General features: G+C 36.7%; 1 protein-coding gene, 1 non-coding gene and 2 pseudogenes across 2 annotated transcripts; 3 read left to right on the top strand and 1 right to left on the bottom strand.

Moving 5' to 3' along the window:
* Positions 1–13,256: 13,256 nt before the first annotated feature.
* Positions 13,257–21,918, top strand: LOC145588695 (protein FAR1-RELATED SEQUENCE 9-like; annotated as a pseudogene).
* Positions 21,919–26,336: 4,418 nt separating this feature from the next.
* Positions 26,337–26,442, bottom strand: LOC145590448 (small nucleolar RNA R71). The gene has a single exon (XR_014102043.1). It is a non-coding gene; the product is annotated as a small nucleolar RNA R71 (small nucleolar RNA).
* A 3,026-nt stretch (positions 26,443–29,468) lies between these two features.
* On the top strand, positions 29,469–45,056 carry LOC145587636 (putative E3 ubiquitin-protein ligase RHG1A). The gene is made up of 5 exons (XM_081644361.1): positions 29,469–29,718; positions 41,440–41,502; positions 43,249–43,368; positions 43,445–43,588; positions 44,233–45,056. Exons 2-5 carry the CDS (start codon positions 41,482–41,484, stop codon positions 44,305–44,307), a joined length of 360 nt encoding a protein of 119 aa, XP_081500487.1. The 5' UTR covers positions 29,469–29,718; positions 41,440–41,481; the 3' UTR covers positions 44,308–45,056.
* Positions 45,057–50,659: 5,603 nt separating this feature from the next.
* LOC145587635 (cytochrome P450 81Q32-like) lies at positions 50,660–64,883 on the top strand (annotated as a pseudogene).
* Positions 64,884–72,089: the final 7,206 nt, after the last annotated feature.

Genomic DNA, 72,089 nt, shown 5'->3' with positions numbered 1-72,089 from the left:
ATCATTCCCCTATCACTAGGCAACCATCCCTCATAGAAATATTGAATTAAGAGTTGCTCACTAATTTGATGTTGGGGACAAGAAGCACATAACTTTTTAAAACGTTCCCAATACTCACATAGTGACTCATTACCATGTTGCCTAATACAACATATTTCTTTTCTAATGGATCAAACACCACTTGCGGGAAAGAATTTTTCAAGAAAAGCTTTTTGGATAGCCTCCTAAGTCGTGATTGATCCAAAAGAAAGAGAATACAACCAATATTTAGCTATATCATGTAAGGAAAATGGAAAAGCATGCATTCGAATATGATCTTGTTCAATTCCTTCAGGTTTCATAGTGGAACACACAACAACAAATTCTTTTAAGTGTCTATGAGGATCCTCACCTGCGTTCCCATAAAATTTAGGGAGAAGATTAAGAAAACCTAAATTGAGCTTCAATATAATGATTTTTCCAGAGTAGGAAAAACAATGCACAGGGGCTCATCCTCCAGCTTTGGAGCTTCTAGTTCCTTCAACGTCCGTTCGGCCATGAATGTGTATTTGATTGGTAGTGGATCTTCTACTTCAAGTTCACGTTCTACACTAAAAATTTGACGTAGCTTCTCTGATTCCGCCTCGTTTAGGAAGCCTACGTACGCTTTTATGTGCTGAAGTCTTGCTTTTGTATCATATGCGTACATGCACCTATAAAGAAAACAAAAACTAATGAGAAATGAGCTTGAATTATTAGTGCAGAAATGTAAAGTTCAACAATCAATTTCTAGTCAGATCTTAGAAGCTTATAACTAGGCAAGATTTATAGCTTTAGCAGTTCTAAAGTAATGAGATCAGGTCTTCAGACAAGAAATTTTAAATTTCATGTAACTGGCAGTAAGTATACTAAATTTTCAGTAGCAAATCAGCAATTCAACATCTGACAAGTAATGGTATGACCAAATTAGTAATCCAAAAGATTGGCAGAATGGTTCTCTTGTATTTAGGATTAGTCGTACCAATGCTCATGCACCCATATATCAAAATTTAACATATAAAACTAGCTAATTGCCAACTTTATTCTGTCAGATTATTTATAAACTACTTGTTTTTCTCTGATTTTTAGATTATATAATAGCACAAAAGTAACTTACAAATGGACAATACTGTAACTCTTAACATTTCTTCTTCCAGGTGTTCTTAGAACACTTTGATAACATGCATAATTCAGTTTTTTTTTTTTTTTTTTTTTTTTTTTTTTTTTTAAGTTCTTTATTAGATTTCTCATCCAAGGTTAATACTTGTAAAAACATAAGTGGAAAAGTAACAAGTACAAGAATCCTTTTGAGCAGTCTAATCAGAACATAAACTAAACCTGCATCACAACCATATAATTTGAATTATATCAGATGCATTTGAAGCACAATATTGCTAACAGAACAAGTTTGACCTTAATATCAATGTGCATCTAACAGAGGTAAAGCTCAGTAATTGAATTTCATTGGGTACTCTACCTACAGTTTTAATTCTTGTTAATCAGTTCATTTTAGAATTATCTATAGCTCAACTTATTCATCTTTTGACCTTCAAAAGCTATAAAAACAGTTACAAATCTATTCAGCAATGCTACTAAAATTAATATTCATAAAAATACTTGATTAACCCACAATTAGGCACGAAATCATATGAATGCACATTAATAGCAAATCAATATAAGTCAACTTATCTTTCAGACATATATAATATATCTATAAGCTTCTAGCAAAGATAAACATCAGGTATAACTCAAGCTTCATAAAAATATTTTTATTTACTTATTATTAGAAAAATTAGACTAAGTACTTATACTTATATTCAAGCATAAAAATTATCTAACAACTCAACATTCTTCACAGATTGGCGTGAAACCACAACAAACGAAATTAGACTTTGAGTTTTCAAGTATACAATATCTCCCCGGCAACGGCACCAAAATTTGATATGAGTCGTTTACCGTATAAAATTAATTAATAATTTACCTTAACTTAAACCTTCAAAAATATTAACAACTAGTAAAAAGGGTAAGTAAGGTTCGAACCCACGAGAAGATTAATTAATCTCTATAAACTCAAAATCAACTCGAAACGTAAACTATATATACATTAAAAAATACTATTTACACTATATACATAAGAATGGGGGGTTTAATCGAACGAGTATTTAAACCAAACAAGATAAAATAATATACTAATCTATTATTTAGAATAGACGACAAGCAAACCACCAATGTGATACCAATTCGTTCAGACATAACTTAGTTCCCAACTTCCTTTCATATAGTCTCCTTCAATATTCAACTTAATACTTAGGTAGTCAAATTACCGACGCAGTGGATTTGACATGTACAGCTCACTAGAAATTAGAATCTTACTAATACACTTTCTACGCCAATAAACTTGATTTAATAGAACAACCCACAAACTCAACAAAACGACGATTGAGCCACTCAAACTAGTAGTATCGAGTCATTCACTCTAAATTATTAATTAACGCCGCATCAAGTAATAATTTAGCACAGTCTAATTACTTCCTCGCAATAATGTCAAATTACAAGTATAAATAAATTAAACGTTCATATAAAAACAAGGAAAGAATCATGTGAATCAATTAAATATCAAACTTGAATATTGAAATACGATTATACTCAACGTTTAAACGACGAAACATAAATAGGAAATTAAAGATCAAATTACATCCAATTCACCAAGTAGAAGCAAACAAATTAATCACAAAATTAAAATATGAGGTGTAAATTAAGGAGAAGTTATGAACTGAGCCAAGAATCAAACAGCCGCTGCTCAAATTCACCGTCAAATTCGTTCCTTCACCTTCCAATACCACACAATCGATCAACCTTGGACCAATTCGTGCTCTACTAAGCCTCGCAAACTTCTCGTATTTTTTTGTGGTAGAACTTGTGTGTTTTTGGGAGGGATAATTGGGGATTTTTATAACTGAAAACAACCTAGGTTTCCTGGGTTTGAAGCGATAGATCCTTGGTTTAGGATAAATATTCATCTTCATTATATTGTTTCTTGCTTTATGGATGAATTTGTTAGCTCTCATTGAAGATGAACACTCAGTTTGGTTCTTTGGTTTCCACGCCTAATAATTAGGCATTCCTTCTTATCTTTTTTCTTTTCTTTTAATTTGCAACTCCTTGCCTCCTTGGTTCTCTTCACGTGACTTGTGAGCTAGTGGGAAGTAGTTTTCCTCCATTTCCTAATCACAAAATAATGATAAACATATTAAGTACTTATAATAATATAAGAAACTTAATAAAAGAATAAATCTAATATGAATATACTACTAAAATTATAAAAGTAAATAAATTTCCTAAAATAATAAATAAAAGGCAATAATAAGACTAATATTAGGGACTAAAAATATGGTATAATATGCACTTATCAATTTCAATCACCACAGCCTTTGCAGCCATCCTTAGTATCACATTCACACACTTCTTTCACACATACTTAGCCATATCATCTTTCCCTTAGGAACCCTTTATCATAAAATCTTGTTTTCCTACCGCGCATGCTTCATCATATTTCAAGACAACATTCATTAGAAGAAACATTGTATACTTGCTTAGCTTCCTAACCTGAGCAATGTTCATTGTTTCCCGCATCGCATAATGTGCTTAGCAACATTTATATATCAATGATTTGTAATCATACAACGCATATAGTGCTTAGTTCCTTGACCTAAGCAACGTTCATACTCATACGTGCTTAGCTTCCAGACCTAGGTGATGTTCAAGATCGTTTCTTTACACCATATATGATGCTTAGCTCCATGACCTAAGTTCATTCATCTATCGTGTCACATGATGTGATTGTCCTTAGCCTCTTGGCCTAAGAACAAGCATCATGCATACATATTTACAAGAAAAGCAATTTAATTCGACAAATATTCATGTGATTTACCTTGCTTTTCTCTATTTGCTCGACAAGGAAGTTTAAAACTTCTTCCCTTCTTCATGTCTTTTCTTTTGGGGAAGTTCAAAAACATTTCCAAAACTTTCATCGAGGGAAGTCCAAAAACAAAAATTCATTTTTCACGTCTTTCTTTTTCGGGAGAAAGTCGGTACCCTCCACTCATGACAAAAATGACGGAAATTTTTTGCTTTTTGCATTGTCGGTTGCTTGTGTTTGTGCAAACGCTCACTATACACATGATGTCAAGTCAAGCTTGGTTAAGTTAGTTGGTCAAGTCAATCACAACATGATGTCAAGTCAAGCTTGGTTAAGTTAGTTGGTCAAGTCAATCACAGTATATACTAGTCCCTTGGCAAATTTCATTTTCCAGGTCTCATTTACAGCCCACGCTCGGGGACAAGCGAACCATTTACAGCCCATGTTCGGGGACAAACAAACCTTTTACAACCCACGTTCGGGGACAAGCGAACCATTTACAGCCCACGTTCAAGGACAAGCGAACCATCTACAACCCACGTTCGGGGACAAGCGAACCATCTACAGCCCACGTTCGGGGACAAGCGAACCATCTACAGCCCACGTGTGGGGACAAGCGAACCATCTACAGCCCATGTTCAGGGACAATCGAACCATCATCATTTTTTCAGTGATCACCTCCCAAGCGAAGATGATTCACGGCGCAAGGTTCTTGATACACAGAGACTTGCAACCTCATCATTAGACAAATTTTTCCTCGGGCATGGAAAATTGTCGATCGTTGCCACCTCTCAAGGCGAAGAAGTCAGCGATTATATCATAACAATATTCATCTGGTGGATTTCTTCAAGCATAGAAAGGTACCAAACTCCTTCGCCACCGATACACTGGTGTCAGATACGTATTCTATCCCTTTACTCTTTTATCTGTGGAACTCACATTTTTCTGCAGGTATCGGCGTATACAGAGTGATTTAGGATCATAGAACGTCTTAAATCATTCTTTTTCCCAATCAACTAATTTGACTATCGTTTTCGAAACTGACATTTCTACAAACTCGGTCAAAGTGGGGGCTTATGTAGACACCTAAAAATGTCTCCCTAAAACCAAACCCGATGATGAACAACCTTTCATCGCCATTATTGGTCAGGCTGAGTATTTAACCATTGGAGTTCTTAAATCCATAGTCATTCTCAATACATTTCATAAACCAATCCAATTCCTAGCTCATTTCCCTAAACTATAACTTAATTTCCACTTTTCGTGTCCACGTCACAAAACCGAGAGAAATTGATTTTGTGGCCCCATAATTTTGATCCAATTATTATTTCTTTGGATAGTCTTTAAAATAAGCTTTTAGAAGATATATCATAAGCCCAATTCCGATTTAAAACGAAGAAGATATGAACAAAATACTAAACTCGGCGCAAAACCGACACCCTTTCACTAAAACGTCCATATTTTAAAATCTAAAAATGGTTTTGACCTGATTCTTATTGGGTTAAAAAAAAGATTTGATAATATTTCCAATGATATATTATATTCCTTATTCCGAGTTACGGATCAAAAGTTATTATAGTTTTAAAAATGCCAAAAAAACTGGAATTACCGTGCACAGCTAAAATGCCGCGATGTGGCAAAAGCTGATGTGTAACGGTGCCTTGTACCGTGACACGGTATTACCATGACACGGTGCTTTTTTCGTGTCTTTTCCGTGTTTTCCCACGCGTTTATGAATCTGGACGCAATTTTGGGTAGGTTGTGCACCGTGACATGGCGCCACGTGTCGCGCCACGGTGGACAGTACAATGCCGTGTCGCGGTGCCCTTTGCCATGTTACGGTACACATACCGTGGCACGGGATTTGTCTGCGTGTTCTCCACGTACACTTTTCACGCGCTTTGTTAGTTTACACGTATTTAGGGCAAAATTGCACAATGCGCCACGTAACCTGTACTGTGTCACGACACTCATTGCCGTGTCGCAGCAGACACATGCCGTGTCACAGTGCCCCAAATTAGCGTTTTTATCTTTTCTAGGGTTCAGTGTGATCCTCTACTCATTTCCTCTAAAAATACGAGCCTCATTTTTGCTGTTCAGGGCACCAAAAATCATTCTCTCTCTTCTAACACCAAAAATCATTCTCTTCTCCCTCTTTAGCCTAAATACTAGCCTCCCTTTTCTCTTATAATATTTCCCCTAAGCACTCCAAGGAGTCCATACTTGACCCGAGGTTCCGTCCTTAAACCAAGGCGTGAAAGGTATAATTAACTGAGGGTTTGGACCAAATCAACTTTACCTTTTAATTTAATTGTTTCAATTTGATTTATATTTTTATTGAAGTTACTAACAGTTTATTCATGATGTAGCAATTCAAGGAAACGTGGAAAGTGAGTAATTAATTCACTTAATTACTCTTATTTTTTTTATTGCTATTATCATGATTAGGTTTATTTATATTTAATTTGACTAACAATTTATTGTTGAATTGCTTCCAATATTGATGTTAATTCTATTATGTTTTTATTGATCACCATATTGCATGTTTAAAGGGAATATGTAATTGAAAGTCACGACTAATAAGATAATTTGGACAATCGGTTTAAGTTCCTTTTTAATCTTGTTATTTAATCGAAGTGATCACGAATATTTTAGAATTATGTGTTGCATTAATATTCAACCAATTTAGCATAATAATAGTTTGGAGAGAATTGAATATTTTGTTTGTATGTCTTTGAGATCACAGAAAATACTTTTGACAATAAGAATCGAGTATAGGCCAATACGGGCGAATGTGACTCCATGACTCACTTCGTACGATCATCCTCGATCCTACTTTTGTGGTTCCGAACCATATGGAGTTAGTAATCTCATGGATTATGAATGGGGTGTAACCTTCACGGGTCAATCGTTGTTCCCCATTGTTGTCCCTTTATTCATGGTTGCCTTTATGATCCGTGAACGGTTCAAAAGTTCCTTAAAAACTTATTGGCGGCTCCCTACTTTCCTTGTCCCTAATCGTATATGTCAATTCCCACTTCCTAAGAGTGCCAAGCATATTCACACATGCTTAACGTAGGCGCACTTCGAACGACGCCTACACAAACAATTTATTCATGATGTAACAATCTAAAGAAACGCGGAACGTGAGTAATTAATTCACTTAATTACTATTATTTTTATTCTTATTGCTAGTATCATGATTAGGGTTATTATTATGATTTGATTTGACTAATGATATTATGGTTAAATTGCTTTCAATATTAATGTTAATTCTATTATATTTATTGATCACCGATTGCATGTTAAAAGGAATATGTAATTGAAAATCACGACTATTAAGATGTGTTTTTAATTAAAGTGATCACGAATATTATAGAATTGTTGCATTAATATTCAACCAATTTAGCTTAATAATAGTTTGTAGCAAATTAAATCTTTGTTTGCGTGCCTTTGAGATTGCAGGAAATACTTTTCACAATAAAAATCGAGTAGAGGCCAATTGTAACACCCCCAAATCTCCCTCTACGGAAATACTAGTATAACACGTATAATTATACCGTAGAGATAGACTCAGGAGTGTTACCGCCGCGTGATTACGCAAGGCTACTCAAAATACTTAACTCATATAACAAAACTTACAGCGGAAACTCAACTTTCTTTTATGAATGCTTATAAAAATAGTAACATTGTTATGAGTACTCAAAATAAAGACAAAACCAACGTTCCTAAACTAGGTGAAGCAAATCTCAGGTTTCCCATATGCTCATTCATGACTCCACCTGAAAATAGTCAACACTACTTACCATTATGGTAAACATGGCGAACCAAAACAAATAGGAAATACAGATTAGCAAAATACTAGTATAGTGCGTGCAATTGCACGGTTTTAAGAGTTCAAATATTAAATCTCATAAAATCGAAACTAAAGTTAACATAATGCATAATAGTGATATTTTTTACATTATTTGATTATTCATTCACAATAATATGTACCCCATCTTATCATGGTGCTACATATCTTAATTTTAATTCAATATTGAATAAAAGAAAAAAAAATAAAGAAATTAGATTTAGAGATATCAATATGCATTTTACCTTTTAGATTATAATTACTCTTGTCCATTCATAATCTCATATATATTGCCTGATGTATACTTTTGGTTTAATCAACATAATAAAATACTTTATCCGTTCATTAATGTGGTCATAAAATTTAAAATCGGGTACTTAAGTTACTCCCTAGATATATAAAAGTTACCATGTTATGAATAAAAGTTATCATTTTAATGAAAATCTAATTGAGATCGTATACTTTACATTAAAAAAAGGAAAATTTGATTCTAATAACCCAACCTTTCGTCGGGCTTAGTTTATTAATCCCGCCATTCGATTATAGCTGATTAATCCCACCTTTACACCCCTTTCTACTTTATCCAGCCCAGCAGGTCATCCCACCTTCTACAGCAGGTTACCTATCCACGTGTTCCACTATAATTGGTCGAAAAGTAATTTTTTTTTTATCGAAAAGTAATTTTTTTTTGAAAAAAAATTATTTATCATTTTTTCCTCTTTTCATTCCCTCTATCCTTACCCTCTTTCCTGCCCCTCACCTCTATGAAACCGATACACACCCAGGCCCCAGCCACCTCTACCTCCCTTCCCCAACCACCTTGTCGCCCTTCCCTAATTCCCTAGCCACCCTAATCATCAACCACGATAAAAATCCGTTAGTGCTGCCCTTCTTTATATTCCGGCTAAACCTAAAACCCCCGCCTAGTTTCCCTTTACAGTTTCGATGGGTGGGGTTACGGGTTTCAAGGGTTTCGATGTGTGCGATTTCGGGTTTCAAGGGTTTTGATGGGTGGGGTTTCGAATTTGAAGGGTTTCAATGAGGGTTTTCGACATTTTTTAGGGTTTTTTTGAGGATTTACAGGGATTTTTGAGTGTTGGCCGGAAAGAGAGGGAAAGGGAGATTAGAGGGAGGGGGAAGGACTGGCCAAAAATGGATGAGGTTGCCGCCTTACCGAACAATTCAGGCTGCCGGAATCCATGGGAAATTTGGGAGTGGCTTAGGGGAAGGTAGGTCATGGGTGGTTTGCTAAGGGTTTTTTGTTTTTTGTTATTTTAAATCCTTTATGTTTTGTTAAAAATAAAAATTTCATGTACTAGTTGAGGGGTACATGCGTCTTTTCATGTATTAGTTAAGGGATACATGCGTAATTTACTAAATGCAAGTTGCAAGTAATAATTGGACAGCTGTGCAAAAGTACTAAATAAATGACCATTCTTTTTGAATATATTTACGGAAATTGTCACCAGATTAACAAAATTCGTTAATCTGACATATAAACTTGTATTTGCCCGTATTTTATATTTATTTTTTTAGCGAATGCTTTGAGACTTATACTTAACTTTTGGGACCACATATGATATATCAAACATAATTCGTGAAATTTGGCGAATACTTTGAGACTTATACTTAAGTCAGTTTGCTTACATGAATTTGGTTGCACTTAGCGATTTGTTTCGTAGTTTTTGTGTCTTGCCCCATTTCATTTTATTATTTTGATTGTTATTTGAAATTTTGATTTGGAATTAAGATTCTTTAATTTGTGAAAGCAAAACCCAGTGACTGCTCGTGTTTAAAAACTGGGATTTAAATTCATGAAATTACGATTGCTTGATTTTATTGGTATGCTTTCACGAATTTTATTAATCTTTTTGAAGTTGTAATCTGAAATTCTGATGCGAAATTAACTTGTACAAGCATTTATAAGGGGACTAACATTTTAGAGGAGATTTATTTTCTTTTTAACCCTTTTTAGGGGACTAACTTATTTAACCCAATGGACTAACTTTTGGGCCAGATTCTACCCATGAGATCCCAAATGGTGAAAACAAAAGTGGGAGGTCCCAAAAGATGAAAAAATGAAAAGGTTAGACCCCAACTTTATACTTAACTCATAATTATGTATCAATAGTGACCTTGTTGTTATCCTATCGTTAACGGTCATCGTTAGTGGAGCCCACTTCACACCTATCAAAACTTTTTGTCTCGATTTGCATGCTAAAAAATGTCCAGTTTTAGGTTTTAAAGGTCATTTTGACCCTTAAGGAACCAAATTGAGCTCGAATTTAGCTAAAAATAATGCAAAGCCCTATTTTGTCGTTATTCTTTAACAATACAAATTCGAATTCCCAAAATGAGGCTTTTACATATTTTTTTTTCCAAATTCAAGCTCAATTTGAATCTTAAAGGGTCAAACTGACACATAACCTTTAACGGAACATTTTTTACCACGCAAATCGAGAAAAAATTTAATAGGTGTAAAGTGGGCCCACTAACATTGACAGTTAACGGTAGGATAACAGCAACGTCACTATTGATACTTAATTGTAAGTTGAAGATTTGAGAGATTGTTATATACACCCAGGTGTACCATACTCCCATGAGTATTTTGTTCTCATTTTGTTGATTGTTTTTCATTTAATCATCATATGAAAGCAAAAACTAACCTTAGGTGTACGGTGCACCCGGATGTATATAGCAAATTTCAGAAGGTTAAAGTGTGTAAATTTGAAAAGGAGGGGGCACAACTTGAAAAAGTCCATACCAAAGGGTTATAGTAGAATTTTCCAAAAAAGAAATTTCACCCCTACACGAGGTCGATACAAACCAAACCCAAACCTATTGTGAGAAACGTTTTTTTTTAAACAAATCAATTCATTAATAAAAAGCCATCTGTCATCTACAAATGAAATCTAAATTAACAAATACATAAATTGAATCAAATTAGGGTTTCCTTCATCAAAGCTATGATCGTTGAAAAGATCTTGCACTGTGGTACATCTCTCGCACACATCCCTGGAATATACAACCTTTTCGGAGAGACGGTCTAACAATTTGTTGTAGCCGTACGGATGATTTTCATCTAATTCGTTTGAACGCATTTGAAAACTTGACAACAGTTGCGATCTCAAATAAATCATTACCAACAAACTGACAATAACGAAAAAGATAAATACCTTTTTGATAAACCCTAGCACATAAACAAACCCTAAACATAAACAATAAACTAACAACTCCACCAAAGGTAGACGGACGGATATCTATACTATTCATGTAGATTTATTGAAAGCTAAATAGGAAAACTAAAGTAAATTAAGATAAAAAAGGGTCAGAACTAGTCTAATTTCTAGCCTAAACATCCAAGCTTTTTTAATCTATTGTGAGAAACTCAAACATACACGACACGACACAAAACAATACTCCGTAACTCAATCCGACAGTACTTTATAAAATGAACCCGAAATGAAGCACGAATACGACCCAACTATCCATTTTGCCAGCTCTTTCTAAATATAGTTCAAAAAGGCGTCACCAAAAATCCTACTCGTAAAATTTTCGGCTATTTCACCAATTGCCACTGAGAACTTTAAAAATTCACCAAATGCCATCGAACTTTTCAAAATTCATGTAATGCCACTCAGTTTTTAAATAATTCACCGAGTGCCAATAATGACTTACAACTGTTAACTCCGTTAGTCATTAGGGTTTAATCATGACACATGTCATGATATAATTGGTCTATTTATCTTAATTCATAAAAATTAAAAGAAAAACAAAAAAAAAAACCCAAAATTTTCCCAGCCACCTTCCCACCACCACCAAACCCTAGCCCCTCCCCTTTTCTTGCCAGAAAACGGTCGCCCACCCCCTTAACCACCGAAAAACGGCCGATCGGCCCTTTAACACCCCACCTGACCCATCGCCGACCCCCAAAACCACCCACACAACTTGCCCCGACTCCAAATCCCACCAACACGAGCTTTGATCAAAACACCCAGCGTTTTCCAACCACCATGCAAAACCACTCCTCCTATCCTCCACCCTTAAAACGACGAAATCGGCCGTTTGAGGGTGAAGGGTTTCCACAGTTGGGTTCTATTCTAGGTTTCCATGGTCGGTTTCGGTGGCTATGGTGATGCGTCGTGTTGGCGCGTGTGGTGGTTGCGTGGGCTGGGGTGGGGATCAAGGTGGGGGTCGTCAGGTAAACGGAGTTTTAAGGGTCATCGTCTGGGTGTTGGAGTCGGGCAGGCAGAGTTTTGGGCATTGCATGAGACGGTTGCGGTGGCTTGGGTTGGTTTTCCGGGAGGAGGAAAGGGGGACTAAGTGGAGTCGATGGTTTTGGTGGGGTCAAGGGGTTCCAACGGGAGCTCAAGGGGTTCCAACGGGATCCGACGAAAGGTTAGGGGGTTCCGGCAAGAGGTCAAGGAGTTCGGCGGCTGGCTTTGGGCTGTCGGTTGGCTTTGGCAAGTGGTTACGGTTGTGGGGCTGGGTTGGGTTAGGATTTAGAGTTTTTTTATTTTATTTTATTTTTTAATACCAATAACTAACTGACATGTGTCCACATGTGTCATGATTAAGCCTTAATGACTAATGGAGACTCTCTTAGTCATTAATGACACTCGGTGAATTATTTAAAAACTGAGTGGCATTTGGTGGATTCTTAAAAGTCCGATGGCATTTGGTGTTTTAAAGTTCTTAGTGGAATTTTATGAAATAGCCGTAAAATTTTTCTCTCTTTACCGGCACAACAGTTGGGAATCAGCGACCAAAGTAATTTAATTAGGTCTTGGCGCTCAATTACGGAGTGTCAATTGTCTATATTTTCTTACCTTGGACTACATATTGTTCTTAGGGTTCTTCAATTTATCAGTTTACCAGGTAATTTGAATCCCTTTTTTTCACTGTTTTATGTGTTTATTATTTTTGTTTTATGATTTAAACTTATTGAATTTATCTTGCTTCATAGCCAATTATACAGAATGTAGCATATTTTGGGGAAATTTGGGAAAACTAATGATTCTTGTTTAAACATAATGATTTCTCTTTTTTTTTTTTTTTTTGGGGGGGAGGGGGGGGGGGGGGAAAGTAATTTTCCATCTATTTTTTTTTTTTAAATAAGGTTAAATTATCCTGTTGTAATTAGAAGAAATGTGAAGATTTTATTGAATGTTAGTCTCGAATTTGCCCGAGGACTATGAATGAGCTGGACAATATTTATGTGCTTTGTTTGATAATTATAATAAACTTATTTTGGGTAAATTTTGTTCTTCTAATTTTGCTTACCTGCATTAATGGTTTAGTTTTCGCGGTGATATTTTTAAGGAAAGTGAAATTTAGCTGAATTTTGTACTGAGTAATGAATTGACTAGCATATCACTGCATATAAGTACTTAGCTCTTAGTTTTACCCAAATAAGGAAGTTATTGGTTCATTTGTGTGAAAATTTTCATCGTCACAGTGATATTAATGAACATGAGGAGGCAAAGGTCCTTAGGCGGTGGGAGTCAGCTTGTATTGGATTACCTGAAGCGAAAGCACACATAATCCTAATTTCTAGGAAAATTTTTAAATTACCACCTCAAAAATGTATCCATTTTAAAAATAACCATTCGTTTAATTAATTTTTTTTTAAATTACCATTCCTTAAATTAAAAAATCACTCAGATTACCGCCCATTTCAAAATTTCAGTGGATTTTCCGTCTGCGGGCCCTACCTACCGTATTTCCCTCTTTTTATTCATTTATCTCAACTTCACTCTCTCTCTCCATGCTATTTAACTCAACCAAACCCCTTCCTCATTCAATTTCTTCATTAATTTTCTGAATAAGCCACTTTCTCCTCCCTCTTTCTTCATAAATTCTCAACAACTCTATAAATTAGTAAACTAAAACCCTAATTTTTTGTTTGTTCAGCAAAGGAGTAACTGTTGGATAATTGATTGCAAAGGAGTCACCTCTTTTCTCCTCCTTCTTACCTGAAACCACCATGGGAGGCAGAGAAAGGAGCCGCTCTCAACAGAAACACTTCAAACAAAGGGGAAAGTGGAAAGAACCCTAATTTCATAACAACCCCAATTTAAGTGAAGTAGGAACCCTAATTTTAGAATACCCCCAATTCAATTAAAATAGAAACCCTAATTTAAGAAAACCCCCAATTCAATTGAAGCATGAACCCTAATTTCATAAAACCCCCAATTCTACCTATTTACCCGAATTATAGTGGAATTTGGTGAAGGAAATGCAAATTAAAGTTGGGAGAGCTATTTTAAAGAGATAAATCAGGGGAAAATCAGTCAAAGGGTCAAAATAGCGGTTAGTAGCCATTAGGTGGGGCACACAGACGGAAAACCCACCAGAATTTTGAAAAGGTGGTAATCTGAGTAATTATTCAATTTAAGGGGTGGTAATTTAAAAAAAAAAAAATTTAAACGGGTGGTTATTTTGAAAATGGATACATTTTTTGGTGGTAATTTAAAAAATTTCCTAATTTCTATTACGCAATTTAGGGCGATCATGATCCTTTGACTGCCAATATTTTGATTGATGCTACTTCCCGAATTAACTATACCTACTTTGGTGATACTGTGATTTTCTGTACCTTATACTGTATGATGGCTATAAAGTACCCTTTGCAACATTTACGGGATTAAATCATCATGGGCAGCCAACACTTTTTGGCTGTGCTTTAATGCTTGATGAATTAGGGGCTGCCTATGTTTGGCTGTTCCAAACATGGCTTCATGTGATGTCAGGTCAAAGCCTAGTCTCGATTAGAATAGAGCCTGCTAGGTTTGTGCAGATGGCAGTATCTCAAGTTTTGCCCAATGCCCAGCTTCGTTATTGTAAATGGAACATGTTTAGAGAGATACAAACCCATTTGGGTCATGTTTACTTTTGAGGTAGAGTTCAGGAATTTTGTTGATGAGAGTGACATGATTGGGAAATTTGAATCAAGGCGGGGAACACTTTTAGAGTAGTATGATTTGATGGATGATGAATGGATGCAATCAATTTATGATGCTCGGCGTATGTGGTGCCTGTTTTTTTGTGAGACACTTTCTTCCGCGAGCTCTATGGTGATGAGAACAAGGGTAGAAATATGTACTTTGATTGTTTTATAACTTCTGACACCACATTACAAGGGCTGATCAAAGATTATAAAAAAGATGTTGGGAGTTGGCATGAGAATGTACTACTGGCAAATGATGATACGAGTTACAGAATGCCTATGCTGAAGACCCCATCACCAATGGAGAAACAGGCTGCAAATGTTCACACCAGAAAAATATTCATGAAGTTCCAAGAGGATCCTGTTAAGACCCTCGCTAATACTGCAATAGAATTAGAGGAATCAGAAGGAGTCATCATGCTTTGTGTAGCTAAGTTTGGGGAAGATCATAGAGCTTATATTGTTACTTACAAATCTTTAGAAACAAATGCTAGTTGTAGCTGCCAAAAGTTTGAATTTTCAAGTGTCATATGTAGGCACATATTAGCAGTTTTCAGAGCAAAAAATGTTCTTACTCTTCCTTCAGATTACCTATTGAAAAGATGGACAAGAAATGCCAAAAGCGGAGGTTCATTGGACGAACATGCTGTCAAGGAACTAACCATTTCTCGTGAGTCTCTGACAATTAGATATGACAACCTACGGTTGGAAGCCATTAAATTTGTGCAAGAAGGTGTAAAATCTATTCAGGTTTACAATGTAGTTATGAATGCTCAGGAGGAAGTTGCAAAAAAGGTTGCTGCTGTGAAGAACCAACATCATGGGGTTTCACAAGGTGGCTCAAATGGTGAAAGTTCAGTGGCATCCGTCTAACCTGCAGTAAGTTTAGCTTGAACTTTGGAAATATCATTTACTTTACAATGTCTTAAAGCTGTAATTTTAAATTTTACCCTTTCTTGTGTATAGTAGGTTCTTCCTTTTATATGCTTGATAAGTACAAGTACTTAAATGTGCTGCTTTTGAAAACTTTGAAACCTTATACATGTAGCACTTGTGGAAAACTTTAATGCAGTATTTATGGAACAATATAATTTTACTGGTAGATTAAGGTTATTTTCTTTTGCATTTGTGAATTATGGATCATTTTCAACTGTTGTCTTAGTGGCAACTGGCAATAAGGCTTTATCTGGGGCTGCACCAATGGATTAACCGATGACATTTGGGACTTAGAATAATTTGGTTCCTTTTGATAACTTGATGTTTAAATTTTGATTTATTTGTGGTTAACTTATGTACTGGTTTCTCCAATTGAATTATGACATTATTTCATAAATGTGGTTTTGGTTTGGTGGTATTATGGGTGTTGATTAAATTGAGTGTTTCATTGGAATTTACCGTTATTCTCATTATTATTACATTTGATATATCCTTTGCTTTGCTTTGTGATAACTTGATGTTTAGATGGTTGATTAAATTGAGTGTTTCATTGGAATTCATGATAGTATATAGTTGTGTTAATTTAGTTTCGTAGTTTGTTTGCCAAATGTACTTATTTAATTATGCATGTGTTGGTGGAGCATTAATTGAGTTGATGTTATTGTCTTGAATTTTGAGGTTGTGCTGTGTGTAATTTTATTTGTTGGGAGGGAGGGACGTAGTTTTTCATATACAATCGGAAAACTAGGGCCGACGGTCCTTTAAAAAATACGAGTACAATAATGGGTTTTGAATAAAACCTTGTTTTACTGACAATGTCCACAATTTTTGTTTTGGTTTTTAAAGTGTTTTTACTTTTTATTTCATCATATGACTAAAGGACTATATATGGCATTTGTATTGAAATTTGAAATTGTTATTATATTAGAAATTTAGAAATCTTCTCTATTTCAATATGTGCATGAAATTTATTTAGATGAGGACATGAAAGTTGTTTGAGGTTAAGGGGCATGACATTAGAGTAAATATAAAGAATGTAATTGATAGGAAAATTATTTATTAAATAGGCCTGAATTGGAAGAAAATAAAGATTGAGTTAAAGAGAAGAAGCATGAGCAGGGGGGCTGCAACTCCAAAAAAAAAAAAAAAAAAAAAAAAGGTGTTCAAAGAGAGACACATGACATTCTAGTTTTCTTAAGAAAATTCTTATTAATTGTAGCTCGAAATTTGAATTTATCAAACCTGAAATCTTAGGGCTAAACTTGACTAAACTCGATTTTACCCAATCAACCATGAAAATCATATTTTACACTGATTATATGAAATTGTGCTAGATGTGAACGACTTATCAAAAAAGCGAATTAGCATTACTTGCAATTGCAGTAAGGCCCTGTTCTTTTGAGCTTCTAGGCAGAGCAGAGCAGATTACAGCAGAGCAGAGCAGATTGAAGCAGAGCAGAGCAGAGCCGAGCAGAGCAGAGCAAAGCAGAGCCGAGCAGATTTCATTATTATTATTATTAATATTATTATTATTATTTATTACTATTTATTATTATTATTATTATTATTATTATTATTATTATTATTATTATTATTAGTACTACTACTAGTACTACTACTAATATTATCGCATTATTATTAATCATTAAATTTTATTATTAAATATTTATTATTATTATTATTATTATATTAATTATAATTATCATTATTATTAAATATTATTTTATTATTATTATTATTATTATTATTAAAAATTAACAATTAACAATTAATTATCTTTGAATATTAGTTATTATCTTAATATTAATTTTTATTATAAAAATAAATTAATATTATTAGTTATAAGTATTATTATTACTATTATTATCATTATTATAATTATTATAATTATTATTAAATATTAATTATTATTATTAATAATACAATTATTTTATAATAAATATTATTATTAATATTATAATTATTAAATATTAATTATTATTATAATTATTAAATATTAATTATTATTATTATTATTAATATTATTATTAAATATTAATTATTAATTATTAATTATTAATAATAATTATTATTATTAAATATTAGTTTTTAATATTAATATTATTATTAAATATTAATTATTATTATTATTATTAAATATTAATTATTTATTATTATTATTATTATTATTCGATATTAAGTATTAATTTTAAGCAGAGCAGGGCAGAGCAGCGCAGAGCAGATTGAAGCAGAGCAGAGCACAGCAGAGCAGATTTCTGCAGAGCAAAGCAGAGCAGATTTCAGCAGAGCAGAGCAAAGCAGAGCAGAGCAGCTCTAAAGAACGGGGCCTAAGTCTCGCTACCCAAAAACCTTTTTTAATTTTGGTTTGCCTTTTCTTTGCCAGTTTTCTAGGATTAGAAGGAATCGTCTATGCATGTCTTAAATCCCTTTGAATGTCATTGTTGTTTTACTGGTATAATCTAACTTTGTTTTGGTTGGACTTATACATCATTTTATCATTGAATATTGCTATAAATAAATCTTTGTTATGATTTATAATTTGACTAAATTTTATGGGCAAATACAATATTTATCTATAGTGCATGAAGAACTGAAATAAAATAGGGTGTTTAAACACCCTTAACACGTTGGGTTGAGTTGTGAAGTAACATTAGTCAACTTGAACCCTAAGTTCTTTAATCCTGACCAACCCATTGGATTATTCTACCTAGGCATGTTCATTCGTAAGGTTGGTTACCATTATTTTGCTGGTTGGGTATTTGGTTATAGGGTACTTGGATTTACAATACAATTAAATAATATTTCCTCTGTTTTTTTTTTTTTTCCTCTTTTTAATCGCAACGTTTGGAATTTTACACTATTAACACACACTCCTTTAATCGTCGTTTGTGATTTATTTGTTGGAAAAAATAGTCACTTGGGATCTTTTTAAATGTGCATTGACAAGCGTGAAATCCCTAATGTTGTGATTATTAATAAAAAAACGAAGGAAGTATAACCATTTTGTTTAGCTACTTTCACTTTTTTCCTAGATGAGGTTGTGAAATTAAATAATAAGTTAATAGCCATGAAAGTTTTAATGTAGCACAAATGATTTGACTATCCTTTGTGACAAAGTAGGTGTAATCTGTGTTGGTTTAGTAGTAAATTCTCGTATGTATAAAAAAATTTAATTGATTGAAATAAAAAAAAAAAAAAAAAATCATTTTGTGTAACCATACAATGTAAGTTGCTAACATGATGTAACTAATTGCATTCTACCATTTTATTTATATTTATTGTGTTTAGAGTCTTTAGACTTTAAATTATTTTCAACCCTCCTTTACAATTTATTCTATGAGAGTTTAACCGCAAACAAGCTCAAATCAATTAAGGTGAAGTATCTTAATAGCCTTATAAGGTAATCTTATGGTTTTTTATCCCCACTAGTCTGATTGTTTCGTTTATCTTAGAGTTTTTCATCCAAAGGGGGTCACTTTCCAAATATTTTTTAAGACCCTGAAATTCTACATCAGGAGTAAGAGTATGTACTGTACATTGTACACTGCCTGGTGGAACTTTTCACATTCTGAAAAATATATATAATAGCATAGGATACATTTTGTTAGTTTCTAACATAGTATATTCATCTCAAGTTCATAAGGTATTTGTATCAATGTATTCCTGAGACAAGATCAAGTCACTTTTGCCATAGAATAGGGGTTGGAATGTTATGCTAACTCGGTTGAGTTTTGTTGAGTTACTTATGCTGTAAAAAAAAAACTAAAGTATTTGGACAGATTACATGCCTGCAAAGTAAACTTCCACTTTATTTCATGAAAAATCATTTAAAATTTTTTTATTGGTTCTGTATCAAGTGTACGAGCTGTATTATTGAAATGTTTTGTTTGGTTCTGTATTTAGTTTACGAGCTGTAGTATGTCTTTATTTTCTTACTATCAACCAAGGCTTTTTTTTCTAATGTTTTAATTCTATGCAGGTCCTGCAACTTTAGTTGTGCCGGTGCAGCAATTCTGATCAGTCTAGCCCATGCTTGACAGAACATTATCATGGTTCACCCTCTTCATTACATAAGGAACCAAACCATGTTCGCATTGTCCCAAGCTTAGTTTATAGTTATTTCAATGAAGTCCCTAGGTCAACGAGGAATCTGATCTCTGACTATAATACTGATCAGGGTCCAAATTTAAATGCAGGAGGTGCAGGTGTCGGCGGTGATGTTGCTGAGCCAACAAGACTATCAATGAGCTCCTCTTCTAATGTCTATTATTCTGTAGGGGGCCTGGGTCAACGGGGAATCTGATCTCTGACTGTAATACTGATCAAGGTCCAAATTTAAATGCAGGAGGTGCAGGTGTCGGTGGTGATGTTGCTGAGCCAACAAGACTATCAATGAGCTCCTCTTCTAATGTCGATTATTCTGTAGGAGGTCCTAGCTCTTTGGGGAAGCAAGAGGATAATAGCTCTGATCCTAAAGTCAGCATACAAAATATAGCTGACAAGAAAAGGGAAGTACCAGGTGGTTCAAGACAAATATTTGAAGTGGGAAGCTCTAGTGGTCCTCGACAAGCAGAAAACAACTTGTCAAATAATCTTTCAGTTCATTTGAATGATTCCTCCTCCCATACATCATTGATGTCACCTTGGAATTTTTCTCAGATGAATGTTCAAGAACATCCTGTCTTGAGAATAGGCGTTGGTCTTCATTCAAGCTATAACACCCATCCTCATCCAAGCGCCATTATCTATCCTGTAGTGCCACGTGGAGATTTCAATCCAGGGCTAGTTATCAATACCTGTCAGATCCCACACTGTATAATACACTACTTGCATCCGGGAATCCTCTTTTTCCTTTAGTTCTATATCCCTCACAATCACCATTGCCTATGTGGTAGTGGCTCAATGATATCTCTGTAAGTTCAAGGCCTTCCACCTCACCAGACATGCCCAGGATGGTGCTTGCTCCTAGCTTTTCTGGAAATCTGTCTCATTCATCTTTAGCTATCAACTCTAGTTTGAGAGCTGGCAATTTAATTGAGAGTAGACTATTGCCTGACCTACAAGGCCACTCACATCATCTGCATCATCACAGCCTAGCCGTTAGAAGCTATGATACTCTTGATGGTGATTATGTTCACCAAATGGAGCATAATGCAACGGTGTAGCGTGTTTCACTCAAGAAAAAAAAAAAAGAAGGAAGATTGTCGATTGTATTAGCTTAAAGCTTTGAAATGCGTAAATGGCTTTAGGCCATAACTCTCAAATGTCGAAATACAAATAATTTTCTGGACTACTTCTATTTATATTACTACTTCCTTACAACGGTTGACCAACATAGCCTTAATTGCTATTAGTACTACTCTTGTCTTCTTCTAACTTTACCACAGTAACAAACAATAGCCTTGTGCTTGTCTGCTACACTTTAACGGTTCTCTGCATGACCTTGTAGTGGCCTCGGTATGGTGTCGTTGTTGGTCTGCTGCTGCTGTTTCTTCTGTCTTCTGCTATAAGTTAAAATGGTAGGTAGAGGTGCTGGGTTCATTGCACATAATTTATATTACCATCAGTGGCCCTCCTTTCCTTGGGTTCCTCCAATCACTAATCAAGATGGAAGGCAGCAAACTGCATTAGATTTCCTGCCAGGGTTTGTTTTTCCTAGGCATGGGCCAGGATCAAATGTGGGAAATTTAATTTCACACCTAGTCCAAATCTTGCTACCTATGGGCATCATGGACATGGCATTGTTGGCCAGAGTTCTTATTTTTCAAGTCCATCGGTCACTGAATCTGGTCATCATCTCAGAAGGCTTAGAGTGCACCATACTTCTCAGTCTGTGGGGGTTGAAGTAGAAAGGCATCACAGGCCAATGTCCGAGGTTTGTGAACTGGAATATTCCCTTTTCTTGATTTACTCAAAGCTATTTATTTTATTTTAAGTATTTTATATTTGAGATTGCTTACTTCACCTAACATTGCTGTAGGCAGAATATTTGTTTCTTAATTTGCTGAATTATTTTCAGATCTTATCATCTATTTATCTATTTAGTACATTACTTCCTTATTTCAGAGGAAAGCCATTTAATTTTTTGTAAAAAAAACCTTTTTCTGTCCATAGGTGCATCACATGTTTTTAGATGAGGCTAGAGACATTCTCTTTTATGGGCCATACGACTTAGTCATTACCTGTTTTCATATTGCTATGCTTTTTATGTTGTTGCAGAGATATTTTGCTCAATTATTATAAGGAGTTTACAAGGCCTATTATGAACTGAGACTAGTTTATCTGAATTGTGTAGAAATTAATTTATGCATTTAGTGGATTAATTTGACATTTCATTAGCCCCTCATATCCAATATATATTAAATTTGTGGTTGTGCATTATATTTAAACAAATTTCCGACTTGCATTGATGGTAATATTATCCTTCATTCCTTATCCTCACTTGGATTACAAGTTACTTGTTTCCAATATTTGACTAATACTATTAATGGTGGAATTATTATTGGAAGCAAGTCTATTAGTTATGTCAAGCTTTCAGACAAAGGATATTATTTTTAGTGGTAGATTGTTTACGGGAAAGTGGATTCTACAAATAATTGCAAATAAATTTGGAAGAAAAGTGATGAAGTTAGGCAAACAAAAAGGAAACTTTTATGCTTTAGGAAATGTCAGTACTCGGTAAGGATATGCAAAATTTAAACTTCAAGCTGTGTTTACTAGTAATCCATTTGTTACAAATTTACAATTCTTACATTCATCTATGTGCTTTAGTTTTGGTTAGCATAACAATGTTTATTGACTTTTCCTTTCATGTGTGATAGGTTTGTTTAGTACTCCTTCTGTGTTTAAATAAATGAAACGTTTTGACATTCACGGAGTTTTAGGAAGGTTACTTGAATTTATTAAAAGAATAGATAGTGGGGTATAAGTTGAGGAGAGAGAAGAGAGTAAGGAGTTTTATGGGGACCATTAGTTAGCACAATATTATTGAAAAATAGAGAGAAGTTACTAAAAAAGTAAACGTTTCATTTATTTAACACGACCTAAAAAGGAAAACGTTTCATTTATTTAAAGACGGAGGAAGTAATAAAATTTAGCTTTCTCTTGCTCTAGTTTAGCTATGGGTACAAACATACTGTATAGGACTATAGGTTGGTGATACTTGAAGAAAAATTATTTAGTTCTTAAAACATCCACACATGGATATAGCTTGACAGATCAAGTACACGACACAAGGACCTAGGGTTGTCTGTTCGGTTTTCTGTTTGAATTTAGTCCAAATCCGATCCAATCCAAAATATAATTCGATTTTCAATATTCCAATCTAATCCGATTTGAATTTCTCTCCCAATCCAAGCCAATCCAATCAAAATTAATATTCGATTATTTGGATCCGATCTAAAAATCCGAATTATAATACATTATTTTTTAGCGCTTAATACGATTATAAAAATAAAGTTTTAATGTAAATACAAGTCTTCAAAATCATGATTAACATAAATAGTTCAACATCAAGTCGTTAATTAATTAATACAAAGTCTCCCTAATTTATGTTATGTAGTAGTAAGTATTTGAGCTAAATTTCAAAAACAAAGAAATCTATATTTATACAAGCTTAATTTTATAATTCCATTTTTGGTTTGGATTGGATCCAATCCAAAAATCCGAATTTTAAAAAAATCTTAATCCGATCTGAACCAATTTAAAATTCGGATCCAATCTGAATTGGTAATTTGGTTTGGATTGGATTGGATTTCGATTTTTATCCGAATTATGGACACCACTACAAGGACCATGTAGGTAATTGTCTGATCAACCATGAGTCATTTGGTTGTTTGCTTGGTTTTGGTTCGGACACTAATCATTACCTCTATATTGCATAAATAATGGCAAAGGCCAATATATAATGCTTAGCCTTTTTATTTTTATATCCTTAAGTGTCTTAATTGTCTTAACGTTTGGGATATAACGTCTTAGAATTGATATATTCCCCATTGAGTTAGGATGTTGTGTATCCTTTGTAAGTATATCCAATATGGTAGAGAAGGGGTACCTAATCAATATAAGAAATTTTTTCCAAGTATATGTAAGATTTCCTATTATATCTTCTTGCACCCTACAATCAAAGCGGTAGGAACTAGTAGCTGATGGGGAAGATTCTTCGTGTTTGAAGATGTTCGCATAGTGGAAGAGTGAAGAAACGTGCTAGACACGAACATCCCATTAAGTAATTTGTTCTTGCCAAAAGTGGATATCTAGAAAGTGATTAGTCGGCATCGGATTGCTGTTAAGATTAACACGTTGTCACTAAATACTATAATGGTCTATCGCTTATGATATGGCATGTTAGAATTGGTAAATTCCTGATGAGTGTCATTTGTGGCACTCATTTGTTCTCTTTAGGATGATTTTAGATTGCTTTTATATTCTTTTCTTTCCTTTCTCCTTAGTTTTGATCTTTATTTCTTTAGTTTGCTCTTTACTTAGTTGATTTTCCGTTTTCATGCATTTCTTTGTTTTTCTTGTCTTTTTCCCTTTTATTTGCTTGTTTTCTTTCATTTTTCAAGTTAAGGTCATTATCTAAAGATTCCCGAGACCCCTTCCCAAGTTTGGCATTGGTTAGGATGCCTAGTGTTCTCTATTTGAAGCTCAAGCATGGAGAAGTGCAAGTTCCATTTGGCCTTAGGCCGTGCATTCAAGCCGTGGGGGCATGAATTCTCGTGTTGAACCTACCATCGAGGTGATTTTAAGTCTGCCATGTCACGTGTTTATCAAGAGCATCGAGTGGAGCGCACGAGGAGCTTCAAAATGGTGGTGAAGGGGGGCTGCCCTGTTTCCAGGCACGGGCGCGTGCGACTATGGCGCGACCGCGCAGCCTGGTAGCGCAGGCGCGCCGCCTGCTCTCCCTGTTCCGTACCCAATTTTGCGCGGCCGTGCTCCTTCTTGAAGAAGGTCGTGCCTGTACGGATCTATTTTGGACGAGCTTACTAATTTCTCTTTGTTAGTTTTACTATATATTGACTTTTCTTCTAATTTTAGAGGGAGAAGGGAATTACAGATAATTAGAGATAGTTTTGAGATCAAATTTTAGAGAGAAAAACTCTAGCTTGTAGAGAGAGAAGTTCATAGTTCATGGTTGATGATTGATGATTCTAAGCCCAATTTCTTTTGATTTCACCAAAGTCTGTAAGGGTTTCTTTTGCTTTAATGCAATCTTTAGCTTTTGATTTCAATTGTTTGGTGATTGTTCAAGTTTAATTGATTAGTGATTGAATTTAGTTTGATTAATATGATGATGATGAACTTATTGATTAGTTTAGTTTCGATTTTTATTTCTTTCATGGATTGTGAGTAGTTTACTTGCTACGGTGATGGTGAAGCATGTATGAGTAATGATCAATACTAATTGAGGGAAATTGATTGAGTTAATCTTGTGATTAAATTGGTTAATTGATTTTGTGCATGTGTGTGATTAATTGAAGGGTAGCTAACTTTGATTGGTGCACTAGATTGCATTGTGAGTTCACTTTGATACGGACAATTGATTTGTGGCTTGCATTTGTCGATCGAGTTGGTTTGTGAAGTTCCTAGCTAGAGTCTCTCGTAGTTGGAGCTAGTTAGACCTCTAGAAGAATAGCTTATCATACTCTTTTGATTGCATTATCGATTTTCCCTCGCAATGCTTGACTTAATCAATCCCAATCCCGATTAGTTTGTATCCATTACATGTATATGTGGATCCAAATCCCTAGTGCTTGATATATCAATTTACTTTGTGTTTGCGTTGTTTGTTTAGTTGAATCTAGACATCTTACTTTCCCATTTTGATTTCGAGATAGCTTAACTTTAGCAATAGTTAACTTCCCTCCATTCCCTTGGGTCCGACCCTTGACTTACCTCTATACTAGTATTTGGGTTGGTTAAGTGTTTACAAATTTAGTTTTGACCATGGGAGGATTAGTTTCAATGACCTAGTCTCAACCCGCGTCAAAAATGGCGCCGTTGCCGCGGAATGGCGTAGTAGTTTGCTATTGTTGTTACGTCTATTCACTTTATTTCAAAAATACAAAATGATTTTTCTCTTTTAGGCTACAATTGTAGCCGTGCTATTGATATTGGCTTTGAGTTTTTGTATGCGTAGGATAAGAGGAAGGACTTTAGTGCCATTTGATTCTGAAATTGAGAGAACCATAACAAGGATAAGGGTTGCTAATCGTTCTTCAAGTCCAAGCTTCCCAAGAGAGGAAATTCATCAAGAAAAAGAAGAAGAGGATCGAGGAAGCATGGGAGCTAATCTAAGAGTTGCTTTGAAGGAGTTAGGAACTCTCGGAGCTTATAGATTCGAGAGTGGCATAGCTCCACCAACAACACTCGCCAATGACTTTGAGATAAGGCTGGCAATGATAACAATGATAAGGCAATTTAGTGGTGCCAAGCATGAAAGCCCACTAAATCATCTCAAAGTGTTCGAGAAGTATTGTAATACAATCAAGGTCAATGGGGTTTCTCAAGAATTCATAAGGCTCAAGCTATTTCCATTCTCTCTAATCGGAAGAGCTTTGGAGTGGTTAGACAAGGAAGTAAACCTAATTCCTTGAGAACTTGGGATGAGGTCACTAAGGAGTTTCTTTCCCGTTTTTACCCTCAAAAGAAGACCGCCGAGGCAAGAACTCTAATCCAAAGTTTCAAGCAAAAGCCTAGTGAGAGTTTGTATGAGGCTTGGGAAAGATACAAGGAGTATCAACGAGAATTTCCTCACCGTGGAATCCCGACTTACCAAATCATACAAATTTTCTATGGAGGATTGAGCCCCCAATGGAAGTCGTGTCTTGATACTGGAGCCGGAGGCCCGATAATGAACAAGACCGAGGACGAGGTTGTAGACATAATTGAGGATGTAGTTCGTCACTACATGGATTGGCAAGAGGGAGAGAGAGAGCCTACAAGCAAGAGTGGCTCAACGGTCTATTCGATTGATCTCAATGCGATCAATAACTTGTCTTCCCAAATCTCGAATTTGGGGAAGGAGATGACATTGATCAAGGCCAAGCTAGAGAGTGGCTCTTCGATTGCACCAAGTCTTCCCTCCCACATTAAGGGGAGAGGTACACCTTCTAACTATACTCCTCCTTCTACTTCAAGTAATATGCCAAGTGGTTGTGTTTTTTGTGATGTTTGTGGGTCTTATGACCATGACTCTTCTATAATTGTCCAAATGCTTTTGAAAATTGTGATGATGTTGAAAACAATGATTGTGAGCAAGTAAACTTTGTTTCCAACAATAATAATGGACAAAGATTTGATGGTCCAAGGAATTTTGGGAATAGGAATACTCACCAACAAGGTAGTTTTGATAACTACAACAATGGTGGTTATAGGAACCAAGGAAATCAAGGTTTCTGAGGTAACTATAACAGTCAAGGTTATAGTAATCAAAACCAAAGCCAAGAGTATGGAAATCGAGGCCAATCTCATGGTTTTGGTGGCCAACACCAAAATTTTGGCAACAATCAAGGCCGAGGTAATTGGAACAATCAAAATAGGGGCAATTTTTAAAACAACAACCAAAGGGGACCCCCACTCGGATTTGCTCTAAGACCTCAAGGCAATGGTTATAATTCTTATGCTAAACCCCATCTTCAAAGACTACCTTAGAGGAAATCATTGAGAACCAAACAAAGATTTTGAACACTTACATGTTGGTGAGTGACAAAAAGTTTAATGAGATAATAACACACAATAAGATGCTTTAAACCCAAATCACTCAACTAGCCAATACCTTGAAAGATTCTGCTAGTCCTTCTTCATTATCCTCTCAAGGATTTGATCCTAAGAAACCCGTTTATTCCATCACCACAAGGAGTGGGAAAGTGCTAGAATAGAGAGGTTCTAGGATGAGTGAGGAGGATGAGAAGAGGAGTGACTCAAGTGAGGAAAATGAGAATGAGGTGTCAAGAAGTGTGAGCAAGGAGGAAGTTCAAGAGAAAAAGATGAGTGATGAGTCTAGAAAGATGAGTGATAACTCTAATGAGAAGAGTGTTGAGAAAGAGAGGAAGCAAGATGAGGATTTTAAGCGAGACTTCCATATCCCTAAAGGTTCAATAGGTACAAGTTGGATGAACAATTTGGGAGATTTATCGAGATGTTAAAGAAAAATCCATCTTTCTATTCCTTTCACCGATGTTTTAAGAGAAATGCCTAACTATTCTAAATTTCTTAAGGAAATCTTGAGCGGTAAGAGAGATTGCAATGTGGTTGAGCCAGTGAGTTTGGGGGAGTGTTGTAGCTCCTTTATCAATAATGACTTGCCCCCAAAGATGAAAGATCCCGGAAATTTCTCCATTCCTTGTAATATTAATAAGAAATTGTTTCAAAATGCCCTTTGTGATCTTGGTGCTAGTGTTAGCATCATGCCTTACTCCGTTTTCAAGAAACTCAAGTTAGGTGAGCTCCTTTCAACCAACATGACCCTTCAATTAGCCGACCGTTCTATTAAGTTCCCAAAGGGTAGAATTGAGGATGTGCCCCTCAAATAGGAAAGTTTACTATTCTCGTTGATTTCATTATGCTAGAGATTGTGGAAGATGAAAACATTCCTATCATCCTAGGGAGGCCATTCTTAGCAACGTCGGGTGCTTTAATAAATGTGAAAGGTGGCATGATTACCTTGTGTGTTGGTGATAGTAAGGCAAGTTTTAAGCTCAAGTCGATGCATGAGTCTCTATCTTATGTGCATAAAGTTGTTGTCTTCAAATGTTAATGATTCCATGTTTATGTCTACTACTAACGATATGCTTGTAGCTTGTGATGATGTTCTTGAAAGTGTTGAAAGCAAGGTTGTTAGTGAAGAAGACAAGGATCATTCGAAGCTTGAAGATGAGTTTGAGATGCCCTTCTGGTTTGATCTTTCTCTAAAGGAAGATGAAAATAGATTTTCAAAAGGTGAACTTGAGGATCTCAAGGATCCAAGGAAGAAGAAATCAAGGAAGAGAAAGAGAGTTTCCACGAAATTCAAGAGGACGATGAAGTCTAGAGAGTTTGAATCAGTTTCTATGATTCAAGATGACATGATTCATGATGTGATTTTGCACAAGCTTTGTAATGATTTTTCCCTCTCCACCACTTTGGATAATGTGGTGCTTTTTTAACCTCCGTGATTTGGAGGAAGGGTCAAGCTTAGGACCTTAAGCAAGCGCTTCCCGGGAGACAACCCAGATTTCTAACCCTTTTTCTTTTGATTTCTATTTTTCTTAATATTCTTTCTTTTGTTCCTTTCTTTTCTTTCACTAGTTTTCTATTTGGATTGATAGGTCAATTTCGTGAGAATTGGATTACTTCAAGTGAGCATGAGCAATGGAAAGGTGTTTCGCGGTTTTTGATATGATTATGTTCGATTTTATCGAATTTGGAGGTAAAAGGGTAAGAAATTTTAGTGAGGTAAGATAAGGAAAATTGTGCTAAAATTTGAAGAAAGTTTGAACTTGGTGGGTTCATTGTGGTGCTATCATTATTTTGGGATGTTGAACCCACTGTCAACATGTGTTGAAATTGCCATATTTGGTAGGTTCAATATCCCCGGGATGATATTGAACGAAGAGCCCACAGGTGAACGCACCGAGGAAGCAAGAAAAGAGGAGTGCTGATTAGCGTGGGCGTGCTAGTGTGGGGCGCGGCCGCGCGCGACATTGGCGCGGACGCGCTGTCAGGCCACTCGGCCGCGCACCCCTGAGCCGTGACTCCTTTTTTTCTTTTTTCCCCTTTCTTTTCCTCATTTCTCCTTCTTTCCTATCACATTCGAACGCACGCCTTTCTCAAAACCGCACAAACCCTAGCCATACTCTCATCAAATTTCATCATCTAATCTTCCAAATTTCATCAAAAATCATCTAAATCTTTGTTCAAATTCATCATTTTCAACAAAAATCACACTAATTTCATCCATTTCAATCTCCAATCTCTCTCATCCATTGTTGACCAATTTTGGGACCATTTGTTCTTGAGGGAATCGGTGGCTAATTGTGGTTTAATCTTGCTTCTTGTATGGTATAATCATCTTCCTTTACTCTTAATTGCATTATTATATCATATTGTTGCAAGAATTAGATTGTTTTTGGCTGTGAATAGTGGTAGTATAAGTTTTGATGATTTTGTTGATTGATATTGATTTTTGGTTGAATATTTGTGTTGTTTGATGATTGTTATTGCCTCACATTGTATTGTTAATTGTTTTTGTAGCAAAACTGTGCGAAATTGTTGTGAATTTGAGAAGTTGAAAATTTCGGATTTTGGTAGTAAAGTGCTTAGTGTGTGATTGGTGATTTTGGCTAAGGGGTGTGATTTTGGCAATTGGAGTGTTTGTTGGTGCTATTGCGGTGTTTGTGGTGTTGCTTGATTGAATTTTGAGTTGGTATTTTTGAAGAATCATCATGTCTAAACATGTGAAGAACCTTCTTAAGAAGCGAAAAACCAACATTACAATTGAGGAACCCACTCCTAACCCCTCTACCTCACAACCTCAACAACCCACGCCTATACCCAAAATAAAAATCACCTACCCAATTTAAAAAGCTCGGTATCTCAAGTTAAAAACAGATTGTTCCCTCAAACCCTCTAGACACTATTTCCAACAAGATATGATAAAATTGGGCATTGATGAGATTTAAGGGAGTTGTTTGCTAATCTTCGAATGAGCTCATTCATAAACCAAAGCTACCGTACCTATCTTGAGCCTACTTTGGAATTCTTGGCCACGGTCTCGTATGGGGCGGTAGAAGGTGGTCACTACCGAGTCTCTTTTCAACTCTTCAACATTTATCAAGATATTTCTCTTGAAGAGTTCAATGCGGCTCTTGATTTTGATCCGGGGGCAGATATTTTGGACCCCGAGTACTTCTTCAACGATGTTTATGACCAACACTCATGGTGGGATGATATTTCCGGGGGTGGTGACTTTGAGACTCGGTATGCTTCGATTAGTAAGGTATTCCAACCATGTCTTCGAGTTCTTCATCGGCTTTTGGGGTACTCAGTAATCACGAATCAAGAATTGGGCAAAATGAGTCAATTAGAGTTCCGGATTCTTTGGTTGGCTACCCGGGAGGAATACCGTGGTCGCTTGAACTTGGGGTTCATATTTTTGAAATATTGCAAGAGTTTGCAAGATAGGAAGTCGTGAGATTCCTTGTGGTAGTATGGTCTCGCAGCTTGCGACCAACCTTAATCTTGGCCACTACTTTCCCTCTTGTACTCCGGTGGGTAGTCCGAGCACTCTCTACCTTGATATTGCTCAATTGAAACAAGTGCAATTTTTGGCAAAGAATGAAGATGATGAGGTGTTCGAGTGGCTTAGGGAGAACAAACATTAGTGTTATCTCCCTAACCCTTCCTTGACTTCTATCCACCGTGAGGATGTGCCTAATATATGGCATGTTCCCTTAAGTCACCGCCTTCCCTATGATGATGATGATGATGAAGAGATAAGTGAAGGTAAAGAAGAAGAAGAAGAAGAAGATCAACAACAACAACAACGTAGTCAACAACGACAACCGCAACAACAACATCTTCAACAACAACAACATCAAGATCAACAAGATTACGAGTTTGCAAACCCCGATATGGATGCTCTTAGTAGGCAAATGAAGGGGATGCAAATTCATTTGGAAGGCATGTATGATCAAGATTTTGCGGCAATGTATAATCGAATGAGAGGCATTTCGGAGATGCAACAAGGTATGTTTCTCCAACAACAACAAATGTATGATGTTAGTGTTAACCGTGGGGAAGTCTCTCCCGCGGTTAACTATCCTTACTTTTCACCCCAACTTGGTCCTATTCCATCAAGTGGGTATCCTTATTGGCAAGGACCCCCGGGGTCCAACACCGAGACTCGCTCATTCCCCGATGAGCACGGTAACTACGATTACCGTGTTCCCGGTGGGAGCGATTATAGGTGTGATCCTAATTACCCCTATGTGCACCCCGATCATCCACTACCGCTCGCCTTGCCCGAGCAATATGCTCCCCTTGCCCCTTGGCAATAAGAAAACTTCAAGGAGCACTTGGTTGGCCACCCGGTTACATCAGGGGATGGGATCCTTATGGTCCCCCATTTGGGTTCTCCTATGATGAGGATGACAATGATAATACCGGGCCGAGTGGTAGTTAGTTCCCCTTCTTTGTGCATTGTTCCTCCATCCCTTAATTTATGTGTTGTTTTCCTTGTATTAAAGGGATGTTGAGATGTATTCATGTTTAGATGGGGGAACTTGATTTTCTTAGGGGTTTGTCTCGGTGGCCAATTTTGTAGTTGGTAATTGCCTTGTCTACTTCTTTGTGCATTGTTCCTCCATCCCTTAATTTATGTGTTGTTTGCCTTGTATTAAAGGGATGTTGAGATGTATTCATGTTTAGCTTGGGGGAACTTGATTTTCTTAGGGGTTTGTCTCGGTGGCCAATTTTGTAGTTGGTAATTGCCTTGTCTACTTCTTGCCTTGATGATTGATATTTGCATGCTTTAGTCTCCTCTTGATGTTGTTTAGTTGTTGTTTCTTTCATCTGTATTCTTTTTCTCTTGATGATGATGTTGTTGTTTCGATTGCTTTGATGATGATGCATGTTGTTTGCTCCCGCATATCGAAATCCCTTGAATCCAAATCCCTTTAATCCAAATCTTGTAGTTTAGATGATTAAATGCCAATTTAGTGTTTTGTTTCTTTATATTTCTCTACTTTTCTTACTTTCTTTTTGGTAGTTTCATTTTCTTTTTGCTTTGTAGTTTCTTTTTGTTTAGTTTGCTTTCTTTTACTTTGTTTTGAAGTTACTAACCATTTTCTTTGTTTATAGCTCTATTTTCTATTCTTCTTCTCACTTGGCTTGGTTGATGATGCTATTGATTCTTTGAACTTAATGAAGGTGGTGGACTTTTCGCCTTATTTTTATTAGCATTGCTTGGAAGCCCGGTGAGATCATTCTTATTTGCTTCTTTTATTTTGTTTTCTTTTCATGATGCATAGATTAGGATTAGTTTAGGAGAAGTTGAACGGTTCGAGGATGTAATGCTTGTAACACCTTAGAGTGTTTGGGGTCTTTGATGTTGTTGTCGAATGACCACTGGTTTGACGATATAGAATTACATGTTCTTCTTGCATCTTTGTTCCTTTCTTTATTTTCCTACTTTTCCTCTATCTTTGTTTTCCTTTTTCTCTTTTATTTTCTTTACTTTTTTCTTATTTTTCTTTCTTTTTGATTTTGGTTTGAATAAAGTTTTTAAGGCTTTCCTTTTTCTTTTTGTTGACTTTCTAGTGAATTGGACTATATACCAACGGACTTTTGCTTTTGAATGAACATCTTCCTAATTGGTAGTGGTATGCACGGTTTGAGAATATGCTTGGTTGATTCTAGGATAGCGTATGCTAAGGTAGCATGTCTAAGAACTAGGGGGATCATGAAACCCGATTCTACTTGCTTGTGGCATGCTTGGTAGTTGCTTCCTATGGTCGATTTGACACCTATAGTGAGTTTTTGCTACATCCATGTGAGGTTTACATATTTTTCTATCCTTCTACAATTACTTGAATTGAGCGGCATGGATCCTTGACTATTGCAAACCTAATCTTGAATCTTGACTCATAATTCTCAAACACGAGACCGAACCATCTAGGGAAGACAAAGACATCTTTTCGGGGTGGTAATTTTTCTTTTTCTAGGTTAATTTTTCTTAATTTTAGTTTTTGGGTTCCCATTTGCCTACTTGCTAACCATTTGAGCTTTTCCCCTTCTTTTCAAGCCACATCTTTAGAACTTTGAGCCTTTTGTTTCTTTTTGTTCCATTCTTTGTTTTTGTGAAGCAAATGATCATGTTCTTGGAGATTGTGGTATATGAGTTTGGATATTGGTTCTATTTGTAAGCAAGCTTGTGTTGTGTATATCTTGTGAATAATGGCAAGTGAATAAATGAAAAAGCCGTCCATAGTTAAAAGAGGCAAGGACAATGAATAATGTAAAAAATGAAAAGTATTGATAAATGATAACAAGCAAAGTATATTAATATAGCTTTGGCAAAATCTGAATCATTTGAAAAAAATTGAGAAAATTCAAAAATATTTTGATGTAATTGTTTTTCTCCTTTTCATGCATTGAGGACAATGCTTCCTTTAAGCTTGGGGGAGAAGCGTTTACGCTTTTTGTATATATGATTGTGGTTATAGCTTTGAATAAGCTTGGGGGTGTTAGTTTGTTTTTGTTTGGCGATTACTTGGTTATAAGGAGAAGGTTTGATCACCCTTTTGCTTCACTAATCAGGAATACCGCCAAATTCTAAATTTTAAGCCTACCCTCACCCTTTTTTCCCTTATGTTACAACCATTGGGAAAGACCTTTCGACCTAGAGGTTGAGTCACATATCGAGGGAGGGCATTATGAGTTAAAGCCTAAAGAGAGGGGATGCAAAGTCAAGACGTCGAGTAGCCTAAAATATGTTCTTTTTCGGCTCCTTCGAGGAGCTATTGAGATGCTCACTAGAGGGAGATTTGAGACTATAGGGAGAACGCGGTAAGATCAAATGGAATGAAGGTGGATTGTGATAACTAGTTCTCTACGCTTAGCATATTCTATGTTTCAATCAACCTTGGATATCTTGGAACATGCATACCCCTATTTGCTTAAGAAAGTTGTTTATTCATTTGAAGTGTAGTCATTTTGTAAGAGTTCAATTCGTAAAGGTTTTGATTTTACTTTTCTTTTGATTTCTTTTACTTTTGTGATTTGCCTCATGCTTGTTTGTTGAGAGTTACGGGTTAACCTCTTAGGAAACCCTTACGAGACCTTTACTCATCTTCTAGGGCAATCTAGGGGTTTAAAGGGCTTGTTGTAGCTAAAAACAGCTGTGATTCCTACGGAAGTGAGTCTTAGTGTATATTCTCTTCTTTTCTCTTTCATTTTCATTTTCAATAAGTCTTACATCCTTATTCTTGCTTGCCTGATTTTGCTCGAGGACGAGTAAAAGTTTAGCTTGGGGGAATTTGATGAGTGTCATTTATGGCACTCATTTGTTCTCTTTTAGGATGATTTTAGATTGCTTTTATAGTTCTTTTCTTTCCTTTTTCCTTAGTTTTGATTTTTATTTCTTTAGTCTGCTCTTTACTTAGTTGATTTTCCATTTCCATGCATTTCTTGGTTTTTCTTGTCTTTTTCCCTTTTATTTGCTTGTTTTCTTTCATTTTTCAAGTTAAGGTCGTTATCTAAAGATTCCCAAGAGCCCTTCCCAAGTTTGGCATTGGTTAGGATGCCTAGTTTTCTCTATTTGAAGCTCAAGTATGGAGAAGCGGAAGTTTCATTTGGCCTTGGGCCGTGCATTCAAGCCGTGGGGGCACGGATTCTCGTGTTGAACCCACCATCGAGGTGATTTTGGGTCTGCCATGTCCCGTGTTTATCAAGAGCATGGAGTGGAGCGCACAAGGAGCTTCAAAATGGTGGTGAAGAGGGGCTGCCCTGTTCCTTGGCGCGGGCGCACGCGACTATGGCGCGGCCGCGCAGCCTGGTGGCGCAGGTGCGCGTAGCCCTAGCGCGGGCGCGCCGCCTGCTCTCCCTGTTCTGTACCCATTTTTGCGCGGCAGCGCTCCTTGTTGAAGAAGGCCGCGCCTGTACGGGTCTATTTTGGACGATCTCACTAATTTCTTTTTGTTAGTTTTACTATATATAGACTTTTCTTCTAATTTTAGAGGGAGACACTACTAAAATTCGGCTAAATTGCGACCGTTTTTTATGCGGTTGCAGTATTACGACTGCTTTGACAACGATCGCAAATTGCGACCGTTTTGCGATCGTTTTTAGCCTTTTAGACGATCGCTAGGATGTTTGAACAATTAAAAATAATTCTAAATTAAATTAAATTGTTTGCGACCGTCAAAGACGGTTGTAAATCTCATAATCTGCGACCAGCAAAGAGACGGTCGTAAATGTCATAATCTGCGACCGCCTCTAAAACGGTCGCATATTTCTAATTTTGCAACCGTTTTAGTAGTCGTAATTGTTTTTTATTTTTTTATTTTTAAAATAGGGTATAAAAGGGATTCCAACTTCCAACTCACACTAACCCTAATTTTTTTACACAGCCGCTACTCTTCCTTCATTTTCCTTATCTCCTCTCTTTCCTTCTCACGTTCCTCCTCTCTCTAATTCATTCTCCTTTTTCACTCTCATCTCCTATTTTCTGACTTTCATTGCCGAAAAATCAAACAAAGCAAACTTGTTCTCTTTCTCTAAATTTCCTCCTATTCTCCCTCCCATACTCTTTCCTCTTCTCCTTCTCGTTCTCTTTCCTTAGGATTTTCGCTCCATCTCTGTTTCTTTGTTTCTTCTTCATTTTATCTTTTTCTTAGGATTTCTGTCAACTAATGAATTGTGGTGTTGTATTTTCGTCAAAGTTTGGTATTAATGGTCAAACTCGACCATAAAAATTCCAGATTTGGAGTTTTTATACTCAAATTTGACCATATAAACCTAAAGAGGAAGAAGTTTTGTGAAAGGTATGTGTTTCTTCTCTGAATTTTTATTATATTTTTGTTTATTTTCAATTTTTGTTGTTTTATTTTCTTCTCTAATTTCCATGATTGTTCAATTTTATTCCGATTTTTGTTTGTGTTTTTGTTTGAGTTTTGGTTCGATTTTTTTTTGTGTTTTGGTTCGAATTTTTGTTGATTTTGTTCAAATAGTGGTTCGATTTTTGTTGAAATTGTGTGTTGTTTGAATTTTTGTGGGTTTTTTTGAGTTGAGTTTTTATTCAAATTTTGCTTAGTGTTTGTGGGTTTAATTTGTGTTCGTATTTTTTGTTGATTTTTTATTTAATTTTTGTGCATTTTATTTGTGGGTTAAATTGTTTTGATTAATTTATGTTGCTTTTTTTTTCAATTTTTTGTTTGATTTTTGTAAATTTGTTCGAAATTATATGTGTTGTTTTTGTTGGTTTAATCGGATGTTTTTGTTGATTAAATTTCTAGGTTAATTTTTTTTGATAAATTTATGTTTTTCTGGGTTAGGGGTGGGTGGGTGGTGGTGGGTATTGGTGGTTGAAGGTGGGCGAAGGTGATGGTGGGTAGAGGGCGGCGGCTAGTGGTTGTTGAGGGTGGCAGTGGTGGTGGTTTGGGTGGGATCTAGTTTCGATGGATCTGGGTCAAGGTTGGGTGGGTGATGGGTCTGTTTTCTTTTTTTTTTTGTTCTTTTTAAAACTTTTAGCGACCACTTATGACGGTCGCTAATTTCAATATTTGCGACCGTTTCATAAAGCGGTCGCAATTATTGATATTTGCGACCGTTTTCATAACGGTCGTTGAAAATAGTAAAAACGGTCGCAAAAAATCTACAACCGTCAAACGGTCGTAATTTTGTTTTTTTGCGACCAAGAGAATAACGACCGCCATGTTACGACCGTTGACGGTCGCAATTATGTTTTGCGACCGTTTTTGCTATTTTCTGCGACCGTTTGATGCGGTCGCAATTTGGCCGAATTTTAGTAGTGAGAAGGGAATTAGAGATAATTAGAGATAGTTTTGAGATCAAATTTTAGAGAGAGAAACTCTAGTTTGTAGAGAGAGAAGTTCATAGTTCATGGTTGATGATTGATGATTCTAAGCACAATTTCTTTTGATTTCACCAAAGTTTGTAAGGGTTTCTTTTGCTTTAATGCAATCTTTAGCTTTTAATTTCAATTGTTTGTTCATTGTTCAAGTTTAATTGATTAGTGATTGAATTTAGTTTGATTAATATGATGATGATGCACTTGTTGATTAGTTTAGTTTTGATTTTGATTTCTTTCATGGATTGTGAGTAGTTTACTTGCTAGGGTGATGGTGAAGCATGTATGAGTAATAATCAATACTAATTGGGGGAAATTGATTGAGTTAATCTTGTGATTAAATTGGCTAATTGATTTTGTGCATGTGTGTGCTTAATTGAAGAGTAGCTAAGTTTGATTGGTGCACCAGATTGCATTGTGAGTTCACTTTAATACGGACAATTGATTTGTGGCTTGCATTTGTCGATCGAGTTGATTTGTGAAGTTCCTAGGTAGAGTCTCTCGTATTTGGAGCTAGTTAGACCTCTAGGAGAATAGCTTATCATACACTTTTGATTGCATTATCGATTTTCCTTCGCAATGCTTGACTTAATCAATCTCAATCTCGATTAGTTTGTATCCATTACAAGTATATGAGGATCCTAATCCGTAGTGCTTGATATATCGATTTACTTTGTGTTTGCGTTGTTTGTTTAGTTGAATCTAGACATCTTACTTTCCCATTTTGATTTCGAGATAGCTTAACTTTAGCAATAGTTAACTTCCCTCCATTCCCTTGGGTTCGACCCTTGACTTACCTCTATACTAGTATTTGGGTTGGTTAAGTGCTTACAAATTTTGTTTTGACCGTGGGAGGATTAGTTTCAATGACCTAGTCTCAACCCGCGTCAATTCCCCTTCAGTTTCGGTGTCGGATATTCTTTTAATGTATAATATCCAGTATGGTAGGAAAGGGTGATTATAAGAGATTGTCTACATAAATATTCTATGGTATTGTTAGGTTGACATATGAATTAAAACTTTGTTTGGACGAAAGGAAATGAAAGGAAAACAAGAGAAGAGAAAAGGAGGAGGACAATTTCTCTTGTTTGGGTAAAGGATTGAAGGAGGAAGGGGAAGGAGAGGGAGGGATACATTTTCCTTCTCTCATTAATACGCTAGAGGGATTTTGGAGGGAACATGGAGCTAACCTTTCCCCTTCCTTTCTTTCCTCCTTTACTATCCAAACAAAGTGAAAAGGAAAAGGAAAGATTTCCTTCGTCACCATTTTCCTTCAGTATTATACGCTCATTTCCTTGACCTCCATTTCCCTTCACTATTAAATCCAAACGCATAAATTCTCATCGACATTTGTATTTCATTGGAATTAAAGTTCTTAGGAACGGGCTAAAGTTTTTGGTTGTTAAGAAGACCTTTGCAAATCATGAAATTTTAGGTTATCAAGGGGGGCTTAGTAATGTAATTTCTATGTTTTATGGCCATTGGAAATTCCCAAGAATTTGTGCTTTCTACATTTTCACTTTTTTTGGCTAACCAAACAAATTCCCTATCCAAATTCACATGAATTTTAGTTCCCCTATTTTTGTGCAACCTAGCAATACCTACAATCTATCACTCTCTCGCACCTTGAAACCAAAGCAATATGAGAACAGTAGCCCAATTGGATCCGAAAATCAAAAGCTGATGAGGTAGATTCTACATATAGAATTTGAAGATTTTGCATAACGTAAGAGGAAGGAATATGCTAGACACGAAACTTGTTCTTGACTAAAGTAGAAATCCATTTGAATGTGACTCGTGGGCATCCGATTGCTTTGAAGAATTACACATTGTCACAAAACACTACAATGGGCTAACCTGTCTACCACATATGATATGTTATAATTGGTAAATTCTCCTTCAATTAGTATGTCATATACTCTTTTAATGTGTATCTAGTATTATTAGAAGGGACGATTATAAAGGATTGTCTACAAAAATATTCTAAGATATTCTATCAATCTCCTGACCCTAGTGAAGCGGTAGGAGAACGGGCGCTCAATAATTAATCAAATACGTAATAGTTGTCAGGGAAGACCTTTCTTGAAGAAGTTGATGATGTTTGCATAAAGAGGAAGTAATATGCTAGACACAAGCAGCCCCTAAAGTAACTTGGTCGATCTCGCTCAAATCATTTGAATGTGATTTCTGCCTTCCTAGGCATCAAATTGCTTTTGAGATTTACTCATTGTCACAAAATGCTATATTAGCTCCAATGTGAGGCCAATTAAGCTTAAGCAGTAATTTACATATCCAACAAGTCTAAATCAATAGAGTTTCACTTACATTTGGAGAACGAAGAGACTTGATTGTCACCTAAGAATACACCATAGCCGGAAGTAGAACGACAATTAAATATGTAAATTTTTACATGTTCGATCATTTAGGACGAATATCCCTAATAGATCATGGACATGACTACTGCACATGAGTCTTTTGAGCTATAAATTTCAAAACAGAGTATAGTTTAAGATAACACATCTAAAAAACTCAATGATCACATATCATTTGAAAAGCGTCATTGATAATTTTTTTTTGTAATTACTATTTTTGTTAAAAAACTAAAAGATTCACTTTGATTAGGGTCTTGGAAGGATTCATACAGGCATTACACAATATCTACTATCATATTGTAATGGCTTCTTGGTGTCTTGGAAATGGCAACACCTTGGAATGATTTACAAGCAAACCCTAATTATCACCTGATTCTTTGATATTCTTTTCATTATAGTAAGCTGATGTATAAACACCCACTAATTTCTTTATTTCTCTTCTCAATATTTGAACTTTTATGAGACTTATTAATCCAAGCTTTATGTTACCCTATTCTCTCCTTTAAATCCTATGCTTCCTGCAATATATCTTAGATTGAGACTTTAGGCAGCTTTTATTGATACTACCGTATTATTTTGGTTCTGTAGGAGGCACATGGATTGTTACAACCATTAACAAATATTGCATTTCTCTTTTAGGTCTCTTAGGTTGAGATTTTGCATAGCTTTTCCATGCACTAGTTTCAGCTGTTTGGAGCCTTAACTTTTACCATTGATGATATGCTTCATTGTCATGTATGTCCTTTGTTTCTAAGAGATCATGTACACCATTGTAGACATGTCACGTTCTCAACACTACAGCTTCTTCAAGATCTATAAATAGAATGGGTTGTTATGAAAGATTGTTCATTAGAAAGATTCACCAATTTTATTCCAAGCATTAGAAATCTTTTATTCCTATGAAATTGTTTTTATGACATCCCTAAACAAAAGAGGCATGTTTTCCTAATTGCCTTCCATAAGTTTATCTATCATGCAATTTTTGGTGCTTTAGTACCTGAGTTTGATTGTCATGTGGATGATTCTGTCTAAAAAGAAATCTAATTGGTTAAACACTTAAACTGTTGTGAAGAGGATTATGGTACCTACCATCTTTGTACATGTGTTTTTGGACAGAGATCTTGAAATTTGATTGTTGAAGTGTGATTCTTATCTTTGACTTGGTGATACTGCCATGGAATATCACTAGGCAAAACCTTCTTTTGGGGATACTTACCATGGCTAGCTGCTAGTAGCATTTCTAGATTGAGATTGTCAGTTGGACATTAAAATCTCTATCTTATCCGGCTTGACCCTCTGAAATTGAAAGCTCTATGACTGGTACTTAGCTTGGTTATTATGAATTCTTGCGTGTAATTGCACATAGGGCCTCCAGCCGAGAAATGGAGTGAACGGATGTAGTTATGTAAAAGAAAAACTGATCCCCCTGGTTTACAGTCCCTGGCTGGATCTTTCCTTATTAAAGCATGTTCCGCATTTAGAACTAACAGCCTTTGCAGACACTAACTTAAGCTATTGCCTTTACGTCCACTTCTTGTGATGTAATATTTACTCACACATGGTCAACTGGCCTAATTCAACTTTACTATTTCATTTTGTTACTCCATATTTTTAGTGGTTCTGCATCATCTGGAATAGCAATAATTTCTTTGTTTGTTCATGTTTTGCGTTTACATTTTTCAGTCAATACCTTTATCTCTAATATGCTTTTATATCATATTTTTTCATGATTTTCCTTTGTTAATTTTTCTTGGCTTAGTAACTTATTCTTGTTGCTGACCTATGGAGGTTAATGCCTAATGTTTGCTCTTACTTGTGTAGCCACATTCTCAGAGCATTTTTGATGCACAGAATGAACAATAAATGTACTTCGTGCAATCACAGGTATCTTAGAATATAGTGGTAATTAAATCATGTTCTTATAATTTTTCATCCATCACTCGGCATCATATATGGTATCATCTAATTCATTTCTATTCTCTTTTTGATGTTCTCCACTCAATTTAATTAGTGTATCTTTAATTCTTATGGTAATTTATTGTTAGTACCAAACAAAGGAATGTATGTCAATATATAAACTATAAAATGCTTCATCGTGTGTTTTGAGGAACTTGGAAAAGGTTTTGTCATGAGAATTTAAATAACTGTCAAAAGTCAAATTAATACGATATTTTAACTTATTTCTTCCCCTCTGTTCTCAATTTCTTCTCCTCTCTTCCCTAGGTGATTTCTTGCCATTTTTATCCTTGCATCATTGATTTCTTTAATGAAAGCTTACATTGTGTCGGAAAAATTATCTTGGAGAATTGCTTATGATAGAGTTCTTATGAAGAATTTTGGAAGAGGTGAATGATATTTTTCTAAATGAAGTAAAGTTGAATGTGCTTGTATGATGCATGGATATTTAGAGTTTATACTTCTTGTTCAGTAATGAGCTTGATTTTTATTATGATTTTTATGAATATATTAGTTATTATTATTCCCCTTATCTGGATCTTAAATTGTGACACTGTCCCTGCAACCTCAATTTCCCATTAATCATTCACTACGATTTCACTAAATTTTTGATAATCATACATTTTTCCTCCAACACATGGCTGAAGTGGGGGCATCTTTGAAATTCTAATTATAATATATATATATATATATATATTTACTCCTAATTTAGAAAAATAAACTATTGTTTTCCCAGACATCCCAATATAATATACCTGACTTGTATTTCCTAACAGTGTATTTTACAATTTATACATATTAGGAAATTGTTAGGGTAAGAATTATTTATGACTTAGCTGCCATTGTCTAGAGACTTGCATAAGCCCTCTAATAGTCATAAGTAATTAAGTAGTATATCAGCATCAAAATAGCAAAACAATATCTTAAATCCGACTATGAACTGAAACATTTTTGGCAATCATCTAGCTAATTAGGATTGTAGGGGTAGAATACATATGTATGGAATTCTTCATGTAAACGAAAAATAAACCTGTATAAATTTGTTGAAGTATAATGTTTCATTAAATTTTAAAGATTCATAAGAGTAGTTATCATTTATCTTGTTTCATACTCCATCTTTCGCCATCTTCTGACACCTCATCCACATGAGGTACACAATTTCTTAAGCATTTATGATAAATATAAGCAAATGAAATGGAATAATGATATATTTGGAATAAGACTAAATATTAAATGGGATAAGAGTATCCCACTACATCTAGAACCTTTATGCATTGTCGTTCTGTCTTTACCTATGGTAATATAGTAGATTATTGTCCGTGGTTAATTTATATGTTTTGACTGATGACCAATCTGCGTACCTAACTGGTCTAACTCTTTGGCTTAATGTTTTTGGGTCCTCATATCTTCCTTTCCTGAATATGCACCTACTAGCTTTCATATTATTATGAACTATATAAATATCTTTTTAGCACTAAAATAGAGGAACTGATAAAAAAGGGTGAGATTCAGATTCAGCTAAGCTTTCCAGAATGTTGTTGGCAGCTCCTTCTTCCTGAGGGGGTGGTTTATTGCTAATCTTCCTCTCACTTTGCTTACTCTTGTATAGTTGAACTACATAATATTGAAATACAAATGCACTGATGTTCCACCGATTTTATCTATTTGTATCAGGCAACATTTATGCTTCTACTGCACTATGTGCATCACATCACATTTGGGTGTCCAGTGGTAATGGTTTTGCAAAATATGCACCATGATATGAGACTTGATGTAGATAACATGTCGTATGAGGTAATAGTTGCCTATTTATTTTCCTCTAAGGTCAATTTATGGGTATTTTCCTAACACAATGCTATATATGTTCCAGGAGTTGTTAGCTCTAGAAGAGCATATTGCGAATGTTTGTTCTAGTTTAAGTGAGGAAACCATTTTGGAGCTTCTAAAGTGGAGATATTATGAATGTGCTATCAAAGAACCTATTTTAGATGATGAGACATGTTGCATATGTAAGGTATTGTGCTTCTAGCTATAATTAACTAATTACATAAGAGAGTACTCCCTCTATGTGACTTTGTAGTTGAATATACTCCCTCCATCTCATAATATAGTTTTTGTTTGTGTTTTTTCACATTATTTAAGAAATAGGAGGAGAAAGTGAATGAATTACATTAACAAAAGTGAAAAGTACAATCATAGACAAAAGTTACAGAGAGAAAGTGGAAAAAAGTACAAAGTATATGCAAAATCCAAAGGTAAATTAGGGAGTATATATAATGAATAAAGTTAAAAAAGTGAGGGTATAATAGACTTTACATACTATCCAAAAATAGAAACAGGAACAACATTTTTTATCTCCAAAATAGGAACACGAGAACTATATTATGGGACGGCAGGAGTAGTATTTTAGGATGACTAAAATTATTACCTTTCTCAACATCATTATGGTTTATGACTGAATATAAATGTTTCTCATAAAAAACTGTGGTTGCTGATACAAGAGATTTAAGCTGAGAATTATTTATTTGAGAGAATTGGACTGACTTGCCTTTACATGGGCTGTTATACTGACTTGAAACGTTACCATGGCATGAGGTTAACCTTCCCTCTTTTCCTTTCTTTTTTTTGTTTCACTGACTTGAAACGTTATCATGGCAGGAAGAGTATGCTTACGGAGAAGAAATTGGAGAGTTGAATTATGGTCATGAGTTCCATACAAGGTATATCAAATAGTGGCTCATCATCAAAAATACATGCCGGATCTGTCAAATGAAGGGCTTGGGTGCATAAAACGCTGCAGCAATGAAAATTATTGCTGTAAAAGTAGTTTTATAAACATCTTTAGCAATTAGCTGCAGTTACTTTAGTTTTGAATATTTTTTTTTATTGTTTTTTATTGTTGAAACTTAATAATGTGGACGTTATAAGTGTATATAGACCCACAATCATTTACGAAGTAACACATCTGTTGCAAATAGTACGATATTGAGAATACTTTCTTGGGAATAGTGCTCGGATTACCAGGCTGAGCTCTATACCAAGCACCAGGGACACACACATATCTCTAGTTGGTAAGGAACAAGAAGTACATATGTTTCTCAGCGCTATTGTTAAAGCCTGCAGCTATGTTCGATCAATTCATGTTATCAAATATTTGTTTTTACATTTGATTGGAGTCTTGGATCGACAGAGTTGCCCATTTATAACTACTATGAGATATCCAGGTGCAAAACATTGAACTCTATGTGCCAGTTGTAGCTGCCTAATAATCTAATTTCAGCCATAGTTTTTCAGCACATGTTAGAACTAAGAAGGTTTCAGAACAAAAAGGTATTGCTTTTAATTCAAAGTAAGATTGAAAATATTTGTATCATAACTCCTGAAAGTGGGTCGCAGACTCACAGAAAATATGTATGTAATTTGATTTTATAAGCTATAGCTGTTGGCTTTTGTTTATAAACTCGGTTTTTCGAGATCCTGGGAATTGGGAAGGCCCTTCCTAGAAGGTAAGTCCCTCCCTAGGGTCTTTGTATTGCACTTGATTTTCTTTGTTCAATAATATTTTCGTAACTTTGATTTTGAAACGCATCATTCGACCTTCTGTTCAATTATGAAGTATTAGGCATTGTTTTCCATTAATCCATTTACATCTATGTGTTTGTCCAATTAAAAAAATTTTGGTGTTTGATCCCTAATACAGAGTAGACTACTGAAATCGGGGTAGTGCTTAATTACATGCATACCTGATTCATGACCAGACTACAGCTTTGGAGTTTTTACCAGATTGGATTATAAACAGCACTTTGTTGTAGTCTTAGATAGCAGGATAGAAAGGCTAAAATGGATCGAAGTTGTTATAGAGAACCGCTACAGAGCTTAGTAAACTAAACTGGAACTACATCAGGAGCTCTCTTCAAGCAAGGGTTGATACATTTCTGTAAGAAGCTGATACATCAAATACGAAATCAGCAATTTTAGACAAACTATTTAACTGCCAATCAGAAGTTTAAATATTAAAATGGGTATAAATTTAGCCACTGATCAAATCCACCAGGAGTTCAACACATAAGTAACATTTATGCTCAAGTACCATGCAAGCTTGGTGGATTGGCTTGGGAGTAGGGGGATTCCTTTATCTCCCCCCTCTACTCTGATGCAGTCAAGCGTTGACCTATGGAGCAGGACTGGCTTAACACGTGAGAGGTGCCGGTTCAGTAGGGTCTTTCATCTCACATTAAAAAAAAATTACACTCAAGTATTTCGTGTATTCTAATCAAATTGTGTAATTTTGTTACTCTCTTTTGTCCAATGATTTTGTTTACACTCTCCTCTTTAATATTTCATATGGCTTAAAGTTCTGTCTTGTGTTTCCTATTATCTCTTTTTCATTTTCCATTACTAAAAAGTTCGCTTTCATGCTGTAGGGAATATTTCAAGCATCGTACACTTGAGCCCCACTGTGATCATACACTTAAGCATGGTGGCATCCAAAGGGAAGGAAGCTAGAGCAAAAGAGTTGCCAATAAGTTTTAGGAACTTGTAAACCATTCACGAGGTGAAGGTTACACCCCTTCACGATCCAAGAGATCGTTAAATCCATAGTGGTCCTGAACCATGACTGGATATTCGGGGATAAAGGACAAATTCAACCTAAAACAGATTAAACTTGCCCTAAATAGGCCTCTACTTTATTCTTCTCATATTCATATGCTCTTTTCGATCAACATACAATCAATATATTAATCCTAAACCTGTTTAATCTATGTTGGTTGATATTAATGCACAAACAAATCTATCATTGACGATCACTTGAATTAAAATCATATTAGCCTAAATAAAATTATTAATTATCTTATTAGGCGTGATTTCAAGTACAAATTCCCTTTAAACCTGCAAAAGAGGGCGTGATCAAGCAATAATAATAATATCAAGCAACAAAATAATATTGATACAACAAATCATCATGATAATAATAATATTCTCATCAAAGCATAATAATATTAGCAAGATCCTAGGCATGATACTAACATGATTAATAACAAATCCTAGCATGTCACTAAACTATAAAAATCAAAGCTTTAATCCTAACATGATACTAGAAAAAATACATGATATAAGAAATATTAGCAACCTAATCATGATATTACAATGCAAAAAAGAACATCCTAACATGATACTAGAAATTAAAATGATCAAAACATGCTTTCTAAAGAAATATAGCAATGAAATTACTCACTTTGTTGCCTCGTATCTCTTTCTATCAAAACAATACACACGTTAGTAACTTCAATAAAAGTATTAAATCAAACAATTAATTTAAATAGGAAAATTTGCCAATTACTACCGCGTATTAATGTCATTTTGAAAATTACTACCGCGAATTAAAAATCTTGTGAGTTACTACCGCAAAAAATTTTAAAAATTTGATTTTACTTCCAAACTCCATTTTAGACCATTTATGGCATCACTATTTCCCTTTTACCCACGTTAAGCTCTTAGTTAACCATTTAAACTGCCCAAAAAAAGGAAAAATAAAATCTTCTCCTGAACCCATGGTTACCCAACTAATCTAACCCACATTTCCCTCCCACTTCCTCTCTTTGACCTTCTAACCTTCAAATTACATCGAAGAATAGTATGCAAAGTGAAATATATTCTACTCTAATCTGCAACAAATCTTAAACAAAGCTAAATTGACCAAAAATTTGAGCAGTGAAGGAAAAGGGAAGGACCACTAACGGAGGAGGACCGAAAAATAAAGAATTTACAGTACAATTTGATTAAAAAGTACCAAACCAAACCAAATCACATATTATACTTATTTGATAGCTTAATTCAATGAAAAATATAAAAGACCTATGTTAATCAACCAAAATCATAATCTATAAACCATAAAATGCAAAATCCCTAATATTTAAAACCCTAAAATTCGAAAACAATAAAAATAACTTTATGAGAAGCAAATTAAATGGCACTTTGAAGCAATTGAAGGATAGATGGGAAGAATTAGTGTGAATTTGGAGCAAGAAGCTTGGAAGGTTTTTACCAATGGTGAAGGAAAAGATCAATGAGAGAGAAAGAAAGGAAATGGGGGTTTTAGTTAAGTTAGTTAGTTGGGTTAGGGGGGGATTTTTTAATTTTTTTAAGTCGTTTTTATAATTAACCAACGTAGGTTTAGGGGAGAAAATGATGTCATAAATAGTCTAAAATGGAGTCTGGTAGTAAAATCAAATTTTTAAAATTTTTTACGATAGTAATTTACAAGATTTTTAATTCACGGTTGTAATTTTCAAAATGACTTTAATACGCGGTAGTAATTGGCAAATTTTCCATTTAAATAATTGAAATAGGGATTTGAGACCAAGCCCTCAGAAATTATCAACCTTTCACGTCTAGGGCGAAGGCAACTTCGAGCTTGGCTAGGTGTGTTTAAGTCTCGTGATGGACGTATGGTGTTTTTGAAAAGGCTAGGCTTAGAAAGAGAGAGAAAGAATAACCTTTTAGCTTTAGAGAGAGAAGGGAATAGATGATGATTGTTGATGAATGAAAACGAGGAATATCGACCCTATTTATAGAGAAAAATGACCGTAAACAATAGAAAAGATTCAGAATTTCAATCGGAGTAAAACTGGTTCTGTCGCGACGCGACAGGGCCAGCGATAGGCCTGTTGCAACGTGATAGGTTTTTCGTAGCGCGATAATGCTGAATGATAAATTTTCGTACGAAGTCCGTTTTCCAATGTAATTGGGTTAATTTGAGTCCGTACTTATCTCTAATTAAAATCAGATTTTATCTTTTAAAACACTTAAATTATTCCAAATAAAATCCTTTATCTTTTCAAAATCAAACAAAAATATAATTTATAATCCTAATCCCATTAGAACATAAAATAACCTTCTAGATTATTTTAGAAGATTAAAGTAATTCCTAATGACTTTAGGAATAATAATTAATGGACTCTCCACTTGATCATTGGGTCGCCCATAAAACTCATTTAAGATCCATTTAGTATTTTGTTCATAACTTCCTTGTTATAACTCGGAATTGGGCTTATAATATATCGTTGAAAAGCTCTTTTCAACCCCATCCAACTGCACAATTATTGGACCCTTATCATGGACCAAGCTAAACTGGATTGGAAGATTTTCATAAATAGAATACGAATTGGATTAATTTTGAAAACAGAAAGAACTATTTTAATAAAAACAGAGGGATTCACGAGACTCCTTTGCATTTCACCTTGTTCGATAATTAATGACGTGAAAAATACTCATCACAGGGTTTGGTTTTTGGGGAGACACAATCAGATGTCTACACATACATTCTCTCATCCAAATTGAATTCTGCCTTTTCAATAATACAAGTATAACAATAGATAATTGGAGAGTATGTTTTTTAAAAAACTTTGGCGTACCTTTACTCATACGGAGTAAAGTACTTGTTTTTTTCAAAAAACAAAATACAGATTTCTTGAAGCATTGCATTCTTACAAAAAAAAAAAATTGTATGCAATAATTTAAATAAGTGTTTCAAAGGCTACAAAAATATAAGAATAATATGTTTGTTTGACAAGGAAAATGGCGTGGCATGACATTTTGTCACTGAATTTGAAAATGAATTCCGGTGCAAACGGAGGGCACATTGTATCGCCGGTACATTTCCTAAAATTTCACACTACTCTCACTCAAAGATACTTTTGGGTGAGAGGTGAAGCCATATACACTTATGCCCAAAAGAGGAAGAAATGTGTTTAGCACTTTTGATATATATGTATATATAGTCTTTATGAAAGAGTTCCAAACAATATATAAACTATGCAAGGAACATATAAAAGCAAATGTAACCTCTCCAACAAGTGAATTAATCAGAATAAAGATGAAGATTAATCACCATAAACAACACATAATGAAGGGAGTTACAAAGGAAGAGGAAAACCCAATAGACATGTTGTTGAATGAATCTAGACATGAAAAAGTCTATTTCACAACCCACCTGTAGGAAAACATGGTAGGCCACAACTTAGTTGTAGAGTAAACTGATCAAGCTCCAGAATGAACATAAATCAACCAAGAAATTAAATATGACTTTTACTCTCTTTACTCTAACAATGTACGATTTTTACTACATTTCTTTTCCCAAATCACAATCAAATTTGTAGTTAGGAGTTGCAATATCATACTTAATTAGTTGTACGTGGTTAAAGATTATACGTACAAAATTATTTGCTGTTAGCAGTACCACCTTTTATATTATATGTGCATAATGGTATGTTGGTTGTCCCGAAAAAGGTATCACTAGGATTTTTACGTCCATATTTTTTTTATTATTTTATTTTTATTTTTTATATCAATTATTAAGTTTTTTTAAACATAGATATTATGTTAGTAATAGTTATGTCCCATCTTTTGTTAAGGAGTACTTCCTAGACGAGTTAAATTTTTAACTCAAGCCTCTTTTGACTAGAACTAGGCACGCATCACTCTAACTAAGCACTAGTCAATATTATAAAATTAAAAATTTGCAATCATATATAATAAAAAACCAAGGAAGTACTTCCTCCGTTTTTTTAGTTGATAGAATTTGAATTTTGCACTATTCACAAACTATACTCTAATTAGCTTTTGTGATTCATAGCTATGATAAAACATAGTAATGTGGGATCTGTTTTGAATCTTATCAATTTAATTTTATTAATATCTATTTTTTTTTTATAATTTTACAATATCGATATTTATAGATATTAATCATTAAAATAGTGCGTTGACAAGCGTGATAATAGAAATGTGTCAACTAAAAAATTAGAGGTAGTATATTGCAATAAGCCAATAAGGGATAGGGAGGGTCCTTATCAAAAAAATAAGGGGGGGGGGGAAGGGGTTAGGAAGGAGTTTATTTCTTACAAGAATTTTTTTCATATAAAACAAGAAAGTTTTAATTACAAAATGACACATTGCCTCGTGAGTTAATGAGCCTATTTAAGCCATTGAATGAAAACCTACAATAATTGAGCTTCTTAATGAATTTTCACATGTGACCCTTAATCATTCATGCTATAAATTTGTGACACAGCGTAGGCATATCAACACAACGTCCAAAAGATGCAATTGCTTACAATTAATAGTGATTTATATAACACAATTGTCATAGCTACTAAGTATGTAGCATTTTTCCTAGCCACGTACTACACTCTTAAGCATACAATCCTACGCTACAATCTCAAGATCAAACTACCACCAAGCCCTTTTCTCTCTTTCCCCGTCATTGGCACCTCTACCTCTTGAAGAAGCCCCTCCACCGTTCTCTAGCTCATTTGGCCACCCAATATGGTCCAATTCTCTATCTCAAGTTTGGAATTCGGCACGTTGTGCTTGTGTCATCCCCTTCTATTGTGGAGGAGTGCTTAGTCCGGAATGATGTTTTTGTGAACCGGCCTAAGCTCCTCTCTGGAAAGTACAACGGAAATAACTTCACAACTATTGCATGGGGCCCATTGGAAAAACTTACGTAGGATTGCAGCCGTTGAGATTCCATCTCCTAAACGATTGCAAATCCTATCAGGGATTCGAGCCAATGTGGCCCGATCCTTTATCCATAGGGTTATGAAGTTACAAAGTAGTAGTGTAGATGATGTGGTGGAAATGAAGTCGGCTTTATTTTGGCTTACCTTAGACAACATGATGAAGTTGGTACTAGGTAAGAGTAACTTTGAAGAGGGAGATGAAGGGATAGGATGTTTTAGAAGGTTTGAGGAACTAGTAAAGCAAAGTTTTAATAGGAGTGGGGTTTCAAATTTAGAAGATTTCTTGCCTATCTTAAAGTTTCTTAAGGTGTTTTATTAGTCAAACGAGAACATCCTAAAGACGATCAAAGAAGAATGCAATGAGATCGTGAAATTAATGTTAAAAGAGCATAGGAAAATGGAGGAGAAAGGAAGATTAACTGAGGATAGAAAGAGGTCAATGTTGCATGTTTTGTTGTCCTTACAAAAAAAGGATCCTCCATATTATACAAATGACTTGATACGATACTTCATCTTGGTAAGGCTCTTGTACTTTCTTTTCTGTTTTTTTTTTTTTTTCACAAATTTCGGAAAGAGTTTAATACTAGTATAAATATTTGTATTTTATTTTTAGAGTTAACTGAAAACCCAGAAATTATTAATTAAGGCGGACTTTCGTTAAATTATTTTTAAAATGGATTAAATTTACCTTTATATACTATAAAAGTTAACATTTTTCTTATATAAATTTTACTCTTAGAAAAAACTTATAATGTATTAGATTAATCATATTAACTTTTATAACATGTATTCATTAGAAAATACACATTAAAATACAATCAAAATCATTACAATTTAAAGTTACCCTAACCTTATAGGAGGTTAAAGTTACCATACAAATTGTTAAAACTACCCTCACCCCTAGAAAAATCGATTTAACGTAATTTCGCTTTATACAATACTTATAACTTACAATAATTTAAAGTTATCCGAATACTCAGTAAATAATAAAACTATACATTTTGTATGGATAAAGTTATTCTTTTGTATTAGAATTTTGCATCGTAAAAGTACTCCTCATGTGATAAAAAAGACAAGCGTCACAACATACTATAAAACTCCAAAGTAAGTTAAGTTACCTTACAATGGGGTGAACAATTTATTGTAAAATTATTGTACACAGTGTGTATCCAAAATTTCTTGTACTCTATTATTTTTAATATTTATTATTATTAAAACTTCAAGACAATGAGTGGCGTTCCGCATGTGTAACTTTTTTCATTTTGCCACATCATATTTCTTCAACTTATAAACTTGTCACGTAAGCGATTATATGTTAATGATGTATCAATTATTAGTAAAAAGAAAAAAATCTCCCGATTCAAAGTTTGTAAATGACATTATTTATGATGGTCTTAATTAAGAATTGAACAATTATATTGTTATTGAATTGCTTGAATTGGAGCAGTATGTAAAGATTGTAACCGATGATCAATTGTCAATCAATTGGAGTTCTACAATTGATTAATAATGAATGGGTGAGTAATTATTGAGTAATTATTGAGTAATTAGTCAATAAATTTATCCCTATAAATAATAAAACCCATAGTATAATTGTTGGAAATGATTTACTGACCCTCTTGGAACAAGTTTTTTGGGTGAGGTTTTTTTTATCTCTTATTTGTTTACAACCTTATTTGCCTATGACATGCAATAGGTTTATCATATTCATGTTTCTATACATTTATCAATGCAAAAAAACTTTAGTGTATATTGGCTATAATAATTGCGTAATAATATGTATGAATTAGCTATAGAGTATATTTTAGTCTCAAATTCCATTGACTAGCTCAATAGCTAATTGGATGTAAAATATTCATATAAAGCTTTCAAGGTTAGTGTATAAACTTCACTATATGTATTATACTATGTAGCTAAATGCTTATTATTATCACTATTGGTCTTATTTTGTAGGTACTATTAGTACATCAAAACAAATTGACGGGATGGTAGAGATGTATTAAAGAGTCAAATCACAAATTTAGGTTTAATTTGAAAAATATAACATTAAAGTACATCACTATGACTCACAGTTGTAAACGATTCAATAAATGATTGTTTAATCATGTATTTTTTTTTAAGTGTTCATTTGTGAACAAAGCTAACATTTATTCTCACTTGTAAGCAAGGGTGAATCTACCTCATCAGCCACCATTTTGTATATAGCATTACATTATAAGTCTTGATGAAATATACAACCTTAAAATTATTATATACATATAATGACCCGAGGTATCGCCTCGGCCATACACTAGCTTTATCTTAAAACAACATGTTAATTTTTGTTGTTAATCTTGTTATATTGGTAAATAAGCTTGATTTAGGGCTTATTTACTATAAGTGTACGATAATGTATAAAGAAAAAATGTATCTAGCGGGACTTTGTTAGATTCGTAATAATGTGTATTTTATTAATATATAATTTTCATAACTTTTTGGGAAATTATCTTTGGTAACACTAATTTTTTATTTTCTTAGTGGTAAATTGTAAAAACTCTTATTATCTTTGATAAACTTTATCTAGTTATAATTATTCATTAGTGAACTTAATGAAACAATTTAGTGAACACTTAACTATGGCTAACATTTTTTTTAAAATAAAAAAAAAATTGAAATTCCTAAAATGTCCTAATTTAATACACTCAAATTTCTAAAATGACCTCACTCAAACCCAACCTATCAACATCATGATCATCATTTTCATCCCTCTCTCTCTTTCTTCATCCTTACCTTTCTCACTTTTTGAACAAGCTCCACCCAATCACCACCAGCCACCTCTCCCCCACCTCCACCCATGCCGGCGCCCACGCCCAGCCCCTCCCTTGTCGGTGCACCGACCTTCCCCACCCCTGCCGCATATCTCCTCCCCCTTGAACCACCACCCTCTCAAACAATCCCTCAAATCCTCAATTTATGCAAGTCCTCCTTCAAAGTGTTATAATATTCTTGATGTTGTTAAAATTATTGTTGTAATTGATTTTTGCAATTCTACTACCATGAATAATGAAAGCCTGATTGATTTTTACAATTCTCCTTCAAATTGATTTTTACATCCTTTACTTTGGACTTGCACATAAAAATGATGGTTTTATTTGAACTTATTTTTTTCTAATTTGATCTAATCTAAACTTACATTTTCTAATATGATTTGAACTTATTATTTCTAAAATAAATAAAAATAAGTTAAACTAAAAAAATGTATAAGGTATTAAAGTATTATCACAAGGGAAGGTTCTATATAAACCCGGTGTACAATAATTAATGTACATTAGTAAAATTAATTACCCTAAAATGACCAAAAGTTACCCCTAACATAAATAAATGTCACTTTTTTTAGAAGATTTTCCTTTTAAAAAGAAGAAAAATAAATCTGATCCCAACATGTAAAAGTAATCATACTATCCTACCTCATAAACCCTAATTTTAAACCTTATATGAACAACTCGTCTTGTGTGTGGCTTGCCACACCGTGTGGCCACTTATAAAAGAACAAAATAATCCCTATAAAACTAACCAAGTAATATATACTTGTAATAATGACCGAGTAACCCCTATAGCACTGACCAAGTAACTCCTTCAACACTGACCAAGTAACCCTATTACACTTGATTTGGGTGTTTTTGTCCCTCGGGAGAGTTACGTCACCAAGACTGGTCCGGTGCGGTCTGTACCTGCAAAACACGGAGACCTCGGTTGGTAGGAGCTCCGCCTCCGACGATCAAGTTAGAACGTGTAGGAGAATGTAAAGAGTGTGAAAAAGTAAAGTGAGATCTCCCAGATCAGGTGTTTTCTCTGATGAGAGAGAGTATAGGGTAGTGTAATAAATGAACGTGTCCCCAAAATGGGGAAAATATCCCTATTTATAGGGTCACGGGAATACGTGATCATTAGGTCATTTTGACCGAAAGGGCTATGCTGTTTTGCGGCTTTCTCAGGAATTAGGCCTTGAAGGCCGCAATTCTAGTTGATATCTGAGGCTAACACATGTCAGTTGGTAAGTGGCCCAGGTTGGACCTGTCCAGGCTTGACACGTGTCCCTCTCTGATTGGGCTATGTCTCTAGGGTATTTTTACCCTAAACAGTTGCCCGTCACAGGGGTGACGTGGCCGGCTACCGGGCTCCTGTGACACGCCTCTCCCTGTGAGTGGTGAGCAGTAAAAAAACTGTTCACCTTCTGAGGTATGACGGGGATGCCCCCATTTCACCCTTCTATAAATAGATTTTACGACCACCCCCCCGCCTTTTCTCCCCCATCTTTGACCTTTTTCAAGTCTAGAGAGAGAAAGAGAGAACGTTTCTAGAGAGAGAGAGACTCTGATACTGCCTGTAGTGATTTCTCAAGTGTCCGCCTGCTTTTCCAACACACTCGACTGGTCACTGTCCGAGGCTGCTTTTAGAGTTTCAGATTTACACAAAAAGGTAACCACCTCTCCTCCCTTCCAGCTTTTTACATTTTTTTTGTTTGTATCCATTCGTTTTCAAATAAAATGGAATCTCCATCGACACACACGGCACTGCCTATGTCATTCAGCCGGTCTCCTGGTACGGCCGAGTCTAGAGCCGGGGATGCTTTTTTTGGACATTTTTGGACCTTCCTTGCTCATCCCCCAATCCCTCCGTCTTTGTGTCTATGCAGGACACGATGGCTAGAGTAAAACAAACGGCTACCAAGCCAAAGAGACGACACGCTCTACAAGTGCCCGCCGATGAAGTTACCCCGGTTGGGGAGCATGAGGGTTCAGATGAGCAAGAAGGATCCTCCCCGGGTGGCACCCCGACCACTCCCAGTGATGGGATCTTAAGGGAGTCAAGCGGCGAGGAATCTGCCTCTGTTAATAATTCAAAAGAGGATTTGGGCGGCGAAGAGGCCGCCGAAAGATCTAGATCAGAGTCTTCTAGCTCTGACCAAGAAGATGTTGCAGCTGACTATCAACAGCCGGCCAGGGGGCCGTCTGTGACCAATCCTACGTAAGCGGGTATGTCCCTTAAGGACATTGCTACCTTGGAGGGTAGCTTTCAAGCTTTCACAGATAAACACCCAATAGGGGTTGGCTGGGACATAGTAGTGCCGCCTGCGGAGGTAACGATGGCTTGGGAGGATGACATTGCCAATGCCGATACCTATTTCGGTTGCTACGAGGCTGTGATAAGAGCCAGCCTCCGCTTCCCCCTACATAGGGGAATAAAAAGAATTTTGAAGGGGTATGAGTTAGGCGTCTGACAACTCACCCCTAATTCATGGATTAACATTTTATGTTATATAGCTGCCTGTGAGTTCCAAGACCTTGAGCCTAGCTTTGAGGCCTTTGCTCACATGCATTACATGAGCCGAGCCCTAGGCGGATTTGGAGCATGGTACACTTTGACAACGCATCCGTAGTATATGATGACGTTGGACAAGCCTTTGAAGTGGACCGGCTGGAAGGAGAAGTTTTAATTGATCTCCTCGCCCTCTTCAGGCCACAACCAATTTCTTCGCCGGTACAATAAGGATCCGGCTCTGTTTGGAAAGAAATGCGCCCTTCCTCGCATTCCGTCTAAGGCTTGGGAGGAAATAATAGAGCCAGGATTTTTTGAGACCACCATCGAACCTTTGGATGATGGGACTCACATAATTATGCCCAAAGATTGGATACCCCACCCGGACTTTTCTGAAAGATGAGGCGTTTCTCTCCGCATCTTAGCACCATGTTTGAGAGACGTATGTAATTTATTCCGGCTGCTATCTTTCTTATGTTTATTTTTTAGCTAACTTGTTGTAAAGTTACTAACTAGCTGGTTTTCGTTTGCAGAAGAGGATTTGAAAATGGTGGATACTAACAAGACACCTGCCAAGCCGGCGGCTCAACTAAGGAAAGAGCAGTTGCAACGAAAGAAGGCGGCTTTGGACGCCAAGCAAGACGGGGTAAGGCACGCCTGCCATGCTTCCTTGTAATTTTTCATTTTATTTTAATATCCCGTCTGTAACTCCTTTGCTGGGTTTTACAGAGTGGCAGCAAGCCCATCCCCCGCTCCATCAGCAAGATGTTCAAGCGGCCTGGGGATGAGTTAAAGAAGACCCCGGCTAAGGTGGGGAGACAAAACCCACCCCGACCAACTTCTTCAGCTTAGCCGAACCTTACACACCCCACAACCGGTGGAAAGGGATCGGCTGGACTTAAGGCCTTGAGCGAAAGCTCAGGGCCGACTGCGAAATTGTCGGACACCCCTACGGCATCGAAGAGTGGCAAGCCACTCGATGCTGCAACCGGTAATGCAGTGGTTGGGGAAAGGGGATCTTCCCAACCTAAAGACAAAGGTAAGAATAAATGCTTTGAACCCCCATGGAAGCTTGACTTCATGAGAGTCAAGACTCGAGTGAGCCCGTCTGGAAATTCACTTAGCAGCCAGCATAACTTAGGTGCCGTCTATGCTGCCCTCTCACCAAGTACTTCTTGTGGTGCAGATGCGTCCAGCAGCCGGCCTAACGTCCAACAATACGCCAAGCGGATGCTTAAGACCCTCACTAGGTCAGAGAAGGAGAAAGTGCCTGGGCAGCATGTGGTAAACTTCGACCAGATCCTGGCCTTGCTAGCTGAGGTAACTTAGAATTTATTTTAAGTAATTTACTCTTCTTGTTCGAATTCTAACTTGCCGTCTGTATTATACAGACGATGCTAAGGGTGGATGGGCTCAAGGTCCCGTTCAGGAGGAAGCAAGAAGAGGTAAATGATGTTAAATAAAGGGTCGGAGCTGCTCTCAACTCTACTCAATATCAAAATACAATGAGTGAAATAGAAATTAAAGCTCAAGAGTTGAAATAGGAGGAGCTGTTCAAGTCCCTAATGGCTGCTGTTGATGAGGACAACACCAAATTCACCAACTTAGAGCTGGAGCTAAAAAATGCCAAGTCTGAATTGAAGGCTTTGGAGGCGGCGGACAAGGAGAACCTCCAGCTAAAGGAAGAGAACAGCCGGCTCAAGGTGGAGATGGTTGAAATGAGGAACAACCACCAAGCGGAGTTGTCCAAAGAGCAAGACCAGCTGTCACTGAGAATGAGAGAGACACTGAGGCCCGCCTGAGGATGGCTTGGGATCTTGCTCACCTAGGATCGAACTTTGAGTATCTCCGGCTGAGGTATGAATATGCCACAAATGTGTATGATGCTAAGGTCTTGAAGGAGCAGGCATCGCCTCCATTCAAGGAGTGGGCCTTGAAACAAGGCATTGAGATTTCTTCTGATGAACAGGATGAGAAGGCGAGGGATTAGACTGATTATGCCCTTGCTCAGCAAACCAAAGAAAACCTCTCAACAGGCCAAGACCAGCTTGAGTAGACTCAGCAACCTTTGCTCAGCTAACCTTGGGTTTTTCTGCGGCAGTATGCCAAACTTATTTTCTCCGGCTTGCGTGCCGTGTATTTGTGTACTTTACCGACTAAGGAGTCGGGTAACAATTTCTTCCTTTTGTCCGGATGCTAATCCGATTTACATTATCACCCGGCCTTTTTGGTCGGGGTTTGAATTTATGAAATATGCCGATTGAGTCGATTTTGTTCAATTTGTTTCAATTTTTTCATACATATATACTTGAACTTTTGCAATTTTGCCTAACTCTGAAATAGCATGCGGCACATGATACCCCGGCTGTACTTGCCCCTGGGCGGCTGTGTGATTGGTTTCCAAGCTTGCTGATTGATTAACTTGGGAACTTTTGATACTTTAAAGAGTATGAGACGTTCCTAAGTCAATAAATTACAGTAGTGATTGCCCCAAACCAAGTACACAACCGTCCAAGAATTCAAGATGGTAGCCGTCAGCCTAGGTGGGGAATTAGTTGTACTCAACTTCTTCTCCCCCGTCTGGGGTACTTGCAATCCAATTACGCTCAATGTCCTTTTCCCCCATTGGGAGGACTTGCATAATTTCAAAAAATAATCTAAGTTAAAACTTCGGCCAGTAATCGGCTGATGTCCTTGAACATCCGGTTTTGGTAAACTTGACTTAGATTGAACTCTTCAAGTGTCCCAGCTTCAGCTTTGACCGCCTGAAGGTATTTGATCATTGCAGGATGAGTGGCTTCATAGTCACAATGGTATTAGCTAACGACCAACTAAGAGTTAGAGTAGGTGTCAATTTTTGTTGCCCCTGCCGCCTTGCACATGCGGATGTTGGCTAGCAGGGCTTCATATCCTGCCTCATTGTTTGAGGCCTGGAACTTGAACCGTAGTGCATACTCATATTTGTACCCTTTAGGAGACTGACAGATTTTTGCACCACAGCTGTTCATAGTAGAGCTCCCTTCTACAAACACTTTCCAAACTTGATCAGGATTATCCGGAGCAACTGGCCTTGTCATTTCGACAATGAAGTCGGCAAACGCCTGACCCTTCACTGCATTTATTGGTTCGTAAGTGATTTTAAGACTTTGCATTTCAATAGCCCACTTGAGCATTCTACCGGATGACTCTAAGGTTGTCATTGGCTGCTTGAGAGGTTGATCTGTGTAGATCACCACCGGATGTGCCAAGAAGTAAGGTTTCAACTTCTTAACAGCCATGTAGAGTGCAAGGCTAAATTTTTCAACCATGGGGTATCGGAGTTCAGCATTTCTGAGGACATGGTTAATGAAATAGATCGGGAGCTGAATGCCGTCTCTCTCAGCAAGGAGAACAACACTAAGGGCATGATCTGAGACGGCTAAATACATGTAAAGCGTCTCTTTGGACAGAGGGCTAACAAGCCTTGGCAAAGAGTGTAAGCGTTCTTTTAATTTTTGAAAGGCCGCCTCAGCATCATCTCCCTATTCAAACCTTGTCTTCTTCGTGATTTCTTGGAAGAAATAGAGACACTTGTCACCTGACCAGCTGAGAAATCTTTCTAGTGCCCCCAGGCAACCGGTGAGCTTCTGAACTTCCTTGACAGTGCGGGGTGACCTCATATCAATTACCGCCTGTATCTTTCCGGGGTTAGCCTCTATCCCCCTTTGATGAATCAGGAATCCGAGGAACTTCCCAGACTCAACACCAAAGACACATTTCTTGGGATTTAACATGACCTTATACCGCATAAGTGTGGTGAAGGTTTCTCAGAGATCAGCGAGGTGATCTGTTTGTAGCTTAGATTTGACTATGATGTCATCAATGTACACCTCTTCATTCCTCCTAGTCTGATTAATGAAGACAGTATTAATCATCCGTTGGAAAGTAGCAGGCACATTCTTCAAGCCAAACGACATCACAGTATAACAAAATAACCCCTGATCAGTGACGAAGGCCATCTTCTCTTGATCTTTTTTCCACAGGAGTATCTGATGGAAGCTTGAGTAGGCATCTATAAAACTCATCAAGGCATGCCCGACTGTCTATCTTTAGAAGCAGGGATGCCTTGTTCAAGTCAGTGTAATCTACACACATGCGCCAGGTGTCATTCGGCTGCTTTTCAAGCTCTACGTTTGCAAACCAATCAAGGAAGTTACACGGCCGAATGAACCCAGCGTCTAACAGCTTTTTGACTTCGGCAGCTGCCACCTGACTTCTTTCCTCGTCGTGATTTCTTTTCTTTTGTCGGATGGGATTCTTTTTAGGATCCACGGCGAGTTTGTGGACAGCGAGATCCGGGCTGATGCCTGGCATATCTTCCACTTCAAAGGCAAAAATGTGTTTGAATTCTTTTAGCTGAGGGTGCAAGTCTGCACCCATCCTTTCAAAGGAAATGTCCCCACCTTAACAATTCGCTCTAGGTGGCTGTCGTCCAGAGCAATATCAATATGATCACCAGCCGGTTGGGGATGGAGTTCATCTGACCGTTCCTCGGTTAGTGATTGCTATTTCTTTTCTTTCTTCACCTCCACTAGCTGATCAGCTTTTCTTTTCTTTCCGGCTGTTGGTGGGGCTGGGTCAGAGTCCTTGACTTCGTCAAGGTCTACTAGCTCCATCCCCTGTCCAGCTGCTGCGGCCGTGGGTTTGACGTCTAAGAGGTAACACTCTCTAGCCGTCTTTTGATCCCCGTTCAGGGAGCCAACAGAGCCATCATCCCTTTCATATGTGAGTAGTATGAGGGATGGGATGATGACGGCCTTGCACTCGTTTAGAGTGGGTCGGCCCAGAATGAGGTTATAAGCGGTCAGCTCTTCAACCACCAGAAATTGGACGGTCATGTGCCGCCCTTTGCCCTTTTCTCCTAGCCGGATGGGCAGATCAACCTTACCGACTGGGTGCACGACCCCTCCCCCAAAACCAACAAGTGGATGGGAGACCTTGTGCATGCTGTCTGCCTTGTACTTGAGCTTGACAGGCACTTGTAGCTGATGATGTCAGACGAGCTACCAATGTCTATAAGGATTCGACCAACCAACTGGTTGGCGACCTTACATTCAATGACAACCGGGTCGTCATACGGCCGGCGGACCTTACCTTGATCCTTCTTAGTAGTGAGGACGCTAGGAAAAGTACCACTAGCAAACGCCTGTCCATCATCAACAGAATGGATCATCTTCTTTAGATGATCCTTAGTGCCCCGGATGGTCGGGCCACCACTTATGAATCCGCCTGCTATGGTGTAGACCGGCTCCTTGTCAGTGTCCGAACTACTAGTAGAGTGGACAGTCTTGGACTACTGTCCTGGATTCGTCTTAACAGTCGCTTTAGACTTCAAGACATAGGATTTTAGCACCCCCTTGTTAGCCAGACGGTTCAATATCTGCTTGAGACATAGCAGTCGTTGGTGTCATGGCTGACTTCCTCATGGAAGTGATAGTATTTATTCTTGTTTTGTGACTGGACGGAACTCTTCATTGGATTCGTCTTCTCAATGGTCAGCCGGTCCTTTATCTCCATGAGGATGGAGTAGCAATCTTTATTAAACTTGTACCTTAGGACATACGGTTTGAATTCTTTCTTTTTCTTTTTGGACAGCTGACCAGGCTCATCAACCGCCCAAACTTCTTTTCTCTTTTTGCTCTCTTCAACTTTCTGAGCTGGCTAAGCAAACCGACTCTCTTTTTGTTTGTCAGAATTTTTAGAGTCTTACTCATGGCTGGACGAGCAGAGGTCGGTGGCTTGAATAAAGCTCTCCGCCCCTATCAACGCCTCTTGATGGGTGAAAACCCTCTTTCTGACAAGGTCACACATAAAAGTTGACCCATCCTTCAGACCCTTAAAGAAGTCTGTATAAGCTACCTCATCAGATAGTCCTTGTATTTGGATTCTCACTAGATTGAACCGCCTGACGTAGATGTGGAGTCCTTCTCTCTCTCCTTGCCATATGGTACTCACGTCGAGACTTGTTTTCTTGGCAGGGATGTTCATCGAGGAGTTGGAGGCAAACAGGAAGGCAAGCCTCCTAAAGCTATTAATGCATCCAGCTGGTAGGTTGCCAAACCATTGTTGGGCTATATCCTTCAAGGTAGCCGGGAAGCATCAGCACCACATAGCGTCCTCCAACCCTTGCATGTGCATAAGGTTGGTGTAGACCATAAGGTGATCTTTAGGGTTGGTGGTACCATCATAGGCACCAACCAACACATTCTTTACCTTGGCCGGCTGTGTCGCCTCGGTTATCTCCTTGGTGAACGCAGAAGTTTGTTCACCAAGTTTAAGCAAATGGAGCTGCTAGGCTAAGGGTTGGACATTATATGCCGCCTTTCCCTTAAAGAGGGTCCATTGCATGAAAGGAGTGGTGTACTGCCCATATGGCAACTGAGGCACATATGGGACTGACTCGATCATCTGAGCGCCAGTATGGACGGACTTGCCGCCTGAATGGCTCTCATGCAAAGATTAAGAATTCCTTGCGGATGTATTTTTGAAGCTGTCTAGAAAGCTCAATGTAAAGGCTGATTCAGACATCTGTTGGCTCCGGTTGTGCTTGATGATGTGTCGAGCATCGGAGTAGGTTTCTTGCTGCCATCCAGCTGAACAGCCCGGATGACCTTCCTTTTGCCCGTTTGGGGCAAAAGGACCTTGGTCCAGTCAATGGCAGGCGTAGTCTTCTCCTTTGGATGTGGAGTAGGCTGCCTATCTCTGACTGAATTTCTCCTCTTAGCTTGAGGAGTCTTCTTGGCCGACTAACCCTTGCTAGGACCAACCGTCCTTTTGTTGATCAGGTCCTTGATTTCACCCATGAAACTTGTCAAGAATTTCATGAGTTCGTCTCTGGTTATTGGAGCCTGACCGCCTGCCGCTTGGGTGTTACCAGGCGGTGGTCCAGTAATCTTGCTAGTACCAACTTCATTGTTAGGTCGTTCCAGCTTATCTCTAGAATGGATGTGCTTAGAGAGGAGTGACCCATCAAGGCCCACTCAAGTTTCGACTTCACAGTCATTGTCTGTATCATGGTTTGAGTAGACCACCCCATCGGCTTCAGGCCGGTTGGGTTCAGGTGGCGGTACAGACTCTTGAACAATCTTAGAGGTACTCTCCCCATAGACGGCGCCAAATATTTTGGGTGTTTTTGTCCCTCAGGAGAGTTACGTCACCAAGACTGGTCCGGTGCGGTCCGTACCTGCTAAACACGGAGACTCCGATTAGTAGGAGCTCCGCCTCCGACGATCAAGTTAGAACGTGTAGGAGAATGTAAAGAGTGCGGAAAAGTAAAGTGAGATCTTCTCGGATTCCGAGATCAGGTGTTTTCTCTGATGAGAGAGAGTGTAGGGTAGTGTAATAAATGAACGTGTCCCCAAAATGGGGAAAATCTCCCTATTTATAGGGTCATGGGAATACGTGCTCATTAGTTCATTCTGACCTAATAGGCTGCGCCGTTTTGCGGCTTTCTCGGGAATTGGGCCTTGAAGGCCGCAATTCTAGTTGATATTTGAGGCTGACACGTGTCAGCTGGTAAGTGGCTCAAGTTGGACCTATCCAGGCTTGACACATGTCCCTCTCTGATTGGGCCACATGTCTAGGGTATTTTTACCCTAAACAACATTCACGAAGTAACCCCTATGATGTCTGGCCACACGGTGTGGCCAGCTACATAAAAGAATTTGTGCTACACGAAAAATATAACATGTTTAAAGTTAGCCTCAAAGTAGGTTATAAATTAATCTAAAATTGTTTGATGTACATGCATATTATTTTACACTTTATTGCGAATTTGTTATCACAAAAGATATCATGTAAGTTACTTATGCATGTCACATCTTATACATAGGGCCTCTTCCAAGCTGGAACAGATACTTCAGTAGCAACTTTAGCATGGGCGTTTTCGCTCCTTCTCAACAATCCTGAAACCTTCAAGAAAGCACAATCCGAGATCAACTCAAAAGTAGGACCCAACGTTTAGTAGAATAATTTGATAAGAGCAACCTCCCTTATATCCAATGCATCGTGAACGAAACATTGAGAATGTACCCTGCCGAACCTTTAGGGCTACCTCGAGAATCTATAAGTGATTCCCGAGTAGGAGGCTACATCATACCACAGGGCTCAATGCTCGTGTGTAACATATGGGCGATACATAATGATCCAAGTATATGGGATGAACCACGAAAATTCAAGCCAGAGAGATTTGAGGGAGTTGATAGGAATATGTTAGGGTGCAAGTTTATACCTTTTGGTATCGGGAGAAGGGTTTGCCCAGGGGAACATTTGGCTAGTAAGGTAGTTTGGTTAGCTATCGCGACAATGATCCAGTGTTTCGAATGGAGTCGTGTTAGCCATGAATTAAGTGATATGAAGGAAGCCGGAGGTGTTACCATGACCAAGCTTCACCCTCTACAAGTTAAGTGTCACCCTCGAACTTGCATGATGGATCTCATTTCTCATCTTTGAAGTATATTATATACGAAGTAAGTATAGTATAGTGAATGTATATGTATATATTTTTCATCGCAATTACTTGAATAAAAATGAATCAAAGTCCTATGTGACTTTGTCTAACTAGCTTTTGCAAAACCTCTAATAAATTCAAATAAGTGTACTGAAAAAGGATACAAAAAAGAATGAAACAGACTCAGATGAATATACTATTGTAATATATATATATATATATAATGGAGAGATCCGGTAAGAACTCCTCCTTATATAAGAACCCTTTCTTATGTAAGAACACCTTATGTTCTAAACTTTTTCCTATGGTCTAAATTTTTTTTCTGCATATGTTAGAAAGTTTTTCCTATAATCTAAATTTTTTCTACTTATGTTCCACATTATTTCCTATGTTCAAAATTTTTTTAGCTTATGTTCTAAATTAATTTTTTTTTTTTTTAGTTTATGTTCTAAATTACTTCCTATGTTATAAATTAATTTTTTTTTCCTTATGTTATAAAATTTTTCCTACGTTATAAAAAAAAAATTTCAACTTATGTTCTAAATTATTTTTCTTATGTTCTAAATTTTTGTTTGAGTATATATATTCTAAATATTTTCTGCTTATATTCTAAAATTTTTCCTATGTTCTAAATTTTTTTCATTATTCTAAATATGAACTCCTCAAAATTATAGAAATGCCATTACTGTTTCGGGTGTTTTTGTGTCCCTTGGGAAAGTTACAACTCGAAGACCGGGTCCAACGAAGCCGCCTGTACCTGCAAAAGAACTGAGCTCCGGATGTTTGGAGGTCCGCCTCCAAAGATTAAGTTAGTATGGATTCGGAGTAAAACATGCGGAAAATAAATATATTCTCGGATTCCGAGATCAGGTGTTCTCTGTTTTTGAGAGTAATAAATGATGTGATGATTAAGACGTTCCCCAATAAATGGGAGAATCTCCCTATTTATAGGATCCTAGAAAAGTGTGCCCTACCCTAGAGTTTGATGACATAGGGATTTGGGCTGTGCCGTTTTGCGGTTACCTTGGGAATTGGGCCTTGAAGGCCACCAATTCCTGAGGGGATATCTCTTGACACGTGCCTGCCCTTGAGTGGTCCATTTGGAGGCCTTCTTAGGCGACATGTGACAAGCTCACATTGTGCCACGTGGCGGGTAAAAATACCCAAATCATTTGCCCCTCATAGGGGTCACGTGGCATGCCATGTGGCGTCTGTGGCAGGTGTCAATCAATCATTGGTTTGGCATTTTACCGTTTACCATGGGTAGAATCTAGGGTTTTTAACCTAGACTTTTCACCGTTTCTATAAATAGGGGTTGACCCCTCCTTCGCATTCACGCGTTTGCGTGAAATTCAGAGATAATCTTTTGAATCTTTGACTTTGAGAACTTTATCTTCTTCTGTGAAAGCATCCGACGCTCGGCCACCAGTCTGCCTGTAAGCAGATGACCAGATCTTCCAAGTGGCTCATCGTACCTTCTCTTAGTTAGGTAACCATTTGCTCTTCCTTTTTTAAGCTTTGTTTCTTTTCTTTTTTCGAAAATGGTTTCCCAAACGCACCCGGCACGGACTAGATTAGCGATTAACTGGTCACTGGGGACGGCTGAATCTAGAACTAGGAGTGTCGAATGCTTATTCAAGGACTCCCCTTTGAGAACTTCTCCAAATTCGACCGTGTCTGTGGCTGTGCAGGACACCATGGCCAGAACGAAGCAAACCAGTAGGACGTATACGACGGATGGTACCTAGTACCATTCGGAAAGCTCGACCGTATACTCAGAAAGCTCCATTAGGGCGCCTGTTGCCGAAGTTTATGATAATCCGCCTAGTGCTACTAGCACCCCAGGCTCCTCTATTTTAGAGGAGTCTGATAATGATCGACAAGTTCCCAGGCCGAATAATTCGGTGTCGGATGAGCCCCCAACTTGGACGTTAGCTCTAATGCTGACTCTGATTCATCATCTTTTGACAGCGCCTCCATTGACTCGGAGAAGGCGTGTTCAAAATTAAATTTTGCTAGAGAGTCCCTATCAGTGGACAGGGGGAAGGATGGGAAAAACTGTTTGCTTCACGCCGGCTAGAACGTGCGGGTAGGCTTAGGTTCGATTTGGGTTTAGTTTAGTATTTAAGCTCTATCCAAATATTCAATAATTGGACCCAGATTATGGACCAAAATAAACTAGTCTAAACGTTTTTATAAAAAGGACACGAAATGAGTGATTTCAAGGGTTTAAAGGCACAAAAGAGAAAAATAAGTTATGGTTTGGGGAAATGGGCTAGGAATTGGGTTGGTTTATGAAATGTATTAGGATTGAATATGGATTTAAGCACTCTAAGATTAAATACTCAACTTAAACAATAATGGCAGTGAAAGGTTGTTCATCATTGGGTTTGGTTTTGGGGAGACATTTTTAGTTATCTATAGATGCCCCCACTTTGGCTGAGTTTATAGAAACGTCAGTTTTGAAAACGATAGTCTAAGTAGTTGATTGGGACGAAGAATGATTTAAGACTTTCTGCGATCCTAAATCACTTTGTATACGTTGATACCTGCAGAAAAATGTTAGTTCTTTTGATAAAAGATTGAACAGTATAGAATGCGTATCTGACGCTAATGTATCAGCAACAAATATGTTTGGCAGTTTTCTATGCCTATAGAAATCCACCGGATGAAGACTATTGTGATATTTTTCCCCTCCTCGGGAATGATGGTTCCACGCCTCTGGAACATTGTTAGATTATAATATTTCCCGGCCTCGGGAATGGTGTTAGATGATGATTCCACGCCTCTGAAATGCTGTTTGAAGATGATTCCACGCATCTGGAATGCTGTTAAATGATGACTTTCCCTGCCTCGGGAATGCTGTTTGATGATGATTCCTCGTTTCTTGAATGCTGCCAGAAAATGATTTTCCCCACCTCGGGAACGCTGTTAGATGATGATTTTTCCTCGCCTCGGGAATGTTGTAATCGCTGACTTCTTTTCCTTGAGTGGTCGGTGGCAACGACCAACAATTTTCTACGCCTGGTAAAAAACTTGTCTGATTGAAGATAGCTTCCTTGCCTTAGGAAAAGCTATCTCGAGCTACCTCGCCTCGAGCAGCCTATTGAATGAAGATAACTTCCTCGCCTTAGGAAAAGCTATCGTGAGCTACTCCGCCTCGGGCAGTTTATTGGATGAAGATAACTTCCTCACCTCAGGAAAAGCTATCATGAGCTACTCCGCCTCGAGCAGCCTATTGGATAAAGATAGCTTCGTCGCCTCAGGAAAAGCTATCGTGAGCTACTCTGTCTCGAGTTGCATATTGAAATATGATCACTAAGTATTTAATGATGATGATGGTTCGATTATTCCCGAACGTGGGCCGTATATGGTTCACTTGTCCCCGAACGTGGGCTGTAGATGGTTCGCTTATCCCCGAACGTGGGCAGTAGATGGTTTGTTTGTCCCTGAACGTAGCCTATAAATGGTTCTCTTATCCTCGAATGTGGGATGTAACTTAGAACTACAAAATAAAATTTGCCAATGGACTCATTAGACTGTGATTAAATTGACTAACTGACTTAATTTAGCTTGACTTGACATGACATGACGTCTGTATGACTTGTGACTGTGTGTAGTTTGAGTTTGTGTGCAGACACAAGCAAATGAAATGCAAAAGCAAAAATTTTCGTCATTTTTTGTAATGAGTGGAGGGTACCGATTTTCTCCCGAAAAAGAAAGGCGTGAAAAATGAAGTCGATCAGAGTTTTTAAACTTTCCTCGATAAAGATTTTGAAAAAGTTTTTGAACTTCCCGAAAAGAAGAAAGATGAAAAAAGGAAAGGAGTTTTGAACTTCATTGCTGAGAAAATTTTGAAAAAGTTTTTGAACTTCTCCAAAAGAAAAGACATGAATACAGGGAGAAGTTTTGAACTTCTTTGTTGAGCAAAGCGAGAAGAATCGCATGGATTTTCTTCTTGTGAAATTGACTCGCTCGTCTTAAAAATAAAATGTATGCATGATGAATGTTCTTAGGCTAGGAGGCTAAGGAAGATTACATCATGTGACACAATCAATGTTAGCACTTAGGTCGTGAAGCTAAGCACAGTAATGTATGTAGCTTAGGTCAGGAAGCTAAGCATCACATAATGTATGAAGAACAATCTTGATGAACGTCACTTAGGTCTTGAAGCTAAGCACGTATATAGATGAAGTGATTGTTGAGTATTACATAATGAATGTTGCTTAGGTTAAGGAGCTAAGCACGATATGCTTTGTATAATCCCATATTTTGATTTATAAATGTTGCTAAGCATGTTATGCGATGCGTGAAACAATGAATTTTGCTTAGGTCAGGAAGCTAAGCAAGTATACAATGTTTCTTTTAATGAATGTTGTCTTGAAATATGATGAAGCATGTGCGGTAGGGGAACAAGATTTCATGGTAAAAGGTTCCTAAGGGAAAGATGATATGGCTATGTATGTTTGAAAGAAGTGTGTGAAGGTGATACTAAGGCTAGCTGCAAAGGTTATTGTGATGGAAAGAAATGTTAGAAGAGTCGAGATGGTGACTCTTTAGGCTGGGTAGGCTAAGTGATGTGAATTCAAGCCCCAAAGTTTAGCAAAATAAGAACAAAAATCATGAATTGAAACTAAACTAAAATAGCAAAATGAATTGAAACTAAACTAAAATAGCAAAATAAGAACAAAAATCATGAAAAAGTCATAAAAGTAAACGAAAAACCAAAATGAGTTATAAATACGGAAAACCAAATAAAACTAAGAAAATTATATTAAAATAATGAAAGAAAATATAGAAAATGAACCTAAATATTATTCTTTTGAGCGCCATAAATGACGCTCATCAGAATAGAATTATATACCTTACTTATGAGATTCTTATAAGTCGGAGACAAATAATCATCAACATGAAATATGGACTCCATTTTTACTTCATTCAAGATCATAATCGGTAATGCCTCTTTGTAGTTTGTTGACTCGACATCAAATAATACTTCTTCATCATAGATTGGTAGACCATAGTCTCTCTGATGATCAAGTGGAAAATGTGGTGTAGATATATCTTCATCAATACTAGGAGCTTTAATTTTTCACATAGCCTCTTCCATCATAGATGGCAAAGGCTTGTGTGTCTCACCCTTTGATGCACAAGGATTTTTGAAAGAGGGTTTAGAATACCCACTAGCACTATTCACCTTGGAAAACTTCTCATAGTTCAAAGCTTTTTGCACCACATGATCAAAACATCTATGGGCATGAATATCATCCTTTTGTCTTAGCTTCCTCTTAAGACAACCAATGTTCCTAGCAATCTTATATTTTGGGGCCTCTTCAATCCCACTTGAAATAGGGAGATATTCAAACTCCCTTGTATACTTCTTAACCAACATAGATCGTTGATTGAGAGCATTCAACATAACAGAAACATCATGCAATATGCTCTAAGAACAAAAGCTCGACTCATGTGTTTCTTTAATTTCTCTTAAGATGTAATATTTGTTTTTCCCTTAATCCTCATACAATTCTTAAAATTCTCACACAAATATGCATGTTTCTTAAGTTTAATAATGGCCAATTTACAATGTTTTTCATCATTATAGCCTTTGCAATCAAACAATTTCTCCATAGTTCTAATCCAATTAAAAAATTCATTAGGATCAAGATTACCTTCGAAGTCCGGAAGTTGCAAATTGATGTCTCGGTCACGGTTATCCTCGTGCCGTCATTGGTGGTGTTCCCTTCTCCGCTGAGGAGAGTGAGAACCATCTTCTCCACTTGGACTTTTCCATCTTCTAGGACTTCTTCTATTCTACAAAACATCAAAAAGTCTATCAAACTTCCTCTCTAGAGCATCTAATCTAGATTGCTCATTATAACTTTCATCGTCTTCATAAAAGTACCTATCAACCATATTTCTAGATAGAAAACTTGTATCTTTGAGAGAAAATTTCAAATTTTGTGGGAAAAAATGAGATCTTTTGAGAAGGGAAAGAGAAATTCAAATGAAATGATCTTTCTAGGCTAATATCCTAGCTCTGATACCAAATTGATATGAAATAACCAAGAAAACCAAGAAAAAGGGGGGAAAATCATATAATAACAACTTCAAATCAACAAAACAAGATAAACCTATCTCAACAATCACCAAGATACATGAAATAGGGGGTCTTAATCAAAGCTAACCCAAAGTAAAGCTAGGATTAAGGTGTAACCACAAATATTACAAAGTTGCAATCACGAAGAAAGCAAATAATCACAAAAATTACGGGTAGAGAGAGAAAATTGCATTGATTTTAAAGTTAAGCAAAAGTCTTTCCCAAAAGAAAGCTTAGCCCGATTTAAAAAACTTTACAAATAAACCCTAAAATTTTTAAATTATAACCCTTGGATTACAAATGAAAGTCCAAGATTAAAAGATTGCAAGAAAAAGCACAAAGAAAGAAGTTGTCCGCTCGAAATAGGGCTTTGGGAGCGGTCGCTCTAAAGGGTAGGAGCGGGCGATCCACACTACTGAAACTTCAAGTGACACCCATAGGAGCGGGCGCTCCATTGTCAGGAGCGGGCGCTCCTTATAAGGGGAGCGGGCGCTCCTCACGACTACTTGGACAGCTCAACTTCAAACATTCATAACTTCTTCGTTTCTTGCTTAAATTTAGCATGTGACCTGTCGATGGAAAGCTCTTGAACACTACTTTCACCTCCAACTTGAGTCACCAGAAAATTTCTTGTAACGAATGAGATATGGCTGAATGAAATTGTGTATTGCATTTTGTTACCAAGTAAAAGCTTTTCTTTCTCATCCTTGTTCCCATGCTTTATCTTCAACCATCAATTGTAAAATTAAGACACAAAGATTGCTCTTATACACCTAAACCACTTCATAACAAAGAGAATTCACCCAAAATGTTGATTGAGCCTTAAATGCCACTAAGCGAATCGTATAGCCATATAATTTGTAGGTTTCAAGGATGCTCCCGCATCAATAAGAGTGGAGGGGGTCTGTTACTCGCAGAAATGGTCCACATAGGCCTTCCAATCCAATATGTCTCGTACTTGTGAACATTATTTTCAGGCAATGATACTTCACGAGTTCTATAATTATAGCGTGGAACTACTTGTTCAAGTCCATACTGTCGCATCAATAAAGAAGGGCAATAAAAAGTCAATTTTTAAGGACTAGGAACACAACAATACGGATTACCATTC

The sequence above is a fragment of the Chenopodium album genome, chromosome 17, assembly GCF_948465745.1.
Source record: "Chenopodium album chromosome 17, dcCheAlbu1.1, whole genome shotgun sequence".
Taxonomy (NCBI): domain Eukaryota; kingdom Viridiplantae; phylum Streptophyta; class Magnoliopsida; order Caryophyllales; family Amaranthaceae; genus Chenopodium; species Chenopodium album.
Note: the sequence above shows the minus strand (reverse complement) of the source record. Positions and strands in the feature narration are given on the sequence as shown.

Bases quoted from the DNA above. Each gene is read 5' to 3' on its own strand.
- LOC145587636 (XM_081644361.1), top strand. From the start codon at position 41,482: ATGTACTTCGTGCAATCACAG. The intron at 43,369-43,444 runs GTAATAGTTGCC...TATATGTTCCAG, and splicing joins TAGATAACATGTCGTATGAG to GAGTTGTTAGCTCTAGAAGA. The intron at 43,589-44,232 runs GTATTGTGCTTC...TTATCATGGCAG, and splicing joins AGACATGTTGCATATGTAAG to GAAGAGTATGCTTACGGAGA.